The sequence below is a fragment of the Tasmannia lanceolata genome, unplaced genomic scaffold, assembly GCF_043159265.1.
Source record: "Tasmannia lanceolata isolate RefF3 unplaced genomic scaffold, GAP_Taslan_0.1 ptg000008l, whole genome shotgun sequence".
Classification (NCBI taxonomy): domain Eukaryota; kingdom Viridiplantae; phylum Streptophyta; class Magnoliopsida; order Canellales; family Winteraceae; genus Tasmannia; species Tasmannia lanceolata.
Window position 1 is genome coordinate 16,151,572 of NW_027518685.1, and position 62,578 is coordinate 16,214,149.

General features: G+C 37.9%; 7 protein-coding genes across 9 annotated transcripts; 2 read left to right on the forward strand and 5 right to left on the reverse strand.

Annotated features, from left to right (window-relative positions):
• The first annotated feature begins 2,020 nt into the window (after nt 1-2,020).
• LOC143884575 (alpha/beta-Hydrolases superfamily protein) lies at nt 2,021-9,370 on the forward strand. The gene is made up of 4 exons (XM_077388222.1): nt 2,021-2,869; nt 6,429-6,531; nt 7,682-7,872; nt 8,908-9,370. The coding sequence occupies exons 1-4, from the start codon at nt 2,076-2,078 to the stop codon at nt 9,179-9,181; spliced, it is 1,362 nt and encodes a 453-aa protein (XP_077244337.1). The 5' UTR covers nt 2,021-2,075; the 3' UTR covers nt 9,182-9,370.
• A 588-nt stretch (nt 9,371-9,958) lies between these two features.
• On the reverse strand, nt 9,959-11,635 carry LOC143884576 (DNA polymerase epsilon catalytic subunit A). The gene is made up of 5 exons (XM_077388223.1): nt 11,417-11,635; nt 11,195-11,313; nt 10,911-10,940; nt 10,593-10,723; nt 9,959-10,399 (listed from the first exon to the last, which is right to left on the reverse strand). The coding sequence occupies exons 1-5, from the start codon at nt 11,466-11,468 to the stop codon at nt 10,246-10,248; spliced, it is 486 nt and encodes a 161-aa protein (XP_077244338.1). The 5' UTR covers nt 11,469-11,635; the 3' UTR covers nt 9,959-10,245.
• Nucleotides 11,636-16,385: 4,750 nt separating this feature from the next.
• LOC143883300 (Pentatricopeptide repeat (PPR) superfamily protein) lies at nt 16,386-18,959 on the reverse strand. The gene has a single exon (XM_077386646.1). It carries the CDS (start codon nt 18,931-18,933, stop codon nt 16,837-16,839), a length of 2,097 nt encoding a protein of 698 aa, XP_077242761.1. The 5' UTR covers nt 18,934-18,959; the 3' UTR covers nt 16,386-16,836.
• A 351-nt stretch (nt 18,960-19,310) lies between these two features.
• On the forward strand, nt 19,311-21,718 carry LOC143883301 (syntaxin-112-like). 2 transcript variants are annotated; one of them, XM_077386647.1, is made up of 4 exons: nt 19,312-19,465; nt 19,733-19,811; nt 20,037-20,569; nt 20,983-21,718. In XM_077386647.1, the coding sequence occupies exons 3-4, from the start codon at nt 20,061-20,063 to the stop codon at nt 21,374-21,376; spliced, it is 903 nt and encodes a 300-aa protein (XP_077242762.1). In that variant the 5' UTR covers nt 19,312-19,465; nt 19,733-19,811; nt 20,037-20,060; the 3' UTR covers nt 21,377-21,718. The 2 variants fall into 2 exon arrangements, with proteins under 2 accessions (XP_077242763.1, XP_077242762.1); XM_077386648.1 differs by lacking the exon at nt 19,733-19,811 and having other exon boundaries at nt 19,311-19,465.
• A 1,579-nt stretch (nt 21,719-23,297) lies between these two features.
• LOC143884577 (Galactose mutarotase-like superfamily protein) lies at nt 23,298-32,874 on the reverse strand. Its single transcript, XM_077388225.1, has 10 exons — nt 32,716-32,874; nt 32,263-32,376; nt 28,873-28,986; nt 27,652-27,703; nt 24,823-24,960; nt 24,430-24,528; nt 24,193-24,290; nt 23,931-24,038; nt 23,735-23,816; nt 23,298-23,628 (listed from the first exon to the last, which is right to left on the reverse strand). Exons 1-10 carry the CDS (start codon nt 32,781-32,783, stop codon nt 23,563-23,565), a joined length of 939 nt encoding a protein of 312 aa, XP_077244340.1. The 5' UTR covers nt 32,784-32,874; the 3' UTR covers nt 23,298-23,562.
• A 709-nt stretch (nt 32,875-33,583) lies between these two features.
• Nucleotides 33,584-39,055, reverse strand: LAC11 (laccase 11). Of its 2 annotated transcripts, XM_077386651.1 has the most exons (7): nt 38,923-39,055; nt 38,663-38,814; nt 36,626-36,870; nt 36,413-36,541; nt 34,635-35,558; nt 33,836-33,990; nt 33,584-33,792 (listed from the first exon to the last, which is right to left on the reverse strand). In XM_077386651.1, the coding sequence occupies exons 1-6, from the start codon at nt 39,028-39,030 to the stop codon at nt 33,860-33,862; spliced, it is 1,689 nt and encodes a 562-aa protein (XP_077242766.1). In that variant the 5' UTR covers nt 39,031-39,055; the 3' UTR covers nt 33,584-33,792; nt 33,836-33,859. The 2 variants fall into 2 exon arrangements, with proteins under 2 accessions (XP_077242766.1, XP_077242765.1); XM_077386650.1 differs by having other exon boundaries at nt 33,584-33,990.
• Nucleotides 39,056-40,764: 1,709 nt separating this feature from the next.
• Nucleotides 40,765-46,422, reverse strand: PE11 (pectinesterase 11). The gene is made up of 5 exons (XM_077386174.1): nt 46,259-46,422; nt 44,544-44,703; nt 43,099-43,287; nt 41,729-41,964; nt 40,765-40,969 (listed from the first exon to the last, which is right to left on the reverse strand). Exons 1-5 carry the CDS (start codon nt 46,420-46,422, stop codon nt 40,765-40,767), a joined length of 954 nt encoding a protein of 317 aa, XP_077242289.1.
• Nucleotides 46,423-62,578: the final 16,156 nt, after the last annotated feature.

Sequence of the window (62,578 nt, forward strand, 5' to 3'; positions counted from 1 at the left end):
TCCGTCCAACAGGAATAGTTCTTCTAATTCTATGAATCTTTATAGAATGTTATTGATTCCTCATAATTTTGTTTTCCCATTCCTGGTGGTATCAAGTTGCCGCTGAGACGGGAGATCTTATATGGGCTTACACTTTTGGAGTAATTGGTCGTTTCACATCGTATCAGAGCAAAGCTCTTAGGTTCAAAATTCCTTGATATTAAAAAAATCCACATGTAATGGCCAACCCAAAAGAGGGGCCACACGTGCCACGTGTAGGCCAAACCTAAAAAAGTGGGGCCACACATGTGCACATGTGGGCTTGGGGAGTGTTAACTGTTAAAGTAGAAAAGATTAAATAACACCTTCTCCATGGCTGAAGCTTTTGGAGTAATTGGCTGTTTCGCATTCTCTCATTCAACAGCCGGCCCACCAAAAGCCTCATGTGAGAGGAATGATCTATTAAGGCCAAAGATGTAAGACAAGGGTATTTTGTTTTTATTTTTACGGGATGGGGATATGGTATTTTTTGTCATTTTCCACCCGCGTATGCCTTGTTTCAAAGACTTTTTGTTATCGTATTGGAAAACACTTCCAAAACGGAAATCCAAATTAAAGACGAAGGTGAAAATGACTTGTTATTTTCACGGGACGGATATATGGTATTTTTTTTGTCATTTTCCACTAATGTATTCCCTTTTTCAAAGCCTTTTTGTTATCATATTGGAAAACACTTCCAAAATGGAAATCCGTTTTGAAATTAAAGACTAATATGAAAAAGTGATAATTCTCACATTGCTTTTGGGTGTTTATAGGGATTTTGAGCCCTCTTGTTTTCTTGCACAGTGTTAACATAGAATTCCAATCAAATTTTAGAAAGAGAGTTGGTACTTGCTAGCAAAATGGGATTTTGTTTGGAAAATAAATACGAAATCCCACATGTACAATAAAACAGTGAAGCAGCTCGAATCCCACAAAATGCAAAAAACACTGCAGAAATGACCATATCATGATATGTGTTAAGAGGAAGATTTAGTAGGGCTGCAACTCGGGTCGGGCGGGTCGGGTTTTGGAGAACCCAACCCTACCCGAGAAATATCTAGGGTCGGGTCGGGTTTTTCCAGGTTGACGCAATTTTTTAAGAAAAAATCTTGTTTGGCAAGGCAACTCAACTCATAGAAGTAGAAATTACACTCACATTACACTTGAATCAAACAATGATGTAATTACACTCACATTACACTTGAATCAAACAATGCTGTAATCAAACAATGTTGTAATTACAATCAAACAATGCTGAATCAAACACTTGAATCAACTCAACTCATAGAAGGAGAAATTACACTCACATACAATAACAGTGGGTGCGTAGGTTTTCATTTTTAACTTTTAACTAACAATAGAAAAAAATGTACATACTATAACTTATGTAACTCGGGTCGGGTCGGGCCCCTTCAAACCCGGCTCGATCCGAGATTCATGCGGGCTTTTGAATGCTCAACCCGGCTCGACCCGAAACCCATGAAACCTAAACCCAACCCAGGCTATTTTTGGGTCGGGTCGGGTCGATGCGGGTCGGGTAAAACCCGGCTCGAGTTGCAGCCCTAAGATTTAGCAATACAAGGGTATGGAATTTTTGAAAAAGATGGTTGATGAAATTTCAGTGACTTTGGCTTTTAGAATAGTATGGATTTTCGAAACCAAAATCAATCCCATTTTGAAAGTGTTTTCCTTCTAAAAAGAAAAAAGAAAAAAGCAGGTGTGTTAGGATCATCTAATTGATGTGATTTTTGGGCAAGGAGATCTAATATTCGATCACCAAGTAATAGTAGGAGTGTCACACCCCACTAAATCATTCCTTCAAATAGCTATCAACACTACCTGTTCATTTGAGATTGTGGCAACCGATTGCCACCCCTCAATCTGATTATTAGACCCAAAATTAACTTAACTTTGATTCCGATAATCGGATTAGGAGATGGGGTGGCAATCGGTTGTCATAATCCCAAACGACCATATGAAAATCTTTTATTTCTTGAATTCTTAGAATCACTTTTTTGAAGCGACTTCTGTTCGCTCTCGTAGATTGGCAACGCATGACTTCCATTCACATTTTTTTTCCTTCTTCCCCTCCTTCCCGAATCGCCTTCCCTGTAATCGCCATGGAAGCTTCTGTGAGACTCTTGAATTCAGTAAATCCAAATCGCCATCTCTCCCTTTCGATCCTCAACACTCGTCATTTTGTCAAAACCCCTTCGAAGCTCTCTCCCCTAACCCTCGCGAATTCTTCCCTAAACCCTACAAACCCCTTCTCTGCAATCCCTTTCTCTTCCCTGATCTCCGTCTTCGAATCTCCTCAATCCAATCTCGACGATCTCGTCCTCAGAAATCGACTTCGATCGATCCAATTCTCTTCATTACCCGTAGCCATTTCACGATATTCGATCCCTTCGCCAAATTCAAATCCCCTAGGGTTTCATCTCCCTTTTTCCGCTTCAAACTTCTCCTCTTCTCCTTTCCACGAAGATCAATTCAATTTCTTCGTCTCCGATTCGATTGAGCGTTTTCCCGCACAGAATCAAACTTTCAGAGGCGGTAATGGCGGAGATCTAGGGTTTGGTGGGGATAAAGGGCCGGTTCTGACTGTAGTTTTACTCGGTTGGCTCGGGGCGGAGCAGAAGCACTTGAAAAGATACGCGGCGTTGTATAATTCGAGGGGAATCCGATCAGTTTCTTTCGTAGTTCCGGTGAAAGATGCTCTAGCGAGGAGAGTTGAGAAGCGGATTGAGGATTTGTCTCTGGATTTGATTTCGTGGCTTTCGGAAAAGGAGAAGGATGGAAGAGAACGGGGCTTGATTTTCCACACATTTAGCAATACTGGTTGGCTCTCGTAAGTGTTGGAAACTCTGTTTCATTAGCTTTTCTTTTGCTACTCAGCTTGTGAAACTGACAGTCCTTCACATTCCCGCTATTCGTAGATAAAATAATTTCCTTCACCTCTGAATCCCAAATAATTCGATTAGGAGTAATTTGTCCACAAAGATTTAAGGTCATTTCTTTAATTTGCTCTCCACATCTAAGTTCATAGCCTTCGCGGTAGCTTCATCGATGTTACCCACCAAATAGAAGGCCTGCTCGGGAAGACCATCTAATTCTCCGGAAAGGATCAGTTGAAACCCCCTAATTGTTTATGTGAGACCAACATATTTCCCTGGAGAACCAGTAAATACTAAATACTTCTGGTACGAAGAAGGGTTGTGATAAGAAACGCTCAATTTTTCGTGCTCTTGCTACGGTCATAGTTTACTCAGCAAAATGAATGAGGTGAATGATAGTATAGGATTGGCTTGGCATTCGCTAGAGTTAAGTTATTCATAGAATTGCCTTTCTTGGATTGGGTTGACCTTTAAATTCATAGTTTAAATAACAATATGAAAAAAGTTGTGATATTCTGCTGGATAATTACTGTCGCAGACTTTAAATTTGAAGCATTTTCACAATTCATTTGGCTAAGATTCTATAGAGTGCAAAGATCATTTAAGCATGAGACCGAATAAGCTCCCATAGAGGATTGCTGTTATCTTGTATGGATATTGATTTCCTTTCCTAAATTTTCATGAACTTAGTCTCTTCCATTCATAGCAGACCCGGCATGGCGGTGGATAAGTTGTAACATTGATTTACTACATGTAAATTTGAAATGTTAAGTGTGGCTTGATTTAGTTGGTTCAATAATAGTTTATCAAGCTAGGGGAACACAAGACGGTTGCCCAAAAAGAAGGTGACGATTGGAACCTCTTTCGGCATTTGACATAGTTGATGCTTTCAACCATTTCCATAATTTGAGACCATTAGAAAAAAAGTTTTCATAATTGAGGTTTTGGTTGGAGGTGTGGGTTGATTGGCTATTGCAAGTGTTTGATGGTGGCATGAATATTTAGGTCATTGTATGGTGATGGTGTGATAAGACAAATAGGGAGTCGCTATCTATAATAGTTGATGACTGCTGGTGGAACAAGGAATTGGGAGGTTAAGGGCTGACCACTGTTGTCATGGGCATTCTCCTAGGTGCATAGGCGACCTCCTAGGTGCATAGGCGACCAAAACTAGGTGCGCTGCCCAAGCTAAATCCACTCAGGCTATTAGGATCCTAGGCATTCGCTTGAAATTATAGAAAAAATGACTAGGCAATTAGTTAGTCACCTAGGCATCACATACATCTCAGGTGAACCGCATAGGACTTGAGGTGGAAATGACAGTGGCGGCGACCATGATGGTCTCTCATAAGATTGGAGGCATGATGAGAAAACAAATTCTGTATTCTTTTGTGAATTATGAACAAAAGAAGAACATTGATCGACCATAGTGTCTTAGATTTCTCTTGGTTTAAGACTTATGATGGTTGTTTGATATTTAGGTTGCTCCTTGCATGTTTAGTTAATCAATGCTTTAACTTCTATTTTTTTTTCTTTAGTTGTTTGATACATGGTTTGAAATTTCGACCGAAATCCGAAATTGATTTCGGTCAACACCGACACCGAAATGACCGAAATCCGAAATTTCCGAAATGTACAAAATTTCGGTCGAAACTTCGGAAATTTCGGTAATTTCGGCGAAATTTTAAACAAAATATTAATTTTTTATTCCTTTACAAAATTTCAGCTAAATTTCAGCTGAAATTTCGGCCAAAAAAACCGACATTTTGAGCATCAATACCCAATTTCGACCGAAATTTCGGGATTTTGGCTAGGTCCGAAATATATGCCGAAACCGAAATTTCAAACCATGGCTTCATAGTATTTGATGCCACGGTACTTTATTTGAAACTAGTTCATGATATTCGTTGCATGTTATTATTTTATTGCTATTTTTTTTTTGCCAAAATTCACTTTTGGGTAATCGCTTAGGTGCCTATGTTTCCAGGTAGGGTTGTCACCAAGGCAATTTTAGGCAAACTGATACCTCAGGCTGATGGAGAAAAGCATTTTAGTTATAGGCTGGCAGTGGGAAGGTGTGGAACACAAAACATGTTTCTTTAGATGTGGCATGATGAGAGATGTAAGGAGGCCATGATCAGAACATGGAATTTTTTAGTAGTAGCTCTAATTCTCCAAGGGCCTTTAAGGGAAAAAAAATCCTTGGCCTATTGGTGGGTCCCTACTCTCCCATTTCCCACACACCTCATATTTTTCTCATATAATTTTTTGCCATAGGACATCTTTTTCTTCGCCAAATCTCCATTTCTATTTTCCCAAGAATGCTTTACTCCTTACTTTGAGATTGTTGATACCAATTCCTCCTCTTCCTTTGGGCTTCCACACTGCTTTCTAGTTCATAGAATGTTTGATTCTTTTGTTTTTCTCCTTGCCTTTCCATCAAAAGTTCTTTTGTAGCTTTTCCATCTTCTTTTTCAACTTGGAGAGTAGTCGGGATAGGGGCATAAAATAGACTGGCATCTTTGATAAGGCTGCTTTAATAAGGGCGATTCTTCCTCCAAAAGATAAGAAACTCATTTTCCAAGAGGTGAACTTCTTCTCAACCCTTTGAATTACCAGGTTCCATAAAGATAGAGCTGGAATGCTTAAACCCAAAGGTGGCCTGCCCAGGGCATTTGATTGGAACATTTTCTTGTGTACATCCTAGAATCAAGGCAAACTTAGATTGTCCCTCCCTTTCAACGCCGAGTTCTTTCTAAAGTTGATTTTTTTTTTGGTAGCCGAATTTATTAAAGCCAAAGCGACCGAGATGGTCAATACAAAGTTCTTTCTGAAGTTGATCTTTACACTTGATATTACTTTGATCCATTTAAATATTACGAATGTCATCCACAAATTGTAGATTTGAGAGAGATTATGCGTTCCTCTTTAAATGCTGAAATTGCTAACTTATGTGCTGAAAACAACAAATTTGTATGAGCGGTGAAATACTATGAAAATTGCTTGCCCTCTTGGGCTTCACATAGTCCTTATTTATACAATGACCGTCCTTAGTTCCCTTAACAATGAAAATAGGGACCCAATCAAAATATTCAATGATCTGCCAAAGTCTCCTTCTAAAATAAATTTCTTTCAAGCATTTGGTTTCGCTGGCCGTACATATCTTTTAAAGCGGAGGCTCTTTAAAATCATGCTAAATAATTCCAAAATTATTGGAAAACTGACCAAAAATCTAACACTATAAAGCAGTAGGGATTGTAAAATTTCCTGCCCTAACAGACCATTTGTGGGCCCCTGCTGATGTCAGCAGTCTGGGTCTGCTGGTAACTTCGCATCTCTTTCTCCACCTTGTTCTTTCTGAAATATGTTTTTTGACTAGTTTTGTTGATTAAATCTGCATTAATTACCTAGATCTTGCTTTGCTAGTTGTTGATCATTTTCTTGGGTCTTACTTCTAATAATCAAATTATTGTGTCTACTAAGGAAAGAACAACCGTTTTGTTTGTTATGCAGTTATGGCGCTGTACTTGGCAACTTGCAACAGAGAGGTTATTTTTTCGAGAATATCAAAGGATGCGTGATCGACTCTGGAGGAGACCCAGAAATAAACCCTCAGGTTAAGATAACATTGTACTTACTCTTTCAGTAATTTTGTTAGTTTTTCTTCTTAGAATTACAAATTCCAATTTCCCATGAACCAACCAAAAAATCTCTCAGAAATTGAGAAATCAACTTTGTTGAGTACGATTCCAGGGCCTTTCTTGGTAAATTGGGGAATTTTTTCGTTTTTGAATGGCAGCAAATTTCATTAAAAATGACCCAGATGGTCAATTACATAAAAAAAAAGGTGAAAACAACAATGAAATTGGGAGAAGAATAAAATCAAGGCGGCAAGAAAAAAAAAAGCTCCAAATCATCCTTCTCGACCCCTTCCTTAGCTAGTGCATCTGCCACCCCATTAGCAGAATGATGCACATGATTATACCTAATAGATGGCGATCCCAACCAATCTTGATTCTCATCAAAGAATCTAGCATATCTCCAAGGATAAGGGTGAAGTCCTTTTAGCCATTGGATCACATTCGAGGAGTCTCCTTCAATCATCACCTTTTTTTTATTGAACATCACCTTCAATCATCACTTTGTCAAGGATATTTTTATCAAGCAACTTGAAGACTTGATACGTGCCCTAACCTCAGCTTCATTGGCATCCGCTACACCAATAGGACCTGCAAAAGCCCAAATCATCCCCCCACTATCATCTCTAAGAACTCCCCCACTCCAGCTGGATCAAGGTTTCCCAAACTAGACCCATCGAAATTAAATTTTGAAGATCCAGGACTTGGAGGCTCCCAAAATTCTCAAAAAACTTATTAATTACTTGTTTATGATAGTCTTTGAGAAATTATTGGTCATTCGATCAACTTCCAATTTAATTAGTTATTTTTATCCAAATTAGGATTGGCCAAATGATAAACAAAATAATCTCACTAGCGGGCGTTGAAGGGAAAATCTTATGGGTTATGCTGTGTTCCTTTTGTAACAAATTAATACATAGAACTGTTACAACAAATGTAAATTAAGGTAGGGAGCTTGTTTATGTCATCTTTTATCTCTGATTTCAGCAATTTTTCAATTTGATTTGACTTTCAATTGATTAGCTGTGGAAGATTACTTATGCCACAGCTACATGTTGCTGGCATTCCTATTTGATTAGCAAAATGACGTGCAGGAACACTTTTTAATACTCCTTTTACCCAAAATAGGTATGGGCAGCAGGGTTTGCTGCTGCTTTGCTGAAGAAGCGCAGCTCTTTAACGTATGAAGGAGATGCATTTGATGAAGAAAAGAATAAATTACAGGTTCAAGATGATAAGCTACCATTGTTGGAAACTGTGTTCCTCTCGATTTTAGAGAAGTTCTTCTCCATTCTTCTAAAGTTGCCTGATGTAAATCGGTAAGTAACCTCCGGTACTGCAAACCTATATTAGCTGATCATAAACGCACACATTACACTATTAATTTCTGTTGCAAAATGGTTGTACCTCCTTACTGACGAAAAATGCGTCAATTTTTACCTTTGATTTTTTTTTTATGGAATAATACACTGATTTGAATGCATGGCACATCTTGCCTCTTTTTTTGGGTAAAGATATCAATTTCATTAAAAAGAACAGATGGCACACCTTGCCTTTGGTAAAGAGTAAAAGCAACCATCTGTGTCACAAATATCTCCGATATTTTCAAAATATAGCCATTCTATTGCAATATTTTGATAAATTGCGATATTTTGATAAATGAGAAAATCCCAAAATAATCCTGAAAATATAAAAAATAGCGATATTTTCATATTTTCATGTACTGTGATAATATCATGATGTTTTTATGATATATTTTTATTTTATATTACTTTCTTTATTTACATATTTTTATATATTATAAAATAATTTTTTTTATCATTTTTTCCCGATATAATCCTGAAAAATAAAAAAAAAGGGGAATGATAAATGCGACCCTTTTCATTACTTGGGACACCCATATGCAGTGTATCTATGACTGCAGAGGGGCTGATGTACTTCACATGAGAAGGATTCAACCGACCTGATTGCCACGTACACTGCATCTGGGTGTCCGAAGTAATGAAAAGGGGCGCATTTATCATATTCCTAAAAAAGATGAATCTATCCCGATATTTTCCCTTGCCGAGAAATTCCAGAGAATGATATTTGTGACATAGGCCACCATCATTCTCAAATGCTGAAAACAATGTTAAAGAACTCCTGGTTGAATTTGGAATCAGCATACTAAACATGTTATTTGCTGGGTTATTGATACGTATTCCAGGCACCAAAATTATAGGTAATCTGTTGTTTTTTCATCGAGTTGGCAAGTGGGAATCTTGAAGATTGTTGAAACTACCTATTTGTGAAAAAAACTGACCTAAATGTCTCCATACACTAACGAGTTTACATGTTGGCTGGTTATTTCACAGGACGTTAAGCAAGGTCATTTCCACTCTCTCAGACAACCAGCCTCCTTGTCCTCAGTTGTATCTGTACAGCACTGCTGACAACGTAATTCCAGTTAGCTCAGTTGAGTTTTTTATTCAGGAGCAGAAGAAATCTGGGAGAAATGTATGGACCTACAACTTTGGCTCATCCCCGCATGTTGACCATTTAAGGACCTTCCCTGTTATATATTCAGCCGAAATTCACAAATTTTTGGAAGAGTGCACCCATATGGCGGTAGAGAATCAGTCTCCTTGAGAATTGAGAATGGCTGGGGAAGTAATATTTGTTTTCTCATTCTGCTAATATTTGTTCAGATTTATTTCCTTGATTATGGTGGAAGAGATATGTGGGGCAATCTCAGGCCCTTGAATAATTTTGTTTTATTTTTTCCTCTTCCTTTTCTAATAAAGTTTTCTTTTTAGTCTCAAAAAAAATGAAAAGAAATTGATAATTGGAGTTTTTTTTTTTTTTTTAAATAAATTAAATTGGAGTTTTGATATCTGGAAACAAAACAGGAAATCCCAACCTGGAGATTGGGGTTTCTAAGCCAACAAACCTGCTAGAACAGAAGAGAGAAAGAAAATGTGGGTAGGCATATGATTTTGACTCTTGTTGTTAGAGTTTTAGGGGCAAAGATATAAGAGTGCAGAACCCCGCATATCTTTTAATGTGGATATTTGAGAGTTTCTCGATTTGGGTTTTGTAGTCTAAGCCTTTACCCCATATTTACTTCAAAAAAGAAAAGAAAAGAGTACCAATCCCCCTTTTTTTAATATGGACGTCCTTCTCTTTATTTACTTCTAGGTTGCTCACAGATTGCCGGGAATTGCAGAGGTCACTGGAATAAGGGTAAAATAAACAATGGATGCCAATATCAAAACAGGCAGTGAGAATGTCAGTGTCCAAAGGAAAACCAGTGGCATTTCACTCATATTCTATTAACGAAGGAGATCAACTACTAGTCTTAAATTGAGGAGCAATCTTATGTAGACTATACACAGAAACTGAGTCCAGACCATCTAATACATACGCTAGAGCTCAAAATTTGCACTGATTAATGATCCCAAACCAAGAACACTTATTTGAAAAGCAACAATCACATTTCTAACCAAAATACGTTGCCTATACTGTTCAGATTTAAGAACACAACCAAAACAACATGACTAACACCACTCACATGTACAGTAGTTAATTCACTCACACAATTATATGAATACCCAAAGCCATTGTCTTTTCCCTACTGAAACCGCAGTTATTGGAGTTGATAGTATTTTGTCACTGATATATCTTACACCAGAACCGGAAAACTTGCGGGGAAATCAAAGCATTTTTAATGTACTTATTCCGGCACTGTTTTCTGGTTTTGAGTGGCAGAAAGCTGCAACATGGTACTGTGATGCGTACTTGTAAGAAGGGCCTTCCATAGCTGTTACAGGAGGCTCATTCAGAAATGCCCATTTGCTCCCTGTCCACCTATGACAGCCAAAAACCATCAGATATCAGTCCCCTAATTCTATTCCAGTCCTTTTCTGAAGAGCAAATAGAAAAAACAAAACAAAACAAAACAAAAGCAGGACTGGTTTGGTGGGCTCTGTCTATGGACTACCAAAAATGAAAAATCAAATCTCATCAGGGTCTTGGTTGAGGAAAATTCAGTTTCTCTTACCAATCATTTGCCTTTCTGAGCTTCTCCAGATCTGTTTTGGAGTCACTGGTCACGAAATTCCCCCTCCTATCAGTAAGAGGTAAAGAGCTTGATCTCTGTAGCTCTGTTCTTGATCCCGTATTTAAGCTCTCCTGTCATAAATGCAAATCATTTTTTTGAAAACCTAACTGGATTATAAATCATCAGATCTTTTAGGTCTTTAAAAAAAAAATCATTCTATATAAAGAATTAAAAATATGATCAAGACAAGATTGGATTGTAAGACATGGAAAGAGATATTAGCATCCAGACTAATCAGACATGAAAAAATAGTGATACCTGCGATCCCGGTCCCGTTTCTTCTTCAGTCTACAGTATACAATAGAGAAATAACTTTAAGAACCATAAAAAATCATAAGATGCTAAGCGATTCTATTCTGAGATAATAATTCAATTCATGCATGGTTTCGTCTGATCAAATTAAACTGTGAAACCTTTTCTCAAGAGATTTGAATTGAATTTCAGGATTTTAACATAATTGATATGGATGTTTATAACAGGAAACATAGATATATGAGAATTAAAGCAAGAGCTTCAAAATAACTGAGTTTTAGATATATGACCTGACTGTTTTGCAGCAACTCAGAAATGGCACTGACATGTTCTTCCTCTACTCTCTTCTTCGATTTCCAGTATGCATCAATCTCTTCTTTTGTGAAGGATCTGTTCCTTTCATATTTCACTGAAAAACCCACTAATTAGAAATATGAAATCTAGAAAACTACAGCTTCTATGTCGCCAAAAACCAAAGTCTGTCTAAAACTTAGGAAGCTCAGTGAAATTACCAGCTTTAGGATCTGAAACATGTGAATCCCATCCTGCCATTAGAGAACCCATCTATACAAAGCTTCTGTTCTTGAACCAGGAACAACAAAATATCTACTAAGGTTGGTCAGTACTGTGTGGGAAATTTCAGATAGAAAGTGGAAATGGTAGTCGATTTATGCTAGATGTTTGTTCTTATCCTCTAAGTCGGTCTTCATAGAAAAGAAGAGAGATAGAAAAAGGCTAATTTTTCTTTAATGTGTCTTCAAGGTGGAAGGACAAAAGGAAGATAAGACAATGTGTCTTCAAGGTGGAAGGACAAAAGGAAGATAAGACAATGGTGTCTTTATCTTTCTCCTAGTAGAGGCCTTGTTGGCTTTCTGAAGAGAGGCCACTTGTCTATTCTTTCTTACTGTTTACCTTGCCATTCAATGACTGAAATTTGCAAATCAAAACATGGTGGAGAAATGGTCATATGAGAAATTTAAGTGCCGATTTCTATGGGCGGGTTTTGTTACTGTTTATTTGTTTAGAGAGAGAATAGTGGCCTTTTAAAAAATCGAAAATCTTTCCGAGCTTTGTTTATAATATTTTTTCTGTGTTTGTTGAATATACTTTGAATATGCCAAAGTAAAGTATTTGATAAGGATGAGGAAGGCCACTTTATCCTCTTCTGCCATGACTCCTTGCATTTGAGCAGATATGATAAGACTTTAAGAATTCAGCATTGTAATTGTCGCGGATATATCCTTTTCTATGTTCGAAGATAGTGAAATTCATTATATATAATGCCAGTGTTTAAAAAGTCTGTTGAGGCGATTTGACTCAGATCAAGACTCGGATTCAGTTTAAGGGTGACTCGGTTTTCATAGAATCTGATGAAACAATAAAAAAGGGAGATGATATGATATATTCACCCGTTTTTCTTACTTGGGCCACCCCTTGTAGTGTAAAAGGGTAGTCATAATAAATAACACTAGATGGGGCTGGCCCAGGGAAGAAAAGGGGGTGAATATATCACTCCTAAAAAAACTAGAGAAATTAATGGCGGGCCCGTATGTATTTGGAAATACACATGGCGAAAAAGTTCCGTGGCCCACCTATTTGGAAGATCTAAACCATTCATTTGTTGGTTCTCGCTGTAGATCGGTTGCGCCTAAATAATCTTCTCGATAGGATGATCCTAACCATCTGTTTGCATTTGGTCTAAAATTGACAACATAGAAAATTAAAAAACTAACAGTATAGAAATCTCTACAAATCAAAGGGTTGGATCATCATATGGAGGAGATTATCTCTCTTTGCTCCTTTAGATACCTCTCTTTAAATTATTCTAAGAGTACCTATATCACTACGATATGACATGGGTATGAGATGCATGATACACATGGATACGACTCTGTGCTAGTTTGTAAATTCTTGTTAGCATGATCTCTAATTGTTGAGACTAGAGAGCATGTGACTAACTCATAATTATTTATTAAAATTACTGTGCAATAATTCATTATTCTATAGATCGCAAACACAAGTATGGTCATGCAAATGGTACACCTTTATTTTATCCCAAAAAAGTAGTAGAACGCCTGTATTTGTAAGTTTGTGAACTATTGTAAACTTTCCTATAGTTCATTCACTTCATCAGACTAGATATTTAAGTGTCAGTATCATTTATCCAATTCTAAGACCAATAAAAAAGTATAATGTAGTAAAGATTGAAGCATTTGTATTGGGAAATGATATCTGCACAACCACTTTTTGTTATCTGCACGGTTCTAGCTTGTCTTCTCTCTTTTAATTGGCTTGTGAGAGGTTTCTGAGAACTGTAATAACCTTTTGACAGCTCTTTAAATACTAGAAGACAAGATATAGCGCATATATCAAAACATGGTTGTGTTGATATCATTTCCCTTCATATTTTGTAATATATTCTCTCTTTTTTAATGCCATAGGGTATCCCCACCCCCACTTTTGTAGGGTGGGACTATTCCCTAGGGATGCTCGCAGGCACCCGGAAGACCACGCACATCGGGTAAACACGGGGGGATTCGAAAACTCATCACTGGGGGAGCAAACCCATGACTTTACGCCAAAGAGCCACACCCTTCCGGATAAATTTGTAATATATTCTTTTTTTTTTGCTCGGTAATTTGGGGTTAGGCAGACCCCACCAGCTATATTAAAAAAAACAGAATTACAATCTTGGATAAGCCATGCCGGAAAAATCTTCCGATACAATACTTAAAAAGCTCATCAGGAGCCAAACAAAGACGGATTGGGTCCCCTTTACAGATACAATTTGGTTTAGATATGAAGTTAGCAGCTCTGTTGCCCTCTCTCAAAATGTGAGTTAGATTCCAGCGATCGAGAGAATTGAGGATGGTTCTGATTTTTTCAAAGGATGGGATTTTCCTCCATGGACAAGGCCACAGGCGATGAATAACCATGACTGCAAGGAGAGAATCAGATTCAATCCATAGATTCTTAACTTGAAGTTGGCTGGCAAGATTGACTCCATGAAGAATAGCTTCAATTTCTAATTCCTGAATTGGGAGAGGCTCACAATTGACAGAGAAAAGAGAGAGAATGGTCCCCAAGTGGTCCCGGAGAAGGCCACCAACCGAGGCAGAGTCACAAGCAAGGGAGGCATCATAATTCAACTTAACTTCAGATTCAGAGGGGGGCGCCCAATGACAGAACTTAGCTTCCAATGTTTTGCTGACCAGAGGGAGGTTGAAAAAATTCGAAATTTTGCAATTTTCTTCAGAAGCTTCATCTTCCAGGTTTAGAGACAGAATACGAAACCTCGAAGTGCTGATAATTCTGCTTAGAATGATCCGTTTATGAGTTTTTTTGTTTTCAAAGAGGCTCACATTTCTTTCTAGCCAGATTAGGTAGATAGAAGTAGTGAGAAGAATTCTGATTAGTGCATATGTCTGCCCCTTCTTCTTGAATTTATTCCGGATCCAGCTTTCCTCATCAGAGAGTGATTTCTTTTGCTTCTTCCTAACAGAGATGCAACGAAGAATCCAGCACCAAATCCAGGCCGAGTAAGAACAGTTGAAGAAGAGGTGGTTGATACTTTTCGGAGCAGAGTTGCAGAGGAGGCATGAATGGTCATGGTTGGGACCGAGGAAATGGAGTTTATCTCTGGTGCATAGTTTATCTTGCATTGCTTGCCAAGAGGTGATGATGAACTCCGGGGTGTGCCCTGCAAACCAAATGGAAGAAGTCCAAGGAGGTTTAGGATTAAGAGTCCTAGTGGAGTTCCAGGCACTCTTAAGCCTGAAAATTCCATCAGATTCTGGCTTCCATATCGGATAGCTCAAAATAGATTCAGAGAAGAGACCGGAATTAATGAACTGCTTTAGATCAAGGAGTTGGAGATGATCTTGTATCATATCCCACCACCCTTGAGATTTAGTTTCGTCAATGGTAGCCTTCAAAGGGATGAAATTAATGATAGAGCCAATGGAAGACTGGGAGATGAGGGCACCCTTCGGATGCCATGGATTTTTATTGATATTATATTAGTTGTACCCTTGTACTTGATTTTATCAAAATGGCGAACCAGCATTTTGACAAACAAACTGCTCGTGCTTACATTACAAAGGGTTGATGAAATAACTCCCTACGCAGAGCGTGTGTTCAATACATGACCTTCAACTCACTTTTCATTGGATAGACAGAATTTCCTGGTAATTCACCCTCAATAATTTGAAATCTCAGATGGATATGGATGCTCCCAATCATGCTTTATGAATTGAAACTTTCATATCTACCTGGGCTTGATTCGAAACGCCAATATTTGAGTGTTCCAACCAACACCATCATGTAATAAAACTCGATTCAATGAAAAAGTGGTTTCCATAATCATGCTAGAGTGGGTGTGAATGTCAGCTGCTGCCTAAATTTTTTATGCCAGGGTTTCCCTAGTGCCACTGCATCTATTTTCCCAAAGGATGGTGACAACTTGGCTAATGAAGAAATGTGTGCAAAGAGAATTTCTACATAAACTCTAGGCCAACCTTTCATACATTTTACAAGGGAAACAAAGTGTCCCCTCAGTTTTCATGAATGGAGTTCAGATCTTTCATCTTTTTACTTGCCCTTAACAAATTTCTTGAAAGACTTAGAATATGGAAAACAAGAACTTTCTACATAGTGCTGTTAAGCTGTACGCCAACCTTCTGATATGCAGGATTAGTTGGGCTAAAATGATTAAATGGGGACTGGTAAATAACAAGTCACAACAGCTTTTCATAATAGTGAACTAAGATGCAGGACAAGCCACCAGAAACTTTGGGCGAGGGCACAGCAAGAATGAGTCAATATAAATTTGAAATATCGGGATGCATTGTTTGGTAAGAAATTTACAGAGCCTTTCTTGTTTGGCTGGATTTACTTGATATAGATGAGATAAACCAAATAGAAACTAAGATTTGGTGTTTCAGATGCAAGGACATTTTCCTTTGGGCTTTAATAGCTTTGTTAAAGGCACTAATGGAATTGAGCTTAGATACCCACATCTGAGTACTCTTTAGTTACAATCATTTAAATATGTATGATACAGAGATTGAAGGCAACTACATGTTTCTGCAAGCAGATTTTCTTCTTCTTCTTTTGAAACAACAAAAAAAATGTATTGATAAATCATAAAACAGAGTTACAGATGGAGCAGAAATTTCCCAAACACTAACTATCCCTACTCATCACATTTTGGCAAGAGAGTCCATCATAGTATTAGCATCTCTTAATACACAAGAGAGTCCATCATAGGGATTGAGCCTCTAGTTCAATGGTCAAGGCTTTGTCCTTCGACTTGGAAGGTCTGAGGTTCAATCCCAGCTTACCTACCGAAAAAAAAAATCTCTTAATATACGGAGGGGATTGAGCCTCTAGCTCAATGGTCAAGGCTTTGTTCTTTAACCTAGAGGTCGGAGGTTCAATCCCAGCTTACCTACTAAAAAAAATCTCTTACACACGGAAAAATGAACAATCAACTCCTCTACCAATGTCTAAAATCGGGTCCTCGAGCAAGATTGCTTCTGCGAGTGGATCATTGTCAGACCATTACATTAGTCTGCCGAACTTCACATTAGGTTTGTTCTCATGCAGAAAGAAATGCCAAGTTGGCAACAATCCAGTTACAGTGATCTCTGTTGACATCTAAAGAACACAAGCACATGGCCTTCCTAAATATCAGCAAAGAAATACATAAATTATATTTGGTAATATTTATAACATACCAAATGCAAAGCTTCTTGCTGCTTGCTTGCTCTTCTTTCAAACCTTCACACTTCATGACAGAAACAAGGACTAGTGAATGCGACCTTTCTCAGTTCAGACCACAGTTTTGAGAAAGATCTGAAGGAAATGGTGGGAACTTAAAAATCTTCTGAAACACGTCCAAGTACTCTCCAAATAATTTGGCAGAACCATATTACCAGAAGTCTCCACACGAACAGTTCCCATTCTTAAATCGATGGAACCGACTTGAATCCCTCACAATGATCTCCCTCTCAGCTATTCTTGAGATAAACTTAATTGCAGTATGGCAGTCTCCACAAATACGCAAATTCTTAAAAACCTTGATAGGCATTCCCGGTAAAGTCGCGATAATCCCAAATGCAACTGCAAGCTTTTCACTGTGGTGTGACAAATTCTGTTCCTTCTGCTCTTCTTCCACATCGTGTAACACAAAATTCGTGTCCGGAACATAACCTTCTTCCTTCATTCTCGTTGAAAGCTTCTTTAACAATGCATAGATTTCCTTTGTTTTAGGGTGGGATGTGTCTCCCACCAAAAACACATGTACCCGTCTCCTAACTTCAATCCAACTAGAACCAGGCTTCTTTACCACTCCTCTCTCATCCATTGTCTTTCTAATTTTCGCCACTTCGTCCCACATCCCAGCACTGGCATAGATGTTGCCCAAGGTAACATAAGTCACAGCATTCTCGGGCTCTATTTCAAACAAGGCTTCGGCTGCTCGTTTTGCCAACCTGAGATTTCCATGAAGTCTACATCCACTAAGCAACGAGGACCACACAAACTTATCAGGTTTTAAGGGCATTTTATCAATGATCTCTTCTGCTTCTTCTAACTTGCCCGATCGCCCAAGGAGGTCAATTATGCACGCATAGTGGTCTGCTGTGTGTACTAATCCGTGTTTTTCGCTTATTGAATGAAAAATTTCAAGACCTTTATCGACTAATCCGGCATGAGTGCAGGCTGAAAGAACACTTACAAATGTTATATGATCCAATTTAGTATCAGATTCGATTAGTGATTCAAAGTACCGAAGAGCTTCCTCGGGTTGGCCATTCTGCGCATAACCAGCTATCATAGAAGTCCATGAGACCAAATCTGCCTGAGGTATCCATTCAAAAACCTTTCTTGCACATTCGATGTTCCCACATTTTGAATACATATGAACCAGTGCACTCGCAGCAAAGGAAAACGGGTCGAACCCAATTCGCGTCATATGGCCATGGACCTGCTTCCCCAACTCTTCTACCCCTTGAGCCGAGCACGCATTCAGAATCCCAGCAAATGTAAACTCATTCGGTCTCAAACCTGATCTTAACATGTCTGAGAAAAGCTCAAATCCCTCTTTCCTCCATCCACTTTCAAAGTACCTCCCAATCATTGTCGTCCAAGTAACAACATCCCTATCAATAATTTGATCGAAAACAGAGCGAGCTTCTTCTATGCTCCCACATTTCGCGTACATATCGGATAGAGCACTCCAAACAATCGCATCCAATAACAACCCACTTCGCATAATGTGACCGTGAATCTCCTTTCCATATTGTAAAGATGGAACGGCGGCGGAGGCAGAAAGTGCACTGGAAATTGTGAATTTATTGCTTTTCAAGTTTTTATCTCTTTGCATTTCTTTGTACAACTCCAAAGCCTCCTTAGGATTGTTGTGTCTGACATACCCAGAAATCATAGTGCTCCAAGAGAAATTATCCCTTTCGGGCATTTCGCCGAACAACTTGCGAGCGTCTTTAAGCTCGCCTTTCTTCGCATAGCCACCAATCATGGTGTTCCAAGAACACAAGTCCTTTTCAGGTATTTGATCAAACAGACGGCGTGCATCTTCCAAACTATCGCATTTCGCATACATATCGATCAGGCGGTTCGAGATGAACAGCCCGGGCTCAAATCCGGAGATTTTAGTGTGTTCATGGACCCTTTTGCCCTCCTCGAGTGCTCGTTGTTGAAGGCAAAGTTGTAAGAGGGTTGAATAGATTGAGGCAGATGGGGGGGTTTTGGAAAGGTCTAAATGGTCTAGGATTTGGATGGCTTCTTTCAAGCGTTTTTGTCGGCAGAGAATGTCAATTGCTTCTTTGAATTTCTTTTCTCTGCAGAGGCGGTCTATGAGACCGTTGCTGTTTGATTTGAAGGAGTTTTGAATAGGTTTTTTCGAGTAGATTTGGTTTGAGAAAGCAGAAGAGATGGGTTTTGTGAAGTGGCGGTAATGGGGAGATTGTTTCAAGAATTTCCTGAGATTGAATGGGGTTTTCCTCATTTTTTTATTCCTTGAATGGAAGGGAAATAATACAGTTAAATAGAACTTGTAACAATTTGTATATGATTTTGGCGCCTTACCATCAACTTCATTACATGAGATTTGCTAAAGACCATCGCAGAAAGGAATTTCGCGGCTGGCTGTTGCATGAAAGAGCAGCCACGCAAGCTCACTTTTCAACAGATTCTGTCCTATTCATTTAATTCATCTGAGACCTGGTCCCACTGGGTCTCTCTATGATGATCATCAGATTAACGGTCTTGATCACAAAGCACATATGGCACGTGTGCACAGGATCATTATTTTCATCAAAATGAGATAGTGTATAACGGCCATATTTTTGAATTCGAAATGAAACAACGAAAGATCACGATCCCTCCTTTTATTTAAAATTCCACTCAAGAATTCCATCTCATTAAAACCCAGAAGTCTTACATTCCTTCATTCCATTATCCATCGCCAAACATCTCCCTGAGAAATTCTTTCCGCATTTTCAAATTGTTTGCAGATTAGAGTATCGATTTCTTTCAAGGTAACCTTCAAATTCTTTCTTTATAGTTTTATGATGTTTGCTTTCATGAATGACAAAGTCTTGAGATTTTTAATCCCCTTCCACGGATTGATCTTCCCCTGTTAGAGTATAAAAGATTAATTGGGTTATTTAATCTTTGGAGGATAAAAGGATTAAATGCGTTATTTCATCTTGTATACTCTAACATCCCCATATTTCAAATTTTGTTTCTTTTATCTTACTCGAATTTCTCACTATTTCCTGAATCATTCCACTTGTTTTCCTCAGATCTCTCATTGGAGGAATTCGAACCCTAATCTGTTTATTTTTCCTTAGGGCTCTATATTTGGCATAGATTTTCCATAAGGTATCTATCATCTGACCCACATTCTTCAATGTGTTTCTTTTGCATTTATATGAAATTAGGGTTTCATGAATTCTCAAAAATTTAGATTTTGAGTGATCTTTTAAACCCCTTGCATGGAATTAATCTTATCTAGACATCTAAATTATGAATCTGACTTGTTTTTCTAATTCAGTTTCTTGAATCTTTCCAATGTTTTCATCAGAGCTTTCCTGATTCTACACGCAGGGTTTCTCTGAAAAATTCGCAACCATGAATGATCTCATGACGAAATCTTTTCTCAATTACGTGGAATTAAAGAAGCAGGCCTTAAAGGACCTCGAAGCGGGGCCTGATCTCGAGATGGCATCACTCAGCCACGCAGATGAACAAAACCTCGCCCAGTTTTTTAATGAAGTTGGAATCATCAAGACTGAGATGGAGGAGATCACCAGTCTCCTTCTCGATCTTCAAGACCTACACAAAGAAAAAAAATCCATGCACAGCCCGAAAGTCCTTAGAGGTCTGAGAGATCGAATGGATTCAGACATGGTCACGATCCTCCGTAAGGCCAAAATCATCAAATTGAGATTAGAATCTTTGGACCGATCAAACCTCACTAACCGCAACATCTCGTGGGAGTACAAAGAAGGAACTCCGGTTGATCGAACAAGGGTTTCAGTCGCAAATGGTCTGAGAACTAAGCTTCGCGAGATGATGATGGATTTCCAGTCGTTGAGAGAAAGAATTCTTGATGAGTATAAAGAAGATCTGAATATGAGGTACAGTGAAACAACCAATTACTCCAAAAGCTAAAGTTCCTAGTGTTGGTGTTATGTAATCATTTATTTATACTTCAACACTCCCCCTCACGTGTGGCCCACCCTCTTTTTTATTTTTAGGTTGGCCGTACCTGTGGATTTGGATTTTTAATATCAAGGAGTTAGGTTTTGAACAACCATTTACTCCAAAAGCTTAGGTTTTTAGAGTTGGTGTTATTTAATAATTCAACACGCCCCCTCATATTTGGCCTCTCTCTTTTTGGGTTGTCCGTACACATGGATCTTTAATATCAAGGAGTTGTTAGGTTTTGAACTCAGGTCCTGCCATGAGTCAACAACTCTTATACCAGGTGTAACAACCAATTACTCCAAAGGCTTAAGTTGTTAGAATTTAATCCTTTATACTTCCACAGGTACTTTAATCAGACGGGCAAGGAACTGAGCAAAGAGACAATTGAAAAGATGGTTTTGGGAGGTGACCAAATTGGGGTTTTCGAAAAAGAGAAGAAGCTGCCTTTGGATTTGGAAAATCAGGAGAAAGAAGAGGCTGTGAAACAGATACAGAGGAGTTTGATGGAACTGCATCAAGTGTTTCTTGACATGGCCATTTTGGTTGAAGCGCAAGGTGAACAAATGGATGATATTGAACACAATGTGGCCTGTGCAGGAAATTACATCAATGGTGGAACAAATAGCCTTGCAAAGGTGGCAACCAAGAACAAGAGTAGAAAGGAATGGGCGTGTCATGGGGCTTGGGCTTTGGTGCTGATTCTGGTCTTGGTTTGCCTTATCTGGGCCAGTTCTTAGAACTATATAGGGTGCCTGTATCAAACTGAGATTTGAAAAGGGAGAATCAGATGATCTGTTTGTAGAGATGGTGAAGTGGGTTGTGGTCTTTTCTCTAGCAGGAGGGCTGATATTGTGTAGATTACTCAAGCAGCAACTTAAAGGTCTGTGGTAAATACACTAACTTAGCTTTTCCGAACTCAAGAAGAGCTAATTACTGGCTGCAAATGATTACAAATCATTTCCCAAGTTTATACAGTTACTTTTTAATCTGCAAACTTGTATGAAGATTCAATGTTACTTTTTGTTCAGTCTAGTTCTATTTCACTGTTCAATGGATAATTCAGTTGTACCACTTCTTTCTGGAAACTGCTGTGTCTATAAATTTTGATTCTTTTATATATTAGCACCAAACAGATAGAAAAGACTTGAGGGTTAGGAACATAACAGAGAACTTGTCATTGGATAGGATAGAATGGAAGAAAATGATCCATGTAGATGAACCCAACTAGTGTCAGGATCAGACTTAGTCAATTTGAGCTGAGTAGATTCTTTCACTCATTTGTGAAAATTTTCTAAAGGATTCATTAGTCGAGCCCAACTAGTTTGGGACAAAGGCTTAGTTGAGTTGAGTTGAGTTTAGTTTATATATTAGCACATTTGGAAGTCTCATGGTATAATGAAAAAATGCTACCTGCACTCCATCAAACTAAAAAGAAGGTCAATCTTCATATTTTCTATAAAGGAGTTAGCTTAAGTGTGAACATTTTGGAAAAAACCATGGATGGTAAATACTCATCCAACATTAGGTGGGTTTCTTCACTCTAGTCTACTTCCCCAGACAAGTCACTACTTTAGCATAAAAATGAAAGAGGGCACGTTTATATTTTCTAGTTTTCAGCTCCAATTCCAGGGCATTCTTTTTTTTTTTTTTGAAACTGACTGGCCATTCTTAACCTTCTAAATCTTCCATCTAATAATTGCCAATATAGTCCAATTTTAGATTGTTGGAGGCTCTCTTGTATGTCCTTAGCATAATTAGTAATCAATCAATTCTAGCATGAACAGCTCCCCATAACAAGGGGCATTGATGGTGTTCCTCTTGCAGATTAAAGTACTCCCATGAAGTAAAAGTTTGACTTGATGCATATTCCATTAGCATAATTACATTCTCAGTTGAAGTAAAAGTTGATTTAAACACATATTCCATTAGTAAAATTACATATTCATTTGCATAATTGCATCTTCTAATCAAATGCCCCAGCATTATAATTTCAAAATTTTTGAGGGGTTTCAAAAGTTTTTAGTAATTTTTACCAGAACCTAGTTTCAATTTCAATTCCAGTTTCAACTCTAATTTCAATTTCAGTTTTGATTCCATTTCCATTTTATAATGACACCGTTGTTATATTCTCATAATTTCAATCTCAGTTACAGTGGCACTGTTACTATAAAATTTCAATTTCAATTTCAATTCTGGTTTGTAGTGGCTAGGGGTGGTTATTCGGTTAAAACCGAACCGAAAAAACCGAAATGTTAAAACCGAATTTATTTCGGTTTCCCAAAATTCGAACCGAAACCGAAACCGAATTTATGAGAAACCGAACCGATTACAAATTTGGTTAACCGAATAACCGAATTGTGAGAGGAAAAGAGGGAAAAAAGTAAAATTTTGGCTTGGATCGGAGGGCTAGGATCATCCGATCAAAATGATTTTTTGAGCACAACCTAATTAAGTTGTGACCAATCAAATGGACGGTTTTGATCATCCCACGGAGTGCACATAAAGCAAAATTTTTTGGAAAAAAAAATTGTTCCATCCATTATTTCGGTTAACCGATTTTTTTTTTAGATAACCGAAACCGAAACCGAACTGAAATGGAAAAAAACCGAACCGACCATTTGATTGAGAAAGGATAGCATGCACATAACTACCAAAACATTTAGGAACTCCCCTGCATAAAGCTTTACCTCAGTCTTCAGAGAAAACTAATTGACAAACTGTGAAAATTTAATCACAAATCCAAGGCTTTACAGGAAAATTCCTGTTTACAAAACCACCTTGGTAATATCAAAATTACAATAGCTTGACAACATATTAGTCATCAACTTTATGGGAACAAAAATCAACTGCAATTCTTCACATTTGTTCTGTACCACAGATATGACATTGTTATGAGCCCAGGAGGCTGCATTCTGACTCTACTTCAGGCAATGCTCATATGCTGCTCTGCGACCCATGATTGCCCGGGCTCCACTTGGACTTCTCCAATCTGCCATAGAACAAAATTTGGTACTTTATGTCGATTATTCAGTACAATGAAATATGCTGAATTAATTAGAAAACAGAGTGTCAGTAAGTTCCACAAAACAGAGTACCTTTGCATTCTCAACACAAACAAAATCCTTATAGCAGGCCTCCATCTGCAAGTGCGGGTTCCACAAAACAGCATCTGACCAGCTGCATAAGTAATAAGGGTCTTAAAAGAAGGATCTTAAATAAGAGGCAGAAAAATCAAGAAAGCACAGGGACCTAAACCAAGCCTAAGACATAGGCCGTCCCCAGATCACGTACTTTGTGTTCTTGATGGTTATCATATCACCCAGACCATTGCCAAGGTTTAATTCCTTCGGCGCATCAAGGTAAACACAATCGACAAATCCAGGAAAAGTGACCACCTCCCTGAATTGCAATTAATTCTGGTCAGAATTCAGAACTTGTTCTCCTCTACCCAGGAAAAGTGCTGCGATTTTTTAAAGCTTAATGAAGATCAAGAATTTTATAGATTTTGGTTGATCCAACCCAAGGTACGATTGACATGAAAACTGATACAGACCTCTCTTCGTTCCCCTTTATTGGATTAGTAGGGTCTGGATCCTTGTTCAGTGTTCTGCAACCTTTTAGACCTTTCACTGACGCCCCTGTCACAGAAGCCTGCATAATAATGTGTAAATGCCCTTTATATCCGGACGGTAAATACAGAAATTATGCATCCAAAATTTGTAAAAGTTTGATTTCATAAGCAAAAAGGAAGATACTCAGATACATGGAGCATGGCATTTAAGATTCTTACACGAAAGTAAGTGTGCAATGCACTGCTAAAGGAGAAAGGCCTCTTGTCTGCATTTGTGATTACTAATTTCGTGGAAAGGCTTTTTGAATTTAGCGTGACCTGCAAGCAGTTTGTAGGCAATGCCAGTAGAAAGAAATTATTGATAGCATGCGAAAAATGATTGGAAAGGCAAGGGGTAAAAAAGAATCCAGCTCACATCAATCTACAACAAGCACATATTATATTTTCCCCAGTAATTCTGCTACTCAAGAAAACAAAGGACCAAACAAGTGATGTGGTATGGATAAAAACATTAAGGCTTCAGATTTTATGACGCCAGTAGCTTTTCTTTTTTCTTTGTTTTTTGTCTCTCTTGAGAAATGGTCCATAGAAGTTAAAGGAAAGGAAACTTACTGTGTATAAAGCTTGAAATGCAAAATCCCACATAGAGTGACTATAAGGACTATCCTTCAGCTCTAAAGTTATGACAGGATTTCCGTCAATGTTTCCAGAATCAGCAACAGACCAATTCATATTCCTTGCGAACCCATGCTGTAGAATAGATATAATTAATCAGGAATCAAACACCTAAACACGTGTAAACTGGTATGAATAAGAAATAGATAAGTACAAACAGTTCTCTATAAATTTAGCTTCTACCAGCATCAACTAACCAGAGGTTAATTTCGAGCTAGCAGGTGGTTAGAAAGACTATTTAGGGGCTGGAACACCCATATAACCATGATGTATGCAGAAAGGAATTCGCTCTCAACAAGCGAATGATTTCTTCTTGACACGATAAATGCATGGATATTTTAGGTTAAGAATACAAAAGGCCATCAAGTTACGATGAGTACCCACAATTTTTAATGGTAGAAAGTAAAAAAAAACAGATGGACATAATCTAGGATATATCTAAATGTGTCTATGTAAGAAGGACCAGAGGTACCTAATTTTCTGAAAGACATCTGGTCAATATTACTGCACACTTGACTTAAAAAAATTTCAGGAGAAGTTATTGGCCCTCAGATGACATTTTGTTTTAAGGCAAAGTAAACTTGCAAAAGATACATAGTAACATAGTCATGGCCCAAATGAAAAGAAACTTCTACAAGTATTTATCCAAGCGATACTCAATGTCTCATTATGGGTACAAACCAAATACCATTGTTGGCTAATTTACAGCTGTTATAAAACTTTTCTCTCAGTCGCACAAGTACAATGACTTGGTGTTTAAGAATCTGGTAAGAACTCTCCCATGGTAAAACCAAGTCGACACAGGTACGTCAAAGATTGAGGCAGGATGTTTTTATTTATTCTGACAGGTCAAAAGGATTTTTTTGAAGTAGGGCCAAAACCAGAGTCGACTAATGCAAGTAGATTAATGACTAAGTGATTTTAAACAATGGCTGTACCCATACCCAGTCCAAGAATAAGGTGCCACACTCAGTCTTACATATGCAGATGCAGACATATAATATACCTATGCAAAACTACTAGACGCAGCTTCATGGTGCCACCTAGAGTTCTCTCAACTTCGTTTCTTTATGTCCATTTGTTTTGTACACCATGCTTCCCAACTTGATAATATATATTACCCGCCTTAGTATAATTCCTCAACCAAAGCTGGATTTAGATTATCTTATTCCTTCTTGGTAGCAAGGTTGTGGAGGTGTAATGATGTAGGACAATCGAATGAAGGACTAATACGTCGCTCTGATACCAAATCTGATGCAAGACGATCTAGCTCCGATACAAACCTAATGCAGGACGGGTCTAATGGAAGGGGGCGTTAGAGGCGTACAAACACAAGCCAGAAAGTTGCATATTTATGCTGGGATGGTGTAGACTGTTGTAGTAGGGGATATGATTGAAAAAGAAGGGAGAAAATTACTGGTTTGGGTCCTAAAATAGATGATTTGATCGGGAAAATATTTCTACGAGGTTTGTGATAGGTTTGGAAAGATGCATACGTATGCCTGGAATGTGCAAAATATGTTGGGAATGTGCAAAATATGTTGGGAATGTGCAAAATATGTTGGGAATGTGCAGAACATGTGCAAAATATCGGGAAAATATTTCTACGAGGTTTATGATAGGTTTGGAAAGATGCGTACGTATGCCTGGAATGAGCAAATTATGTTGGGAATGTGCAGAACATGTTGTGAAGGTACAGACAAATGCTAGGGAAGATGCAAGCAATGTTTTTTGGTGAGACTAAGAGGTTCAAGGATCAAAGAATAATATGTAAAGATCAAGAACTGAAAAAGAAAAAATAAGCAATGGGAGAAAGAAAAAAATACCTATCATTCAAAAAATAAGAAAGAAAAAAATACCAGGAATCTCTTTAGGTTTCCTAGGAATCTTGGCAAGGTTGAAGCATCATACTCTAAGAACAAGAAAGAGAGATGGCAAGGTTGGAATCTCACCAACTAAAACCCAGGGTATCAAAATAAGGAGTTCCTAGGCGTTACACCTTAGGGAAGATCAAGGCATCGCACCTTGGCAAGGAGTAGACATCACATCCATGGAAGAGGAGAAGCTTCAAATCTCTATTCATTCATCATTCCATCATGGCTAAAAGAAAAGTGCCATGAGGCTTACAATATATAGGAGGAAGAAGAGAACTAGAAAACTGTAAAACCCTAAACAAAAACCCTCTAATTACTCAAAAACTCTCTCCCCACTTAAAATTCCCAAAATACATGTGTGAGGCCAATTTAAAAACTCCATAACTCAAAGAAACTAAGTGATATTGGTAGGAAAAGACCATGGTACCCCTCCTATAACTAAAGGGACTTAAAAGACACGTAAAAGACACTTAAAAATAAAAATATGGTTCGTAGGATATTCCCCATCATGTAGTTTCCCTCATTTACTAAAGCAGTGATTCAGGTATCACTGCCCAACATTTGACATGAGGAACTGCAGAAAGCAAGAGCCGGAAAACAGGGAGATGACTAAGAAGATATTTTATAGTTTTATATGTAGTGAAAATCCAATGCGTCACCAATATCTCTCAGCATAGATTATAACTGAAAGATCAGCTTAGACCCTGTTCGTTTTAGATTTTGACAACCGATTGCAAGTCCAAAACAACCTATTATTCTACTCCGAATCACGTTTAATTTTAAGTCCAATAATTGGTTTTGGGGTCGCAATTGGTTGTCAAAATCTAAAACGAACAGGGCCTTAGTATGTTTAATATTATGGTACAAAATGGAATGAGAGAAGGGACGATACCTGCTGCATAGGGCCAGGTCCAAACTGTGGGAAACAATGCGGGACACCTCCACTAATTCAAGAACACAAGTCATTAGAATAATGGTTCAGTCACATAGGTTTAAGGTAACAATGTGAATTTGAAATTACATTTAAAAAGTTCTTGTAAAATATTAGTTTCTACATCAGGTACTACCCAGTGTTCAAAAATTGCCCGACTTAACCATTGACCAAAACCAATATGGTTTCTAGGAAGTCGTGGGCATCTTTGTAGTTTGTATACCTTTCAAGAGTTCTGGAAAAATACTAGTTCCTATATGTTAAACAATATCAGGCATTACCCAATGTTCAAAAAATGCCACGCTCAACTATCAACCTGGCCGAGGCAACTCGGTTTTACCTTAGCAGAGTTATAGTCCATATTTGAGTTTGGACCTACCGAGCCAATAAAAAACTCAACCGACTAACCTGAGTTAATGAAAGAGTGACCGTGACAATCATTCACTCAACAAAGTCTACCCGGTTTTACAGTTGTCAAGTTCTTGTCCCAATCTAACTTTTTAGAGATTGGCATTACCAATTCAATAAGCTAAGCCCGAAATACAAATAGCAACCCTTTCAATTTGGCCACCAAATGTGATGAGACTTGTTAAAGTATAAAAGATAAATAACGCCTTTCTCCAATAGCTTAAGCTTTTGGAGAAGTTGGTAAGTTAATATGGTATCAAAGCCAGGTTTCGAGTTCAAACCTCCCGGATAGCAAAAATCCACATGCGATGGTCGACCCAAAGTGGGACCACATGTGCCACGTGTTTGCCAAGTGGGCCACACGTGCGGGGGAGTGTTAAAGTATAAAAGATAAATAACGCCTTTCTCCAATAGCTTAAGCTTTTGGAGAAGTTGGTAAGTTAATAAGACTTAAGCAGAACGTAAGATAAATACTCAGACAAATAGAAGAAATATTTTCGAAATCTGAAGCACAGAAGTGACGACATAGGAAACACGTAACAGCTATAATATTATTAGGGAAATGTTATCAGCACAACCATATTTTTGATGTTTGCACAAACCCAGCTGTCTTTTCTTCTTTAATTGGCTCGTGAAGCTTTTTGGGAAACTTAATAACCTTTTAACAGCTCTTTAAATACTAAAAGACGATGGGTTAGCGAAAATATGAAAATATGGTTGTGCCAATATCATTTCCCTATTATTATTATTATTATTATTATTATCAATAATCACCTGATTGGTTTCTGGCCATTGAAAACAGCATCGGGTCGAATAAAAAGGAGATCCTTGTCATCTGCAACTTTCCATGATGTTATACATCCTCCAAATAAATAAATCTCAGCTTCACTGCACACAAAGGATTCAATAAATGGAGAGATTCTACAAGGATACATCTAACTCCGACTTTAATATTAATATGTGCAACATTATTTGTTCTTTACATCCCATGCATAAAGAAAATATTGTTACGTATCATTTACTTCTCATAAACAAAGAGAAGCAAGATAAACTCTTTCAGCCTGAACTAAACATATTTCAATAGAGAAACACCTTAATGGTTGGAGCTTAATATACAGCAAGAGCCACCATCTATAGCTTGAAAACTGAACAAGCCATCAAGGAAACAGCCTACCGTAGTAATGAAATTCCAGCAATCTAAGGAATTCTACTGTAATAAAAAAACTTCCAGCAATCTAAGGAATCTACTGTAATAATGAAATTGCAGCAATCTAATTGCATGATTTAACTGAAATTGCAAAGAGGGATTTCCTAGATCTCAAACAAAATGTGTGCTAGGGAAGTGTGTTTAAGGCTCATAGGGTAAAAAAGAGAATAACCAACCTGAGATGGGGACATGTTTGGGCTCCTCAGCCTCAACATCCATGTCAGAAAATTATGGCAAAACAATACATGATACAAGGATAAAAGTAAATCAACCTCAGTCACAAAATGCAAATTTTAGTGTAGATGATGCAAATATATAAACTGCTAGGAATCTTCTAGACAATTGAACACAAACCAACTAATAGATCTTCACAAACACATATGTAAAAAACAATAAATTTTATCAAAACTGCATAGCATTCTCAATCAAATTTCTTTTTGAGCATAAAATCTTAGGTTATTCTTAAATTTAAGCTCCTACGGACTTCTATTTTAGCACCCATAGAGCTGTACTCAATCAAGTCTTCTCAAAGTCATATATAAAACAAAGACAACTCCTTAACTCGACCAAACTCTTGGCCAAGTAAGATCTTTATGTAAGGCTCTGAGGGCTGAGTATGGTGGCTGTTTGCCGAGTTCTAGCCTCATCAGATATCAAGGAGGAAATGTAAAACACAAAGTTTCTGAAGGAAAGGTGAGAGTTATGTTTCTTGCTTTTCCTTTTCCGATGTATTAGCGACTGAGTCGACTTGGATTTGCTTTATGTACCAGACTGCGTCGTGCTGAGTCAACTAGGATTTGGGTTGTGCTGAGTCGACTAGGATTTGCTTTGGTCGCATTCCGACCCGCATCTACGTTTTGAAACACTGATAATGACGCCCTGATCATATCAGTTAAAATGCCAGTGTATTAGCGGCTGATAATAGATCGACAATTTTAGCAGGCTGATGAGGTGCAAAGTAGATTGCCAATTTCTTATCCTATTTTGCCCCTTGGTTAATGATTTTCTCAAAGCCTCTTTGGTTTCTATTATTGAGAGATGAAAAATCAGCTAACTTTGGAAAAGGATTTGGTAGTTCACACTTATAAAATTGTTGCTTTCAAATTTCTCCACTTTATATTCTTTTCAAATTCCAAGAGTAAGAGTTGTTCTGATTCAGGAGCCGTTATAGGTCAAATTTTGAGGAAGGGGTTTACATTGAGATAGGTAGGAAACCATATTGGGAGGGTTTGGAGAAGGAAACTTCAGGATGATGGGTTTGAGACTCTTCTTGAATTACTTTTGTGGTTAGAAGATTTCTATGATTCTCATTACATTTGTGACAAGATCCCAGAGGCCATTTTGTGATTAAGTCTTTCTTTCATGACTTTTGAGAGAGTAGTTTTGTATCAGTCAGGTTTAGTGTGCTCTAATTCCTCATAGGATTCCTCATAGGGTCCACGTATTTTGTTGGACAGAAGTGATAGGTACAACTGATATTTTTCATAAGTTGAAGAAAATAATTTGGTACACAAATAAATGTGGATGTGTAAAGAGGTAGAGGAATTTCATTATCATTTTTTCAGTTTTCAGCCATTCTGAGATGGCTCAAAGAGTGTTAAACAAATTATCAAGTGACTCGGCATCTTTTGGGTTTTTACGAATTCCCCTTCAGATTTCATTTAAAGTGGAGGGACAGTAATATCGACAATACAGGACAGATTTAATGAGAATCATCCTTTTGTGGTTTTGTGACAAATTCATAGCAAGGAAAATAGAAGGATTTTTTAGGAGATGTCTTAGGAGGGTCATTTTTTGGAAGGATTTATTAGGAGGGTCAATATAAATGTAAAATATTTAATCATCAATTGGGCCTTCAAAAGGGAAGAGTTTTGGGGGTTGTCGGATCATAATGATTTTATATTCTTCCTGTTTTGCTGATAACATAATGATTCGATAGATATTGGAAAAATCTTATTTATAATTGCTGTTAGAAGGCGAGTACAAGCACTAGATGGGTTGCATCTAATGGGATTAAAATGAATAGATCTTTACAGACAAGCACCATCAAAAATAATTTGGATGGTCATGGCCAAAGCCACATGGCAAGTGACTGGGTCAATTGATCTTGTTTGTCACCACATGTTCAGACCATTGCCGGTGGCGCGATCATGATAGAATGATCCTAGACCCTTTATTTATGCTGACCAATGGATTCCCTGTATCACATAGTGCGGCCCATCAGATCAATGGTTCCAATCACCGATCACCCGAGCTATGTCCATAGTCGTTCATGCTCGTATGTATTAATTTCAATGGTGATTTACTTGCTACTATAACTCTTAAACTAAACTGTGGTAGATCCTTCAAGAAATTAGGACGGCAATGTGAGAGGAGATTATAGGAACGGCATACAGGAGGTTTTTAAGGTGTTTTGAAGTCCAATTGTCACAAAGATTTGAAGGAGCCAGAGGCTCAACGATCTCCACATCTATCATAGAGATTGGGTTGTTCTTTGTGGCAGCCGGTTATTCATCAAATGCCATTGTGTGGGTGCTTCATTTGAGTCCAATGCCATGGAGACTAGATTATAGCATTAACAAGATATACGATTTATGTAAAGTGTGTCATTGTTTCTTTTTGCATGCTTGAGATAAGCTGATTTGTCAGCTAAAAAGGGTACAGATAGGATTGATATTTGAGTGGGGCAATCTCCGCACCCTTTATAATCTATTTGTTCCTTAATCTAGTTTGTTGTTATCCTCCAAGAATTAAAAAAAGAAAAGAAAAGAAAAGAAAGTACATAAAGTACCTGATTAAACTATTAAAAACTACTATGGACTAGTGAAAATCCACCTCTTTTATTTATAATATTAAGATCTCCTTTTATGAGAAAGAAGTCATGCAATTTTTAGTACATAAGTTGCATTCTATAATGTACCAAATAAAAAAGATGAATTCATCTCACCAAAACTCACCTACCATGAACAGAACTGAGCACAACCTTGGGTAGTTTGCCTATCCCTTCTGTGATCTGCATGCCCAAAGAACTAGCTTCTTGGCTTAAGCTTGCAAAAGCAGTATTCATGGATCTGTTTTAGTCAAAAAAAAAAAAAATTTGTTTAAACCAAGGATTTTTTGTGGGTTCAACTCATATCAGCAGGATATTAGTCACCAATGACTTTCCCCAATATTACCATGATCAAAAGCAGCAAAAATTTAGTTGAATGCACATTGGAGAATAGCCTATTAAGAGCATTAAATTTCAAAGGACCAGAAGAATTTCATATTTTAAAAAAAGCAGAGAAATGAAAACCGTAGAATCAAAAGAATCATAAGATTATAGATATAAAGCTCCAAATCATCAAGAATGGATAACTGGAAATGAAATTCAAAACCGAGATAGAATCATAAAGAGATGAATTGCTCACCGATTGCGTGGTCGAGGGTGAAAGGTTGTTAAGGTTGGAAGGGTAGACACCATGGAAATAGTCATCATCTCGATTTTTAGATACGTGATATGTGGTGTGTATTCCTCAAATGACGCAGCTAAAACCTCTCTCCGCACTTCTTAATAACAACTCTCAGCTTTTTCTTAAATGACCAAAATACCCTCCTCTGGTTCCATTTTTTGGATATGCTGGGAATCACAGGGTAAAGACAAAGCCACTGCTTTTCTACCGGAAATGATATCTCCACCCTCTTCTTTTTGTCTTCTACCGGAAAGGAGTAACAAAACGATTCTAACTCTCCAATAAGTTCCTTCAAACTAATTGTTAAGAATAAAATTGTGTATTTTCTCATGCAAAGGGCAAAAGCCTAGTCATTGGACAGTTAAAATTGTTTAATGGATGCAGCCACTTCATTTGTACAAGGGTGGCTCAATCGAGAGGCAGTTCAACAGTAGAAGAGTTTAGGTGATCTAACCACACAACCACTTTTATAAGGGGAGTATGAAATAAGCCTATCTCTATTCATCACAATGTAATTCAGGGTGGTGTTTAAAAAAACATTAAACAATTACAGTGGAAAATTGAAAATGTTGCCATGTTAAAAGAAGTTGGCATCCTAAAAAAGTGAGCCGCGAAATGGCTTCTGCCGAATTGCCTAACAAATTGCTTTTAACTGGAAATTGCAATATAAAAAATGGGTTGCACACAGATTGCTTTTAGAATTGAGTCTCCATACAAAGCTGCATCCAAAATGCAAGTCGGTTGCACATAGCCAAACTGGCCACATGGACATCCCTTCCGTATCTATTTCTTGTTTTTCGCCACATTTTAATGGACATAGAGTGCGTTGCACTTAGAGTGTGTTGTTCATATATTAACCCTTGCAAATCACTATACCTCATACAATAACAAGAGAATGAAATGAAACTTAAATAATAGCACATATATTATTTCCTTTCTGGAATTTATTTACACCAAAGGCCTGATGCAGACCCTCAAAACAATCTCACACGCAACTCCACTTATGAAATCACATCCTCCATGAATCTCCTGCAACTTTTGCAGGATATACACATAAGAAATTGTCACAAACAAACACCTCTTTTTTCTGCTTTGCAGACCTCTAGCAAGGGGGAAGATCTTTGGGAGGGGGTAAGATAGATTGATTTGGACCTTTTCCATCTTCAACCACAAAAGCTGTCTTCAACCCCCAAGTAGTGTGAACTTCTAAATGACAGTGCAAGAACCAGACTCCTGAAAAGCCAAAATGATGCATTATAATGTTAGATAGATATATAAAAGCATTATAGATTTGGAAAATGATATTTCCACCCCCTTCTGTTTGTATTTTTTTTCTTTCTAAATTTAACTTCATTTTAAAGAAAATATAGACAAGGGGCATGAAAATTGTCACTTTAGGAAGACAAGCAAAAGGATATCTATATGAAAATGATAATTCAAACTCCTTTTGCATGTCTTCCTATATATATATATATATATATATATATATATATATATATATAGAGAGAGAGAGAGAGAGAGAGAGAGAGAGAGAGAGAGAGAGAGAGAGAGAACCAATTACTCCAATAGCTTAAAGCTGTTAGAGTTGGTGTTATTTAATCATTTATACTTCAACACACCCCTCACATGTGGCCCCTCTTTTTTGGGTGGGCCATACACGTGTATTTTTAATATCAAGGAGCTAGGACCAGGACCTGCGCCCGTGAGGCAATAGCTCTGATACCAAGTGAAACAACCAATCACTCCAAAAGCTTTAGCTGTTAGAGTTGATATTACTTAATCATTTATACTTTGAGAGAGAGAGAGAGAGAGAGAGAGAGAGAGAGAGAGAGAGAGAGAGAGAGAGAGAGAGAGAGAGATGGTTTTGATGGGCTCACCTGGATTATCAGCCGTGAACCTGATAGCGGTCCAACCTCCGGTGGGAACTCCAGCCGTATTTCTCTCCGGAGGATCAACCAAGTTAAATTTGGCAGGGTCTTTTGCAGGATCAAAGTTCCCAATTCCCCTTCCAACAATAAAGAAATTGTATCCATGAAGGTGAAATGGATGGGACTCAATAGTGAGAAGATTAGTGTCTTGTAGTACCAATTCAACAGTTGAATTGAAAGCTACCCTATTAAGTCTAGTCCCTAAAGAAGTGCCAAGGTTAGCTGTCAATGGTGCACCAGTATAATTGAAAGATTTAAGGGGCCGGTCCGGGAAATCTGTTCTAAATACTCCCTTGATATTGAAATAGTGAGCTTGAAGAAGACCAATTTGAGGCATCACAAAGGTAATATTGTTTAAGGAAGCAGTGAATTGTGTTCCATTCACGCAAGTAGGACATGGGTTTCTTCCTAAACCGATCGTATAGAAGAGATGGCGATCAACATTGAGAGGGACTTTGGCAGGGAACTGTGGGGTATTTAGACTCCTAAGCTTGTCATTATAACTCATGACAAATTCTGTATTGTTGGGTGAAGGCAATTGAGGGAGGATTGGCATTACAGTATTTGGGATGCCTTTGTATTGTAGAATTGCAATTGCAGTTTTGTTGTCTGCTGGGATTGGGACATCTATGAAAGGCCTTGCAGCTATGAAGTATCTGCCAGGATTTTGGTTGGCTTGAACAAGAACATTTGTGGTCTGGCCAGGTGCAATTAGTAATGCTTGTGTGGAGAAAGGCTTGGAATAAACTGCGTCGATCTCCACAACTGTCATGTTATGACCAGCAATGGCGAAGAAGAGCTCGTCATTGAGGGCAGCATTGATAATTCTCAAAAGGTAGGTCTTGCCCCATTCAACCTCCATTGCAAAGGTATCTGACATGAAAAAGAGAAAATATCAGTTAGAAGGAATTATGAATTAAGATAACCTCTCCATTGCAAAGGGAATCTGAAGCATCAACTCCATCAAGTATTACTTTTTCCAAGCACATTTAAGCTCCAATTTATGTTGGAATCTAGTGTTCAAGTGCTAATCAATATCCTTAAGAATTTCTCCAATAACTTGGAGTGTATCAAGTAAGATTTGCTTTAATTCCTCTTTGTAGCTTCAATTTCCATACTTCTCTCAGTGAAGACAAACCAAGATTTGTGAAGCTCATTTGTAAATCAGCGAGCTAATCAAGAATTTAGATAGAACTATAACTAGTAAGTTAGCCGAACGATCTAAAACTGGGCCTGGAACCGCTCCTGCTCCGAATAGATGATGTGTTACTCCCTTGCCAACCCAAGGCAGGTATTGGAGGTGTTTTTAAGAATTGCTCGGGCGACATCATCTATTCCTTTGCGGGCCCTATTGGCATTACAGACTCCAAAAGAAGCTAAGGTCCGTGTACTCTACCAAGGCTTGATCATTATCACCAGACAGATGCAAAGTAGAGCGTAAGCAGAAAGTGACTCCTCTAACACAGTCTTGTAGGCTAAAGGGACTAGAGACTGCCCAGGGAGACTCGCTAATCTTATGAATGAAATAAAAGAAATGTGTTTGTTTGGTGTTTGCTCTTTTTCTCACATTCACAGAAGTGCCAACTATTTAACTGATCTTTTAGCCAACTCAGGAGCTTCTAGCATACTATTTTATTCTGGGCAATCCTTACCCCCAAAGTGCACTTGTAATCAGTTTCTCATTTAATAAAATTGTTATGTTTATATACAAAAAAAAGTGTCCTTACGTTTCTCTGAACAAGGAAAGAGTGGCCCTGGCTTTCCATTGATGGTATGTGCATCAGACATGTTGGGTGGTATACCCAATTTGTTCGCTTGATTTATGACCTGTTCAACATCTGTGTTCCACCATTCTCCTACACCCACAATCAAATTTAGAGACGTTAATTATATCAGTTTTTAAAGTTTAAAAGCTTAGTATTTATAGCTTAAATACCCACCTAAGATTATATTAGCTTCTTGATCGGGCTGTGGGAATGGAAATGGAGTTCCTTGTTTGGGCAAGATCACAATTGCACCATAGACTGTTGCTCTAAGCCAGAGGATATGAGCATGCCACCATAATGTTCCTCTTTGACCTGTTATGTTGAAACCATAAGAATAGCTTTGCCCTCTCGTGATTGGACACTGCGTTACATAGGCTGGTCCATCTGCCCAACCATTTCTGAATTGCTTCAAACCATGCCTACAAGAACAACTCAGTATTACATGCTACACTATTCTGTGTGATACTATGTATGTATTTGTGTTAAAAAAAATTTGGTTACTGATATTGGCACTACCATGTTTTGATAATTGCACAAATTAATCTTGTCTTTTATTATTTAAGCAACTGTTAAAGGTTAGTACAGTTCCCAAAAAGCTCTGAGAAGTCAACTAGAAAGATAATACAAGCTGAGTTTGTTCAATTATTGAAACAGGGTAGTGCCAATATCTGTAGCCAGAAAGTTTGCATTAATTCGACGTATTTCGGCAACTGGTGAATGTCTTTCCCCTTCAAAATATGTTTCCCACCAAGCATAGTTTACGAAGTTTGGATTCGGGAATAATTCAGCGAGGTGATTTCTGAAAAAATAGGAAAATGTTTTGGAAGAGTTTGAGAAAAATTCAGAAAAGATGCATTTGTAAATGGGCAGTGATAAATCGACCCCTTATGTCTCTTTCTCTCTCCTCTGGGTTAAGAGGAGAGAGAAAGAGACATAAGGGGTCGATTTATCACTCCCCTTGTTGATTGACCATGGTTTAAGAATTGCACTAACTCAACTTGCCTTTTATTATTTAAACAGCTATCAAAGTTCTCAAAAGCCAATTAGAATAGAAAAGACATGCTGAGTTCGTTTAATTATTAAAACATAGTAGTGCCAACATCAGTAGCGTATATATTGATAACGAGACCTTGTTTTATAAGCTTTAACCAGCTGCCAAATGCTGCAGTGCTTTTTGGGAATTGTAAGAGCCGTTGAAGCTGGCTAAAGCATCTAAAACAAGCTTTTTGGGGGAATTGTAGCAGCCTTTCCAAATAAGCACAACAAAAGTTTTTGGGAATTAAGTACACGTGTTTGTTTGTTGGATTAGGATGTGGGTAACCTGGCAAAAGCGACCCGTGCCCGGCCGCCCGACCCACCCACCTGCAAATTTGCGGGCACGGGTCTGAGTTTTAGTGACCCGTCAAAACTAACCCGCGGGCACCCGCAAGTCACTTGGCTTTTTTAAGGGTGGTGATTTTGTTATGCTAATCTAGTTAGATGGCTTTTTTTTCTAATGTAAAGGATGGTGATTTTGTCATGCTAATCTATTTTTTAAGGGTTTGATGCCTGAATAGGTTATGGCTGGCACCATAGAATATAAATAGGTTGTGGCTAGCACCATAGGTTGATCCCAACCCTCCGATTTGAATGTTAGAGGGTTGATCACTTGATCCTAACCCTCTATAGATCAGAGGGTTAGGATCAACCTATTGAAATGATTTTTGGGCTACAACCTATTTAGGCTGTGGGCCATCTAATGGACGGTTTGGATCATCCCACGGTGCCAGCCATACCCCCCTCATCAAAATCCAGTGATAATATTTTCAAAAATAAACAACTGTTTGAATTTGCGGGTGACCCGCGGGTTGACCCGGCCCACCCGCGGGCCGCGAGGGTCACCTAAATTCTGACCCGCAAAAATGCGGGTCATCTCCTAACCCGACCCGTGTGACCCGCATCCGCATCACCCGTGGGTTGACCCGGCCCGACCCACCCGTTTGCCAGGCCAATGTGGGTTTACTTCAAAGTCTTTCTTGGAAATTTTGAACTCTAAAATAATCTGCGAACGACATAGAAATCGGCAAATATTGGTTAATATTGTGTTAAATTCGGAGGAACACAGTTAATTTGAGAATGTGAGAATTTTAAATTACTTGGGACTTTATACTGTTTAAAATGGGGCTTAAGAAATTCCAAAATTTTTCAAGAGATTTTGTAACAATGCTCTACCAATGAATGGACATGTTGTATTCAGCATAGTTGGTAACATTGACGAGAACTCTGTCCCCTTCTCGGGCATAGATGGTAGGCCCTGGGAACATCCCATTTACTGTAACAATAGGCTTAGCATGGCACAATCGGCTCACGTTCTTCACTTGAATCTGATACCCAAAAAGAGAAAATTATCACCCCTAAGAAATGAAGAAAAACAAGATCAAACTGAAATGAACTTTAAGAAAATATGGTTAAAGATGTTAAAGAAAACATACGTCAAATTGATACTTCTTCACCGCAGCTTTGGCTCCAAAAGGAACAAACCCAACAAAGCCCAAGAAAAGGACGAGAGATTTCAGGAAGAAACTGCCTTGTCGGGCCATTTTCGGACCGGATAAGGTGTGTATGTTGATGAGATATGGAGATGAAAAGTACTATGGTTTTTTATATGGGTATGAAGGTCATGAAGTACGTTATCAGTTTGTTAAATGAGGATGGTGGGGGTGTTGTTGATTAGGTAGAAATGTGAAGATTTGTATATCAAAGCTTGGAAGCAAGTACTGATGGAGACTTTGAAGGTATTGATGTAGAGGCTGGGGATTCTACATTGAAAGGAAGGAAGAAGAGCTGTGAAGCATAGGGTTTTGTAGCATGAGAGCTACGTGAGGCCAACCAAAACGAGTAGGACCTTTGCCGTCAAGGTAAAGGAAGAATTTCTATTACTAAGTTGCTTTTGGTTACTTTGGGAAAAGTGCAGTAAGGAATACGGGTTTGTGCTGGTGAGAAGGTAGAGTTACTTGCAAGAGTAATGGCTTTTGCTGTTGTTTTGCTCGTTAAGGCCACACATTAGCACAACGATAGCATGGAATGGCTTCTATTTAATGTACTTTTAGGCCCTGTTTGTTTTGGATTTTGAGAACTTATTATGAATCCAAAACTGATTACTGGACTCAGTTTTGGGCTCAAAATCAATTCTCAAAATCCAAAACAAACCGGACTTAAGGTGCATTTGGATTGCGAAAATCAGGGAATCAGCATTCTATTCTAATTCTGCCCGGTTCCTGCCTTTGGCTAAGAAATATGAACAGAATTGACAACCCGGGCACAATTGACGCCTGGACGGAGTCAAAGGGAGAAAATTGCTAGAATCTGTTTCCTGCCCCCCCCCCCCCCCCAAGAAGTGGTATTCTGATTCTGTCACGGTTGTGTAGACACCCTGAAGTGAAATTTTTAATATTTTTTTGTGGAATTGAAATTTTTTATTTTATTTTCCATTCTGTTTACAAGAGAAATGCGATAGGATAGGATGCTGATTCCGATTCTTGATCTGACAACCCCAACGCACCATTATTGGTTTCATATGTTCCCACCATAATTATGAGAGAGGGAGAAGAGAGTTTGGATGAAATGCAAATATTTGGGCGAACAGATGTACCACTATATTACTACTATATTAGTATTTTATCAAGAGAGAAGAGTTCCTCCTCCCTAGAGTAGATAACTTATCTACTCCCTAAGCTTAAAATACAATGGGGTCACATTGTTTGGGAGATGCAAACCATTCATTTGATGGGCCCTCACATAGATAGGGTGTGCCCAAAAAAATTAGCTCCATATGATCGTCCCACCCCTTCAATTTGTGGAGGTAAAGATAGACGGGTATAAACCTTCACAAATCTATCCATTTTTGCTTTCACAGTTCGAAGGGTTAGGATGATCTCATGGAGATGATTTTTTGGGCACACCCTATATATCTAGGTGAGGGCCCATCAAATGAATGCTTTGGATTGCCCAAACAATGTGCCCCCACTGTATCTTAAGCCTAGGGAGTAGATAAGTTATGTACTCTAGGGAGTAGGAACCATAGGAGGCTGCTTTTGGATTACTAGGATCAAGGCTCGGAATAGACATGATTTTCCGATTCCTATATACACGCGCACACAGTGAAGCCCCTTCACACGCACTTCCTTAAAATAAATGAATAAATTACCTTTTATTTAAATGGAACCATCCGCTAATTTGTACAATCAATTTTTATATATATATATCACAAGGCTCTTGAAATCAAGTCCCCTGTGGAGTAATCCAAATCCAAAGAAGTACAATTCTTCTTCCACTTATACGCCATCGAGGTTCTCAACAATGGTAGCAGAAGTTCGTCTGAAACGAGATGGCGTAGGCCTAAGCCAGTCCAACCCATCAATCATGGTTTTGGTCATGAAGGGTGCAGCCTCCTCGCTGGAAAGCTCGTGTGACCACCCAACCCTTCCTGACAAATTGGCCCCGGGGCCATAACACCTGTATTGCCCATAAAATACAGTCCTACCACCACAATAAAACACCGATAAGCTAATGTAAGGGAATTTAGTAGTTGCTAATTTTGTTTAAGAGATTGATTAGCAGCGTGGATGATCTGATCTTAATGAACGAAAACAATCATGACCCAAAGCAAACATGGCATGTGTCTAGTGATCGGGACCGTTGATCTGATAGGCCATCACATAGTAACAGAGCTTGGCTCCATAACGTTGTGGAGGAACTTCTTCCATTATGCTCTAATAGCAAGGGGTGTGGAAATATCACACCCCTTGCTATTAGAGCAGAGGAAGCTCCCCCATAACATGTTACTCTATGGTCACATAGTTCAAAAACTCAACTTGACTCGGGGTTGATTCGATGAATGATTGGTGGCTCGATAAATCTTGAGGAATGATAAAATGAAGGACGCCCTTGCAAAAGACCCATCTACAAGGGTGTTCCCATTGGTCTTTATAAACAAAGTGCATTTATTGTTACTTTAATTTTATACCATTTCATACTTTTCTGTGCTACAGTAAATCCACTTTTTTGAGAAGGACCAATGATGGCACCCTTTTAGCTGATTTTTTTTCAAGTGCGCCCTTCAGTTTATCATGCACCTATAAGATATTTGATTATTTTCAAGTGAAGCTCCTTTTACTAGAGAGTCGAGAGTCAACTCCAACGAGTTTTGCATTGACTCAGTAAGTTTTAGTACCATTGTTGCACCATGCAAGCAACATCATAAGATATAATAAAACTAGGTTACCATAGGTTACATACCTTTGCCTTGCAGGGTCATTCCAATCGTCCCAACCTTGTGGCAATATCACGTTTGACATGTATGTCCTAGCAAACACCACTCTCGAGTAATCTTTCCATGGCCTTCCTAAGAGGGCGTGCCCCACACCTGTAATCTTGCAATCAACAAAGCTAAAGGCAGTATTCTCTGTTGGTGAAATTCGCCCTTGTGCAGTTATGGCACCGTCTTGTGGCGATAGTGAGTTCAGATGACACTTCTGAAAGAGCATAATCACAAAAAATGGAAGCAGTGTTATCTTAAATCTATTTTTCAGCTGCAGTGGTCTAACAACATAAGCTAATAGCCTCGAAAATGTTTACAAGCATCAAAGGATTCGTAATAAGCTGAATAGATACAATCACATACAACTCCGGGCAATTAAACAAGGTTTGACCACACTAAAGTGGAAAAGCGATTCCACACTACAAGAAATTGGTTTTTACTGGCGGTCATGATATGTAGAATCCTTATTTCTTGTAGTGCCTGAACACGTACTCTACAGAAGTTGAGGTTCAACCTATATTAATGAGCAATTATGGGCTGATGTAAAGAGTCCTAGGCGATGCTCTGATCATCTGGTTATTCACCAAGTTTGACCATTTTCTTTAGATAGTATCAACTATGAAGCTCTAAGGAGTAGCCAAAAGAGAACTTATTGTAGGTTTGACCATTATTAACAAAGTTTTACCATTTTCTTTAGTCAAATGAAAGCGCTAAGAGTAGCGAGAAGGAGGAATTGGCTGATCATGTTGCCAAATCAGGAGCTTCTAGCGGATCCTTTTATATGGGGAACTTGACCCAACTTGTTCAAAAACTTGGAAACTCGACCTAACTTGAAAGTGAATCAAGTTAAGTCAACCGAGTCTATTTAGAGATTGGACAAATCCTTGGTTCCCTAAGTCTATAAATTATATATTTTCATTAGAAAATTACACATTGAGACCTTCAACTTGACTCGACTCATTGTTTTTTTGAGTCATGCCAATTCGGCCGACTTTTGTTTTTGTAACTTCCCCGAGTTTTGGTGCTAGGATAATTTCAGGAGAACTGCTAGCAAAACCGGATTTTGTTTAGAAAATACAGATGAAACCCTATGTTGTGACACATGCGCAAGAAGAAAAGGAAGTGAGCTCGAATCCCCAAGAAATGTAAAAAGAGTGGAAATGACCAAATCATTGGTCAACTTCGCTCATCTTTATCTTCCAAACGAAATTAATCCCATTTTGGAAGTATTTTCCTACTTTCAGTATGGAAGTTTAAGAATCCAGCAGGTTGCTTGGAGTTCATCTCCAATTTACTGGTCTCACAAAAACATGAGAATGCACTGTAATTAATTTTCAAGTAAACTTACATCAAATAAAGAAATTGAATTTCCAAAGATGAAGTCAGTGGCCCCTTCTATGTAGCAACTGTGGTAATAGTGCCTACCAATGTCGTCAAGGAGTGTATCCTGATAAGAAAGGATTCTGCATCCGTAGAAAGCTGCTTTGTCCCCGGATACTTGCAATGCTACTGCTTTGGCGCCCGCCCCATGTGTATTCTATAAAAGAATCATGCCATCAATTTATCTCCCTTATAAAAACAGAGAAATGGTTTTTAAGGTATTTTCCATGTTCCTAAAGATTTGAAAATAATTAGTACATTCTTCTTTTTTAATTTCTCCATTTTTTTGGCAAGTATGAGTGGTTTGAATCCTTGATGGTTGAAATAAACATAGCCAGGGCAAAAGGCTAAAGCCCCAAAGTAATAGCGATATATGTACACAAGTGAGAGAACTAATATTGATTTGATTGTTGGATCATGTGGTCACCAGCCCTCGATCAGAGATTGGTGATGGTGAAGATCATCACGTCACAATCCCCAGACACATAATTCACGCAACCAATTTCATTGTTTTTCAAATTATACTTATACGTATTATTATTTTGTATTGAAAACCTATTTCCAGCTTGGTGTCTATATCAATCTCATGTCATATGCGTTAGGGACATTGTGAGGGGACGAGCCTACCACACCAGTTGGTGAACCAGCTTGGTGTGGGTGGCTCATAGGTAGTTAACAATATCTCACCTAGTGAGAGGCTAGTTGTTTTTGGTGGGTGCACATAATTAGTGGTGATGAGCCGCAGTGGGGATGGGAAATCTCTCCAAGTTTAGAAGTGAGAAGTCTCTCCACAGAGGTTGATCTCGGCTCTTAATTGATTGCGAATCATCCTAATACATTGGCCATGGCTAGAAATGGAAAAGCCTCTCCCAATTAAGGAGATGGAAAAAACTTCATAGGGAAGTTGTTGGAAAATAAAGCAACTGTCATCACATTGGATATAAAAACCTTGGGAATCATAAAAGTCATCCGGTGACATGTGCTCAAAAGGAAGGACTGGCTAGTCCGCACCCTCCTGAGAGAACAAGAAATTACGCGAAAAAAGAATCCCTATTTCTTCTCCCATTTTCCCCTTTTAGCATCCATTGGCTTGATCCAGACACCCAATGTGCAGGTAGCGTATTCTTACAGGATCTTCATTGATGATTTCAACCACCATGACAGTGCCATATATATATATATATATATATATATATATATATATATGGCATTGTCATGCAAACAACCCTAGTTTTTTTGTCTAGAATGCAATTTGCTTGCGAATTCCTTCTAATTCGTGATTCTTTCTACTACACTAGATATACTTTTGAGTGTCTTTCACTTATGTTTTTTGAAAATTTTGGGATGAGCAATCTCATCGATAAGATTGTCCTTCTTAGCAGCTACAAGAAGATAGAGTAGTTAGCTGGATACCTGAATTGTAAGAAATCTTCCCACAAAATTTGAACCGAGGACAGAAAGTGTTGCAGTCTGATATATTTCCCCACTATTACTCCATGTTATTATAGCCGAATTTGGCTTTGTGCCACTTAGTGTAATAAAGGGCTTATCAGCCGGTACAACGAGCTTTTCACTGTAGATGCCAAAAAAGAAAGAGATCAAAGATGAAAAATAAGTATCAAAACAATACAAATCATTTCGTATAAAGATTGGAAAGTTTATATTGTATGTGAAGAGAAACACATATAACATGCATGAAAAAAATAAGACTGAGGGATAATCTCTTGGGGCATTGTAAAAATTTGGCTTCAACATAATCTTCTAGAAAATTATCCAGCAAAAAAAGTACAAGAAAATTATCCGACCGTCAAAACATAAAGGGCGAAGAGAGAACCCCGCCACCTTTGATTTCAGATCCAGCAAAAGCTGCCTTTTTTGACTTTTTTGCTGGATCGGGAATCAAGGGTGAGGGTTTGCCTCTCTCCGCCCTTTATGTTTGACGGTCAGGCATCATATAATTTCTCCGGAAATGATATTTCCAATCTCTTTACCGCCATTTCCTCCCCATTTGCTTATCTTTTTCCATATATAAATGACTGCATTTTCATCTTTCTGTTTTTTCCCACCACTTGCCGTTGCCCCTTTCACGCCGCCTCTTTCCTGTTGGAATTTTTAATGTTTTAATGCCTCAAAGGCATTTGACGTTTTGAATCAAAATTTAATTGTTATAATTTTGCAACGTTTCATCTTTACAAGATTTTATACCTTGTTGTTTACCGTTTTGTGCCTTTTATTGGTACTTTAATATTTTAAGACTTTTACACCTTATTTTGAATGCCTTGTACGTTTTGCGATTTACTATTTATCCTTTGGTTAATTGGTTGTAACGAAAGAGACAAGAAGGTGATATACACCTTTCTAGTGTATACAGGAGCTCTCTTCATCTTGTCTCTCCACTTCTTTTTTTTCTTCTTATCTTCTTTCTAGGTATCTTTGATAAGCTCTTGATATTTTTCAAATTTTAAAAAACTTTAGAAGGCCAAATTGTTCGGCATAGAGATATGTTTGCAATTTTCCTAGAGAGAGAGTTTTAGTTTTTTGGGTAGGTAAGTTGGGATGGAACCTCTGACCTTCAGGTTGAAGAACAAAACCTTGACTATTGAGCAAGAGGCTCCCGTTGATGAAGTTTTCTAGCCATGCAAAAATAGTTATAAATATGTTATATGACACGTGGTGCAACAGGAGGGCTGTTAGGCACATCCCTGGCAGTGGCATGTCTTCCTAGCATTTCTCTTGAAGAAAAGAAAAACTATAGTGGGTAGAAATGATAAGAAAAAGGATGAAGATATCACATGAGGAAATAGAGTTCAATCTTTAGTCTCTTTTATTTAGAGAGTGCATAGCTAAAAAACAAGGTGGCCCGGTGCACGAGGATCCTACCATTGTGGGGGTTCTAGGGAGGGCTAGATGTACATAGCCTTACCCCTCCTATGCAGAGAGGTTGTTTCCGTGACTCGAATCCATGACGTACCACTAGGTCACAATGGAGAAAACTTACCATTGTGCCAACGCTTGCCCTCTTATAGAGTGCTACAAACCAAAAAAAAATGTACTATATTATATGTACGTGTAAGTGTGTGTGTGTGTGAGAGAGAGAGAGAGAGAGAGAGAGAGAGAGAGAGAGAGACCTATAGATGCCTGGTTTGATCCAAATGAAAAAGGAATTGTTATTGTTTGAAGGGATGGAATCAATTGCCTCCTGAATCTTCTTATAATCTCCATTTCCCGATTGATCGACCCTAATCAGAAACGGCAAAGAGTCGACTGAAGAGGAAGAAGAAGAGGCAGCCATTACTGAAACAATAGCAAATGAAATCAAGAAAATGCAAAGATGATTTGCCTTATTCCCCATCATCATCTGTCTTATTTGTATCTTTTGTTTTCCTCGGGAACTGCTAAAATTTTTACTAGGAGAAAAGGCACGGAAAGCTAAAAAGGTATATAAGAGACGTTAGAACGTGACCCTTCACCTTATTATATGGTCTAAACAATTAAAGTCAACTTCTTAGAGAATAAAAGCTGCTTTCTTGCATGATAAGCTCTCAAACTTCACGTAGAGAGTAACGGAGAAAAGTTTATGAACATGCACATGGGAGGCGGGCACTTCTTAAAGCAACCTCTTTCCATTTCCAATTTCAATCAATCGAGTTTAAAATATGGAGTGAGATGCACTTCGCCTTCCTATTAGGTGCAATGGTCGGGCCCACCGACATCATCTGGACCGTTAACTCGTAAGGCCCATGTGGGGCCCAATTCCTCAACCATTTTCCCCCAAATTGGGATTAAAAAGCTGGAGATTCAATTGGGGAAAGTTGGTCATTTTGCATAGATGGAATCCTTGACCATAACATCCTCCATGGTGGGACCCACTTGCTCCGGAATGTCAATCATTGGGTGGGCCCACCCAATTCGAGGTTCTCTTGGTGGCTGCATTGCGTGAATGTGAGCAATGCGCCATGTTTCGTTTGTTAGTATAAAAAGAACACGTAGAATTGTTCAAAAAGCATCTAATAGCTGCATCTGACCTTCATTGCTTTGTTTAGACATCCCATGGCTGCCCTACTTCATCTCTATGAATCACCAACAGATATTTAAACTTGGGAAATACTCTTTCTAATACTCGAAGAACAGGCACTAACGAAGTCTCGTCGAAGTATCAAAGACTGATCAATACCGTTAGCAGAATAGCGCAACACGATGCGTCTATATCATATGGCTTCCACGACATTGACTCTGTCGTCTGTCTGTAACTTTTGCTTGTTTGATCGAGGTAATTAAATGATATTCCTAAGTTGTCAATAATAGATTACCCAGAGAAATAGGTAAAAGAAATTTCCATCCAAGATTTAATGGTTGGTCAATTCTCATCCGAGGTAAAGTCCATGCCGCCCCCCCAAGTTATAATAGAGTTTAATTAATTAGAAATGGGCAAAATAAAGATAGATCATCTGCAAAATGACCATAAAATTATGTGGAGGGTTGCTAGCAAAATGGGATCCCATGCTAAAAAAAAAAACACGGGTCCACCATCATGACACGTGCACAACAAACAAAAAAAGGGGGCACGTATATCTTTACAAATGCCAAAAAAATGTGAAATTGCCAAATCTATCAAGCCTATTCAGCCTTCTTTATTTAAATTTTCTGCACAGGATCCCGTTTTAAAAGTGTTTTCCAAGTACGTGTAACCCTGGTCCCATAATTGTGGCCCCTCTCTTGATCTATCTTAAGATTAATAATTATGATGGGGGGAAAGTTTTTGTAAAACAGGTCCCACTTGGATAGGTGGAATTCTTCTCAGCCATAAAAGTGTTGTTCCATGGATAATTTTTTAGGTCTTATTCAGGGCCGATGCCAGAAATTTTGCACAAGGGGGGCAAAAATTATAGTAATTTTTTATCTATCTTGAAATTAAGATAGAAAAAATTTCTATCTGAAATTTTGCACGGGGGGGCAAAAATTATAGTAAATTTTGCACAAAAAAGGGAGATAAAAATGGTAAAATTAAAATTTTAAACTTATTTTCTATCTTAGGGATGATTGGAAAGGGGGGCATATTTTTTTAAAAAGGGGGTAAGTATTAAAAAATAAAGGCATATATTTTTTTTTCCAAAAAAATAAGGGGGGCAATTGCCCCCCTTTCCTCTCATGTGGCATCGCCCCTGGTCTTATTGGACATTTGGACTCTAATAGGGTGGGGGTGATGGTGATGAGAGGGCCTCTAAATGGAACCTCTCTAAATAGATTATCATCTTGCGCTGAGCAACTTGTTTGTTGGGCGAGACCCGCTTAATGTCATAACGTAGGTGACGGATGGGAGTAAATACTGTGAAGAGGTGGAGGAGATTATGGATTGTATTGATGGGAGGTCCCCTCTACTTAGCATACTTACAAGTTAGCTAACCGCGAAGCTGGCGAATTGACTCAAGATGGTGTATCTATAGGGGCTCTCATTATTGTGATTGCTTCCCTATCTATGATTCTCCTTTTACGCCTAAAAGAAACCTGTTATAGAAATATTTCCAATGATGAGACATGCAAATGTACATGTGTTAGTAGATGAGAATGGCGATGCTGAAACAAAGAATCTAGGGATTTATTGCGGCCTGGTTTGCAGCTAGCCGCCGCCGAAAAACAAATCATCTTGTATTGTGATCAAGGTGAGGTCCGATCGACCTGATACCTTGTAAATTATGAAGATTTGACTAATCTCAGTTGATTTTCATTAACAATAAGTAGTGCTTAAACACTTAATAAAAGATAAAGATAAGGATAAACATGATGATCCTAATCTAAACCATTTGCCTACCTTTCATCTCTCATCTAATACTTGATGATCCAAGGGTCAGATCTCATCTACTCTAACATATCTTAATTGTATTTATCAAGATTAGTGAAATCCTAAATTTTACAAGTTGCACGCACATGGAGACATGACCATGATTGTAGTTTATGTCCCGGTGTATAAAAAAGGTTTTCGATCCGACCATTTTAATTTTGGTAGAAGGGTTCTTGTAGGAAATGGGTAAGATCCATAGGCATGCGTCCAAAGTCTAACTAATTGTAAGCATACTCTAGCATTATTCACCCCCATAGAATCCAGTAGATTCTAGTCCCAGGGGCAATCCTAACACCTTTATGTTTGAATTGCTAGCTCCAGTCGTCTTTTAGTCGTTCTTTAGAACTTGTTTTGGCTTTTCATTTTCCTCTTCTTCTTCTTTTTTTTATTGTAATTTCTGTTAGGTGTATAGAAATCGACAAATTTATAACTAAAAGCATGCAAGGTTGGTCTACCAATGGTGGCCACACAACCTTAAAACAAAAAATAATAGAGAGAAAAGAGATCATCCCACCTTATCTGTTTCCTTTTCTAACATTTACCATGCACATGGTGTTGGCTTGATCGATCATTTCTTTCTCGCCAGTCCATGTCCTGCGTTCTTGGCCCACGTATCATGTTCAAGAGTGAATCTCTTGTAGCAAGTTACTAGGAATGGAAGACTATAGGAAATGTCATTTTTAAAGGCAGTCATGGTTAAAATCTCAAAATCTGCTGGTAATTTTTTTACCCGCAGGCACATATCCTCGGCTAGAGTGGTTGTCGGTAAACCCTTTACGGGCAGATAATATTATGAGCTTAATTGAGTCCTTCCTTAGAATCGCTTAGCTATGTTTAACTTGAGCAAAACTTGAACAATGTTGTGCTCTTTTATTCTATATCAGTGAAACATGTTCACCATGTACTAAAGTTCTAATTCTACAAGGGTGTGGTTGGGCCAGAATTCATTGTTAGAGTATATTAGACCGTTGGATCTATATTATTAGTTGGTAGATTAGGTAGTTGAGGTTGTGGTAGTCATGATGGATTAGAATAGGATTACCTCTTTTGATCTTATTTCTTAGAATGCATATCCTTATCTTTATCTTCAACCTACCTTACAATATCTAATTACTCTCTTTTAGGGACTCTAATAGGTGAGCAAGATCATGCTACCTTAGAAAATCTCATTACTCTCTCTTTGAGGGACTCTAACAGGTGAGCAAGATCATGCTACCTGAACTTTCATTGCCTTATTTTGATCCATATCTTTACTAGTGTTGCATTATCTCCTATCTAATATATTTTTAATAGCCATGTATACTCTCTTTTGGGGCGTCCCCGATCCCATGCACCAAAATTGGTCCTTACTTAATTGCAAATAAGGCTATTTTATGTGAATCTTTTATGTAAATGGGATATTAGGGTCTCTTTGAAAATCATTAACTTGTATATACAATTATGCGCAGTAAGAGATTTTGAAATTTTAAATCAAAATCAATGTTTATGGTTTTGAGAAAAGTTTTTGTGGTCTTCTAAGATAGTTATTATTTGTGGAAAATGTAAAAGTCACCATATGTCTTTTAGAGTTTTTAATGTATCGGCTAGACTATCAAAAAATCAATGGGGGGTTCCTATGATGTTGCTTAGGATACCTAAAGGGGTCATGGGACTACAACAAAGTGATTAATGTATTTAGATATTTTAGGAGTATTTTGCGTCTCTTAAGTATTAAGTCATTAGTGTAGAGATTGTAAGCTAAAAGAGTAAATTAACCTTAAAGGGTAAGCTTCAATGGTAAAGCTTAAAGTTTGAAAAGGAAGAAAAAGAAGAAAAAAGAAGTGTAGAGATTTTGAGGAGAAAGGGAAAAAAACAGCAAGCCTCTAGGATGTATTTTGAGATATATAAAAGTCCTTATTTTATTTGTGTTTTCCGAGGAGCTCTACACGTGCCCTATGGCCATGTATCTCCCAAGCTCCCTTACTTTGCTCTTATGATCACAACACTGCATAATTGATCCATCCAATTGGTGCCAACAAGGCATATGTAGTATATGTAAATTTAGATACCTAAAATAGGGAATTTATTCTTCTTATATGATTACATCTGTGTTCATATATAATCTAAATGATTAATCATCCCTAATTAGGGCCTATGAAGATGCATATTTCTAGAATTTGGGCAAATGAAAATGGAAATGGAAGTGGAGAATGGAGAGGGAGTGCTATGGATTTCTTCCAATAAGAAAATCTGTTTGTGTGACAATAGTAGTAATGCTTTGTCTGAATCGAATGAATGGATGGGGAAGAAGATGGTCATTTTTGTAGACCTCTTCACGTGACCTTTTGGCCATCATGGTTGTTCACTAAAAACCCTTTTCTATCCCACCGTGTAAACTCTCTTATTAACAGTTGGGAAAAACTGTTCATTCGGCTTTCTCTGTGTATAGTGTTGATTAGATATTAGATCTTCACCAAAACTATTTCAACGTCACATTTTCAGAAGCTTCGATCCAAAGAGTTGGGTCCACCATCAATCCAATAGTATGAGGAGGAGAACAAGAGATAGGTAGTATATGTATATGTAAATATATGCATAAAATAGATGATTTAGTCTCCTAATATAATTGTAATTGTGTTCATACAATATAAATCAATGACTAACTTTTATCAAGGGCTAACACAATCTTCCACAACATTTCCTCTCTCCGATTCCTCTTCCATATGTACAGAAGGCTGGGAAATGTTATCTCAAGAAGGACGAACAAAAAGAAGTGAAAATCCTATAGAGAGGGTAGAAACATCATACTACGTGCATAATTCTTTGTGTAAGTCAAAGAGGCCCTTAATTCTTTTTATACAGCTATAAACTCTCTCTCTCTCTCTCTCTCTCTCTCTCTCACACACACACACGCTTAACCAAAGTTACGTACCAAATGCTCCAGAGCTGATGGAACATGTTTGGGTCCCCCCTAGTCAGGCCCCCACTCACCACGGTCTCTCTCTCTCTCTCAAATTCCTTCTAATGACAGCAGGTGTGGAAGAGATAGATGGGTAGGACATTATCAGCTGGCATTATCTTATATGCATAGATACTCTCGAAGTTTCATGATTGGAAATTTTGAGGGCATGGGAGCTCTGAACCTTATCCATTTCGAAGTTGCCTTTGGAATTCTCAGATGGTGCATATCTCCACCTCACAACAACACTAGATATAATATCAACAACGAGAGCCAGCAAAAGCAAGAACAGATGTGGGCTCCACTTCTAAGAACAAAAGATCTCAAGCAAAGAAAATCCATAGCTCTTATCGTTCAATTAATCTTGTTCTTTTCTCCTTGTTCTAATGCCCAATTGTTCCCATGTCACAACAGGCGATAAACCCAAAGAAACTACAAAGCCCGTGGATTTCATTTCGTTTGTCCTTCCTGTTTAAGGCCTTGTTTGTTTTGGATTTTGAGACTATTTCGAGTCCAAAAGTGATTACTGGACTCAAAATTAAGGCCTTTTTTGTTTTGGATCTTGAGAACCCATCGTGAGTCCAAAACTGATTTTTGGGATCAAAATTAAACATAGGCCCTGTTCGTTTTTTATTTTGAGAACTCATTCCGAGTCCAAAACTGATTATTTGGCTCAAAATTAAAGCTAGGCCCTGTTCATTTTGGATCTGACAATCCATTGTGAGTCCAATACTGATTATTCGACTCAAAATTAAACCTAGGCTCTCTCTGTTTTGGATTTTGATAATAGATTCTGAGTCCAAAATGAAGTCAAAATTCAAAATCAACAGGGACGTAATTTTGTGTCCAATAATCAGTTTTGGACTCACAATCGGTTCGAAAAATACAAAATAAACAGGAGTTAAACATAATTTTAAGTCGAATAATCAGTTTCGGACTCAAACAGGGCCTAAGCAAAAGAGTTGAACTGGGTAGTTTTCTTGGCTGACATAGATTTCTCACCAAGATACTAACAACTGCTTAGACAAACTATGTCTACTTATCTAACCCTAAACTAAGCTATTATGGTCACAAATTTGATTTGAAAATACAAGAACTCGGAAAATGACTAAGAAGACTACTCAGCCAGTTTAGGTTTTTTCTTTCTTAAGGGACACCAAAATTTATACATTGAACTAACCCTAAACTAGGCGATTATGGTCATACAATTAAAGTTGTCAAGAAATATACATTCTTTTCTCAGATAAAACACATTGCACTAATATAAGAGGACTGGAGCTTATACTTAGAGGTAAAAATAAACTACATTAAGTAGCATATGCATGAAAAATACTCAAATAAACCAAACATTGTGACTATGATTTGAGGAGGTTTCAAGTAATTTATACAAAAAATTAGACAATTTAATAAATTTTGGAACAGATATACGAACTATAATATTTTGCACTTAATTATTTTTTTACGGCTGTAATAGATGCTATCAACGTAAAAATATAAAACAAAGAGCGTAGTGTCATAATCAAAATATGGTGGTCACAGGTACCTAAAGTTGAGAAAAGTATGGAATGAGGGCCGATGTTTAGTGAAAAAACGGATTGCGGGCACCTTCTAAAACAAGAACAAAAAACGGGCTAATCTTCAAAATCGGGTTGGAAAAAGACCCTGATACCCTTCTAACATCAACAGAAACGTCATTCAGCCTCCTTTTTCATTACTAGCGTGTTTCACGAGGTTCTTTTTGTTCGTCTGGTATTTGAACCGACAGAAGTTACAGAACCTTGGGTTCGTTTCTATCTTGGCCGTCGGAAATACCTAGAGACGGATGGATGCCTGACACGTGTTGAAAAACTTTTTGGAATGCTAGCGGCTCTATACATAGTCGGTTTGGTTTGAATTGAAATCTTTCTGTGAACCCAGAGTCCTTCGGTTCCTTTAAATCTTGGTCGTCGCCAATATGAATAGACGGTCGGATCCACGACACGTGGACATCAATATGAAACAGTGGCGTCTTCTAATAATACCCCTCTCTGTAACCATTATTCCCTTCTCTGTAACCATTATTTCCATCGACGTACCCATTATTTCCGCCGGTGTACTCATTATTCCTATTCTCCTCTCTGTAACCATTATTTCCTATTCCGCCGGAGTACCCATTATTCCCCTCTCTATAACCATTATTTCCATCGGCATACTATTCCTATTCCCCTCTCTGTAACCATTATTTCCATCGGCGTAACCATTATTTCCGCCGGCGTACCCGTCGATGTACCCATTATTGCCCTCTCTGTAACTATTAATTCCATCGGAGCACCCATTATTTCCGCCGGCATACCTATTATTTCCCTCTCTGTTACCGTTATTTCCATCGGCGTACACATTATTTCCGCCAGCGTACCCATTATTTCCGTCTCTGTAACAATTATTTCCATCGGCGTACCCATTATTTCTCTCTTGGCCGACGGAAATACCTAGAGACGGATGGATGCCTGACACATGTTGAAAAGATAAGTGAGAAAAGATAACGTCAGTGTTCCAAAAAAGTACAATAATGTCACGGTTCCAAAAAAATTTCCAACACATGTCAAGATCCATCCATCTCTAGTTATTTCCGACAGCCAAGATAGAAACGAACTCAAGGTTCTCTCGATTCAAATACACATTTAAATGAACCAAAAGAAGCCTCGTGAATCAGGCCAATTTAAGAGGCAGTAATGAAAAAGGAGGACTCTGTCGATGTCAAAAGGGTATCAGGGTCTTTTGACCACCCGATTTTGAAGCTTAGCCCCTTTTTTTGTTCTTGTTTTAAAAGGTGCCCGCAATCCAAATTTTCCCTAAACATCGGCCCCCATTCCGTACTTTTCTCCCTAAAGGTTAGTGTGACTATGTTGTACAGATTGCCCCACTCCTTTATCATGGTCGGTAAGCTTAGGGAGAGAAATGACTCATTAGTCATGACTCGTGAAAAGTGAGCGAAAGGGAATAGTCGGTCAAGTCAAGTAGTCAACTCCTACGATGGTGCTTGGTTTGCGGATTCGACATGCTAGAAATAGTCGAGATTCAAGGATCTCACACGTGGGATTTGCTATGCAATTTTGATTTTGTGGAAAACCATTTCGCGGCCGACTTGCCTGAGAGAACAACCACATCATATGGTTTAAATGGATAAGACAAAATCTTCTAAAAAGTGAGCCTGTGTAGCTGCTCTCATGCAAAAGTTGTTAGAAGTTTCTATCTTAGAAACATACTAACCTTATGTGTGGCCTTGCATTAAGGCAACTCTCAACTTTAACAACTAATCACCTAAGTTTGGGAAGGATTTTAGGCTCAAAGTAAGCACTAAAGACTTGCTAATTTTTGTCCCAAGGATGCCAAATGAAAATTGATGGGATTAGAAAGTTCTGTGGGGGCTTTCTTCTCTTATAAATAGAGACTCTTAATCCCTCTTCCTCTTGCCACAATTTCCACTTTTCTTGATAGTGTTCATGTTCAAAAGGAAAGGTTTACCATAAGCCTCATGGTGAGGTAAAGGAAGAGAAGAACAAGGAGTGTTTCTGGGCCGGCTAATTCCGTGCTCAGAAAAGCAAACATCTTCATCAGATTTAAAGCATACAAGCGGCGGCATGTTGAAAGGTATATCAACCCATCTCGTTAAATTCAAGTTTTTCTTTGTTTTTCATTGCCAATGATCCAAAGGGGTCATTACGTAAGGTTTTAGAATAAAAGAAGTCTGCAGCGAAATGGCCTTCCGCGCGATTGCCTAGCAAATCCCTTAAGAAAATGAGTGAGTAGTAGAGTGAGCTAGATTTGAAGGGAATGGAAACACTATTTTGGCTTTCATATTTGCAAATAAACAATCACTAAGAAGTTGTTTGGTTTGAAGATAGTAGAGTTGATTGGGATAGTAGTTTATTCCAATTCCCGCCTTCCCCAAAACTGGGGGGTGAGTGCAAGAGTTGCATTGGGTACGCTGGCTCACTATTCCAATATTAAATTTGCAACCAAACACAGATAAAGTGGTTAAAAATTGAAAATAAGAATTTTTACCTATTTACTTGCCTGGATTTAAGGATAAACTTCTCATAAAAAAAATCTTACTTCGAAGTTTTTCGCATTTGGCGAACTCATTTTTCATAGAATTTTTTTAATAAAAATCGATTTTTTCCCTGTTTTCTAGAAAATTGTACTCCTGAGCCTTGGAATTACTCCTTCCATAAAATATTTTTTTCACAAAACTTTTGTCCAAGAAAATTTCCCCTAGATCTAAACAGCCCCTACAAATTCCTAATTATTAAAATTTATACCAATATTAGTGATCAAGAATCATGATTTAACCCAAAACCTTAAAATTATGAATTCTTCCCCCTTTTTGTGCTTAGGTATCTCTATTAAACTGCAATCACTCTAATATGAGAAGCGCCAAACCTTAGCGAAAAAAACAAAATTAAAACATAATTATAGAATTTTTAGGGCATTCTCGTCAAAAAGACTTTGATGCAATCTTTTAATGACTTCTGAATATTTTTTTCCAAAGTTAGACCATTTGGCAAATTCATAACTATCAATGACTAATTGGGAAATGTTTTACAGATTAGATAGTTTATAAACAAAATCCCTTCAAATTAAAAAGTTAGGGTTGGTTTAATAATAATAAGGGGAATTTTTGACATAGAAGAAGATCAATGTACAACATCACATGCTACGATGCCAGAGAAGATTTGAAGAATGCAAGAAAAACATTTCTCATAGAAATTTTTTTCTTATATTCAAAATTCAATGGAAATTATGGCTTATTTTGAGGGGTATTATTATAAATTGAAAGTCAGTCTAAGTAATTCTTCAACTGTAGTGGTTCAAGTTTATGTTTTTCATTTATAATCAAATAGTGGAAAAACAATAATTTCTGGAAATTTTTTTCTTTTCAAAACATTTCCTGCAATCCAAACATGGTCTAAATATAAAGAAAAGAAAAAGGAATTCAGATTTAATGGAACGAGGAGGGGGCACGTGCAGATGCGTGGACTCTTGCTGGCTCTCTTGCCAATATATATGCTTTCCATCCTTTCACATGGATGTTGGTTTGACTACACACGTGGCAGAGTAGGTTTGACCATCACATCTTCCAATGAGAATATGACACGGGGATAGCATATCACCAGATCACAGAAGGGTCTTAGTCTCAGATTGAATCCATGGACAGTAGTACTAACTAAATGAATTGTCATACTAGGCAAATTTTAAATTACAATTTAGGCTACTTTTGGATACCAACAAGATTTAGATTTGGATTTAGTTGATATTTTGAACTCGATCAGATCTTAGATTTCCAAATGAGCTACAATAGTGCAAAAAATTCCGATTTTCAAATTTGTTCTGTGAGACATTATTTGGAAATCAATATTTGTGGCAACGTCCTTCACCATCGCTGCTCCACGATGTTGCTCCGGCAGCAGCGAGACCTCCCTCCCTCCCTCTCTTTCTCTCTCTTAAAACATGATCATGAAGATGATTGATGTGTTTTGTATCCAAGACTCAAATCCAAATCAAAATACAAATGCATGAGGTATCCAAACGGGCCCTTATTGTATTTATGTGTGCTCTAGGAAGAAATATTTTGATACTTTCTAAGATTCGAGGGGATGTGCAGAGTCCCAAGGTAACATGTCTAGTTAAGATGTCATGTGTATTAGGATGGTGGAGATCAACTTATTTGATGGAGTGGTTCGCCCTTTGAATGGCGTGACATATACCCCAAAGATGTAAATAAATCTTATATCGCATGATCGATTCATGGGTTTCAATTATTCGACAACATACGGAGATACAAAAATCATACGTAGCTGAATGATCATGATGAAGGGAGAGAAGTTTGGTAATTTGTGTCGTCTAGTGACGAATAGTATGATTAATAGTAGTCCTATACTCCTTTGACCTCCACAGGTGGCTAGAAATTCAATGCATGGAGTGATAAGCGTGTGTTAAGTTTGTTTTGTAGTTTGGGAAGAGACAAATATGAGAAGTTATAGATTACAAATGATAGTGAGTTGTGGTGTTTCTTCTGTTACCTAGATCAGTCTTCAAGTTGACTAGTCGACTCAAAAAAAACTACACGTGTACTGGACATGTTGATCGAATCAAAGGCTCCTAGTCTGACTAGGAGAGTAGCCGCATAAGTCTGTCCTCTCTCATCTATAAATATCTATGTAAAATAAAGATAAAACGCACAAAGAAGCTAATCTGGGTTAAGAGTGAGTGAGAGAAAGAGAATTAGAGAGACTGGATTTCATGTGTGTGCGAGAGAGGTTGGGTTTATGATTTTGTGAAGGAGTCTTGTGAATATCTTGTTTAATCTTGTTTGTTTTTCCTTAGAGAGAGAGAGAGAGAGAGAGAGAGAGAGAGAGAGAGAGAGAGACCCATTGTGAGCTTCACAACCTATAAAAGGGGCAGACTCGAATAAGGGGCCATGGTAGCTAGGCATAAATAAGGGGACAAGTTTATCATATTCCTTTTTCAAAGAATAATGATGTTTATAATCCATTGTTTTGATAGGGCACCGCTTTCCACTCTCTAGTTTGTACAATTCCATTTGGTTTTTGACAGATAATACCATGAGTTTAAAATAAGAAGAATTATGAAGTGTAGCTGTATTTTTTATTTTCTTTAACGGTGATAATTTACAAACAATCCAAAAGGTAGGGTAAAAGACCTTGACCGGGCTAGTCAAGGGCAACCCACAAAGAAAAAATAGCAAGAAGAAAAATAAAACCCTTGTACATCACTGCAATTGGAATAGAGATAAATAGATATATATAGAGAGAGAAAGAGATCGGGATAAATATGATATGGGAAAAAAAAAATCCACTTGGTTTCCGACTTGGTGCAAACCAAAGTCATCGGTCCCTTTGGTTCGCACAACCCAAAAGTTATTCCAGGGGTCTCCAGGAAGATGAAAAAATAACTACAGGACTGCAGATAATAGCGTCCGACTCACCATTAGCAGAACAATATACATGTTGAAAAGAGGTTGTGTGACTATTCATTAGAGCCGTGATCTCCTCAACGATCAACGAAGCACCACTGAATGTCTTTATGATCCTTAATCCTTGTGATTCCATATAAGGAATCTCCCTCCATGGTCGAGCAATCAAGTTGATTGTGATCAACGAGCCGAATGCCATGCAGGTGAGTGAGAGTTTCAGTCCTATTGGAACATTTCTTACTAATGGGTCAAGAGAAGGCCCAATTAACCTTAGAGTCAGAATTCCTCCAATACCTGCAGGGCTGAGATTCTCAAGACATCACTCATTAAAGTTAAGTTTTAGGAGCCTTGGAGAAGGACGAAACCAACAGGGCGAAGGCCTAGAAGGACGATGTGAAACACTCTACCTACTCTGTTACTAACCTAGATCGATTCGCAACGGTTTTTATCTTCTTAAAGGGAAGATCGGCCTTTGATCCACTTCGAGGGAAGGATCAATCCTCCTTTGTGCACAAAACACAATTTCTGTAACAAATTTCTTCATTCCTCTAAAAAACGATGCGTACAAGTTATTTATAGAAAATCCCTAATCTAGATAATCCTTATCTTTAAGACTCCTACACATCACAAACAACTACAAAGCAAATCCTAGCAACTAATCAATCTAAACTAATTTATTCTAGCCCAAATGGGTCCCATCTAGCCACGTAACATTCCACCCGCCTTGAAATCAATATTGTCCTTAAGGTTGGAGATTGCAGACCGATTGGTGAAAATCAGATCTTGCACATTTTTCAAAATTCTTTTTCCGTCTCCTTCCTTTTCTTCTTCTCTCTGTCCTACGGTATGTCGCCATCAATGGTTGAGACAACCTCATTTTTAAAACGATCTCATTGTGGCATTCATCAGAGCTACTTCTTCGTGTCTTTCTGGAATGATTTAGATGTTGACGAACAAATGGCCGTGGATGAGAATTTTTTCGATGGCGGTAGACTCTTCGACAACAAAATTTCTTTTGCGGCCTTTTCACCTTTTCTTCTTGCCGATTTTTTTCTCTCTTCTCTTCTCTTCTTTTTCTATTTCGTCGCATCTTTTTCATTGTGCAGGGCTTCTCGATCGTCTCGCTGATTTTTTCCAAACCTTTTTCGAATTATTGTTGTCCCTTTATCATTTTCAAAACCAACACTTTAATCTCTTGCAGATCTTCACGTATGGATTCCCAAAACTTAGAAGAAGCAGCCATGGTGTAAGATCGACGGCTTTGATACCACTTGTTACGAACCTAGATCGATTCGCAACAGTTTTGACCTTCTTAAAGGGAAGATCGGCCTATGATCCACTTCGAGGGAAGGATCAATCCTCCTTTGTGCACGAGACACAATTTCTGTAACAAATTTCTTCATTCCTCTAAAAAAATATGCGTACAAGTTATTTATAGAAAATCTCTCATTTAGATAATCTATATCTTTAGGACTCCTACACATCACAAACAATTACAAAGCAAATCCTAGTAACTAATCAATCTAAACTACTTTATTCCAGCCCAAGTGAGCCCCATCTAGGCACGTAACATAATCTCAACTCAACAGTGGTGAATGGCTAATTCTGAGACACTACCTAATACCCAAATACAAGCCACCCAATGGACACTCATGCCAAACACTTGTGCTTGTCCCTATTAAAAATCCTTCGAATCCTTTCCTTCCACACCAACCACAAAAGGGTAGATACATAGGTAGACTCCACAACTTTCTTCCTTTAGAAGTCAACTAAGAAGCTGTCATATATGAAGTATATATGTATTCTCCCCAATCTATACAAGAGCTTTTCCACAAATTTCCTAACGAAAAGTGTGAAAGCTTAAAACCTAAGAAAATTCGGCATCTAATAATAGCTCTAAAAAAAATTACATCTTTAAGGTATTCATTAGCTATTGAGATTAACTGGTATAAGATATTTAATAGCTATATATAAAGAAATTTACATTATAACATACTACAGGGTTAATATATAATTAAATTTATAATGTTTAAAAGTTTGTGTCCACCCATGCTTTCACATTATATAAGTAGATATTATGGGGAAAGCTACAAAAGAAAGCATAAAATGGGCCCACCGTGTTTGATAACACAAACCATGGATCACGCTCAAAAAGCATCTCCTGTTAAACTATTATAAGTTCTAACCATGTAGAGACTTTATCGATGAATGTGGATGGTTGGTTTTTTATTTAAAGGGAACAAATCTGAGGATTAAGATTATTTTTTCTACTAATTTTTTTCATTACCATCTCTAAAAATGGCACTCAAGTGTACTTACCGAGTCGAGACGAGTTTGGACCTAGTTGACTCAAAAACCATCCCGGTCAACCGGGAAAAAAAAAACGTGTAGGGTGAAATAGTAATCATCCCCGAAACCGAGTTCACCCGATCACCCTACACTGGTCAATAATATACATGGACCCTTCTTCAAATTATTTTGATTTACGCTTCCCTTCCATTATCATAGTAATCATTTCTCCCTAAACCAGCTTACCTATCAAATTTAAAAAGAAAATAACATTAAATTCATTTCTTAAATTTTATTGTTATACTAGGTTTGCCATGCCCCAATTATCTATTTTACAAATGGAGCGTGCGTGCAATGATGTGAACCATTGATCTTTTGACACAACAAGGATGACCCATAACCCGATATTAAATTAAGGGAAATGATATCAAAACAATCATGTGTATAATAATAATGGCACTAACTCAGCTTGTCTTTTCTTTTCTAATTGGCTTAAGAGAGCTTTTTTGAGAGCTGACATTCTTTGATAGCTCTCTAAATTATAAAAGACAAGATGGGTTAGTGCAATTATTAAAACATGGTTGTACTGATCTTTTCCCCAAATTAAATGGGTCATATTATAGTTGTTTTATCGTTGGTCTGCAAATGCATTATTAAAAGTGGGGTTTTGTTAACGGGTGCCCTAAGAATACTCGTTAAGGTGCACTGGGAAAGACAATCATTTTTCACATTGTTTGAGAATTTTACAAATGTTTAGTCATTTTTATCAAAAACATGTGTAAAATTCCTTTCCCAATGCACCTTAACGAGTGCCCTCGTTAACAAAATCCTTAAAAGTGAAATGATACATTCGCCCGGGGATGAGGATTAGAATATCACTTCCCTAATTAAAATAGGCAACTGATGCTGGCATAACTATGTTTTGATAATGAGAAGGACTCACTTTACATTCGCATTTTGCAACCGGGGCAAAGGCTTTTACAATTCCCAAAATGCCTTTTAACTTAAAAGCTTGTTTTGAGGTGACCCAAAAAAAAAGGGGTAAAACAAGGATTCTGTTTATGACTTTTAAACAAAATTCTTCCCAAAGTAACGAATTTTAGTTAAATTTTCTGTGGAATGATGTTATCTCTCATTCCTTTCCTCTCTCCCTACATTGTTATTGACACACCATACTTATTCTCTTACTCTCTGAGTATATACTGCGCAAACACACACTACTTACACTATTCTCCGAGGTAATTCCAGACAAATTAAAATGCTTATCTCCTCTTTTTAACTTATTCTTCCACTAATCTTCGAGCCACCCCGCTAAAAGACGTTAATAGTACGGCTCATTAAGTAACATGATGGCTCACTAGATCTTAGTCTCAATCACCATACATCCTAATAACATACACATTCAG

Excerpts from the sequence above, each read along its gene's own strand:
- LOC143884575 (XM_077388222.1), top strand. The coding sequence starts at position 2,076 with ATGACTTCCATTCACATTTTTTTTCCTTCTTCCCCTCCTTCCCGAATC. Across the intron at positions 2,870-6,428 it reads AGCAATACTGGTTGGCTCTC|TTATGGCGCTGTACTTGGCA; the intron begins GTAAGTGTTGGA and ends TTTGTTATGCAG. Across the intron at positions 7,873-8,907 it reads AAGTTGCCTGATGTAAATCG|GACGTTAAGCAAGGTCATTT; the intron begins GTAAGTAACCTC and ends GTTATTTCACAG.
- LOC143884576 (XM_077388223.1), bottom strand. The coding sequence starts at position 11,468 with ATGGGTTCTCTAATGGCAGGATGGGATTCACATGTTTCAGATCCTAAA. Across the intron at positions 11,314-11,416 it reads TGTTTCAGATCCTAAAGCTG|TGAAATATGAAAGGAACAGA; the intron begins GTAATTTCACTG and ends TGGGTTTTTCAG. Across the intron at positions 10,724-10,910 it reads AAACGGGACCGGGATCGCAG|GAGAGCTTAAATACGGGATC; the intron begins GTATCACTATTT and ends CATTTATGACAG.
- LOC143883300 (XM_077386646.1), bottom strand. The coding sequence starts at position 18,933 with ATGAGGAAAACCCCATTCAATCTCAGGAAATTCTTGAAACAATCTCCC.
- LOC143883301 (XM_077386648.1), top strand. The coding sequence starts at position 20,061 with ATGAATGATCTCATGACGAAATCTTTTCTCAATTACGTGGAATTAAAG. Across the intron at positions 20,570-20,982 it reads AAAGAAGATCTGAATATGAG|GTACTTTAATCAGACGGGCA; the intron begins GTACAGTGAAAC and ends ATACTTCCACAG.
- LOC143884577 (XM_077388225.1), bottom strand. The coding sequence starts at position 32,783 with ATGATGACTATTTCCATGGTGTCTACCCTTCCAACCTTAACAACCTTT. Across the intron at positions 32,377-32,715 it reads CACCCTCGACCACGCAATCG|ATCCATGAATACTGCTTTTG; the intron begins GTGAGCAATTCA and ends TGACTAAAACAG. Across the intron at positions 27,704-28,872 it reads AATGGCCAGAAACCAATCAG|TGGAGGTGTCCCGCATTGTT; the intron begins GTGATTATTGAT and ends TTCTTGAATTAG.
- LAC11 (XM_077386651.1), bottom strand. The coding sequence starts at position 39,030 with ATGGCCCGACAAGGCAGTTTCTTCCTGAAATCTCTCGTCCTTTTCTTG. Across the intron at positions 36,871-38,662 it reads TACAACATGTCCATTCATTG|GCATGGTTTGAAGCAATTCA; the intron begins GTAGAGCATTGT and ends TTGTTCTTGTAG. Across the intron at positions 35,559-36,412 it reads CTTTCCTTGTTCAGAGAAAC|ATACCTTTGCAATGGAGGTT; the intron begins GTAAGGACACTT and ends TTTTCATGTCAG.
- PE11 (XM_077386174.1), bottom strand. The coding sequence starts at position 46,422 with ATGGCTGCCTCTTCTTCTTCCTCTTCAGTCGACTCTTTGCCGTTTCTG. Across the intron at positions 41,965-43,098 it reads ATTCAATTTCTTTATTTGAT|AAGTGTCATCTGAACTCACT; the intron begins GTAAGTTTACTT and ends ATGCTCTTTCAG. Across the intron at positions 40,970-41,728 it reads AATGACCCTGCAAGGCAAAG|GACTGTATTTTATGGGCAAT; the intron begins GTATGTAACCTA and ends TTGTGGTGGTAG.